Source organism: Plecotus auritus (assembly GCF_963455305.1).
Source record: "Plecotus auritus genome assembly, chromosome: 2".
Classification (NCBI taxonomy): Eukaryota; Metazoa; Chordata; class Mammalia; order Chiroptera; family Vespertilionidae; genus Plecotus; species Plecotus auritus.
Genome location: NC_137771.1, coordinates 173,095,879 through 173,158,653, shown reverse-complemented (window position 1 = coordinate 173,158,653; position 62,775 = coordinate 173,095,879). Strand labels below are relative to the sequence as shown.

General features: G+C 51.6%; 1 protein-coding gene and 1 pseudogene across 28 annotated transcripts; both read left to right on the top strand.

The window, feature by feature from the left end:
* Window positions 1-12,197: 12,197 nt before the first annotated feature.
* TNK2 (tyrosine kinase non receptor 2) lies at window positions 12,198-59,924 on the top strand (the record flags this gene model as incomplete). Of its 27 annotated transcripts, none has more annotated exons than XM_080655405.1 (16): window positions 12,198-12,397; window positions 38,708-38,888; window positions 39,906-39,976; window positions 41,864-42,085; window positions 43,018-43,170; window positions 43,632-43,909; window positions 45,631-45,757; window positions 46,170-46,316; window positions 46,401-46,495; window positions 52,101-52,295; window positions 53,355-53,446; window positions 54,018-54,062; window positions 54,753-56,101; window positions 56,200-56,295; window positions 56,450-56,577; window positions 59,141-59,924. In XM_080655405.1, the coding sequence occupies exons 2-16, from the start codon at window positions 38,726-38,728 to the stop codon at window positions 59,145-59,147; spliced, it is 3,168 nt and encodes a 1,055-aa protein (XP_080511531.1). In that variant the 5' UTR covers window positions 12,198-12,397; window positions 38,708-38,725. The 27 variants fall into 27 exon arrangements, 25 of the variants coding, with proteins under 25 accessions (XP_080511531.1, XP_080511524.1, XP_080511533.1 ...); XM_080655398.1 differs by having other exon boundaries at window positions 12,318-12,468; XM_080655407.1 differs by lacking the exon at window positions 12,198-12,397 and adding an exon at window positions 17,697-17,728.
* LOC308241784 (ubiquitin-ribosomal protein eS31 fusion protein-like) lies at window positions 22,777-23,348 on the top strand (annotated as a pseudogene). Its single transcript has one exon. The product of its transcript is annotated as a ubiquitin-ribosomal protein eS31 fusion protein-like (transcript).
* Window positions 59,925-62,775: the final 2,851 nt, after the last annotated feature.

Here is a 62,775-nt window from a genome sequence, read left to right as displayed (position 1 = left end):
TTCATACTGTAGTTGGACTCATACAGTTTGTAGCCTTTGCAGATGGTCTTCTTTCATAGTAATATATATTTAAGGTTCCTCCAGTCTTCATGACGGCTTGATATTTTTATTTTTAAACTTTCCCCCCTCAAATACATTTTTATTGATTTCAGAGAGAAATATTAGTGATGAGAGAATCATTGATCAGCCGCCTCCTGCACACCCCACATGGGATCGAGCCTGCAACCCGGGCATGTGTCCTGATTGGGAATCGAACCATAACCTGGTTCATAGGTCAATGTTCAACCACTGAGCTATGCCAGCTGGGCCATAGCTTATCTTTTTAGTGCTGAATAAATAATTGTCTTGATGTAGCATAGTTTATCCATTCACCTATTGAAGGACTTCTTTGCTTCCAAATTTTGGCAACTGAATAAAAGCTGCTATAAACATGTACAGGTTGTTATGTAGGCATAAATATTTAGTTCATTTGGGTAAATACCAAGAAATGCAGTGGCTAGATCAAATGCTTAAGAGTATGTTTACTTTTATGAGAAACTGCCAAACACTCCCAAAGTGGCTGTGGCATTTTGCATTCCTACTAGCAATGAATGAAAGTTCCTTACCAGACCCAGCTGGTGTTGCTCAGTGGTTGAGTGGCAATCTATGAAACAAGAAGTCATGGTTCAATCCCCGTAGGAGTGTGGTTCTCTTTCATCATTGATATTTCTATCTCCCTCTCCCTTCCTCTCTGAAATCAATAAAAACATATATTTTAAAAGTTCCTTGCCAGCATTTGGTGGTGTCATTTTTGGGTTTGGCCATTCTATTAGCTTCATAGTATCTCGTTTTAATTTACATTTCCCTGATAACATAATGTTGATCATGTTTTCATGTACTTATATGCAAGTATCTTTGGTGAGGTGTCAAGATCTTTTGCCCTCTTTTTGTTAACCCTCATTCCAAGATATTTTTCCATAGTTTTGTTTTGGTTTGGTTTTTGAGGGCAAGGGAGCGGGGAGAGAGTGGACAGGAGGGGGAGAGACAGAGAGAAACATCAGTGTGAAAGAGACATCAATTGGTTGCCTTCCACACATGCCTTGACCAGGGCCAGGGATCAAACCTGCAACCTAGATAAGTGCCCTTGACCAGAATTGAACCTGCGACCCTTCAGTCCACGGGCCAAGGCTCTAACTGAACCAAAATGGCTAGGGCAAATTGGGTGGGTCTTTTTCTTACTGAGTTTTAAGAGTTCTTTGCATAGTTGGTAACAGTCCATTATCAGATATGCATCTTACAATTTGTGGCTTATCTTCTCAATCTCTTGGCTGTCTTTGCATTGGGGCAGGACTGTCTTGCATTTTAATGAAGCCTAACATCAATTCTTTCATGGTTTGTGGCCTTTGCTGTTGTATCTAAAAAGTCATTGCCAAATCCAGCTGGCATAGGTCAGTACTTGAGCAACAACCTATGAACCAGAAGGTCACGGTTTGCTTCCCGGTCAGGGCACATGCCCGGGTTGTGGGCTCGATCACCAGTGTGGGGTGTGCAGGAGGCAGCTGATCAATGATTCTCATCATTGATGTTCCTCTCTCTTTCTTTCTCTCTCTCTCCCTCCCTTCCTCTCTGAGATTAATTTAAAAAACTTTTTATAAAGTCATTGCCAAAAATGTCATTGCCAAAGATGGCAATATGGGTTAACACTGGTACTCACCACCTCTCACAATCACATCAGAATTACAACTGAAATACAGAACAACCATCATTCAAAACCACCTAAAATCTGGCTGAATGGAAGTCCTACAAATAGAGAAGTAAAGAAGAAAGCGCATTGAGGCTGGAAGGAGGGGCAGAAGAGTTGGACTGGGCTGGTCTGACACCCATGTGTGGCGTTTTTCAATCTGGAGGGATATCTCCAAAGACTCCTGTGAAAAGCAGGGGGTCCCAGCCCCACACCAGACTCCTAGACCAGGATTCCAGAGTTGGGAAGAGAAGTCCCCATAACTGCTATAAAAACCAGCGGGGATTGTGGCTGAATGACACAGAGGCTGCTGGAGTCCCAGGTGTTCCTCTTAAAGGGCCTGCGCATGAACTTAAATGATCCCGCTTCCTCTGAGCTCCAGGGCTGGATGGTGGCTTTGGGTGAATCCAGGGACATATGAGGAGGAACTGGACTGTCTGGCATTGGGGCAGGAACTCAGGGACAGCTTTCTCCCAGACAGGGTTGTTCACAGGGGTTGTTGTTCCTGTGCTGGGACCTCCCCTGTTGTAGAACTGACTGGTAGCCATAGCTGAGTTTCCATCAGCTTGGCCCACACTGTGTGCTCTGCCCATGTGACTCCCTGAGACCCTGCCCCATCCAATTTGCAGCCTCACCCAAGCTGTTTGCAGCTGCCTTTCCATAAAAATGGCCTGTCCTGTTTCAGGCTTCAGACTTTGCTAAAATATCTTAAGCAGCTGCTGGAATCATCATGCCCCAAACCTATCAATAAAAGGCCCACCACCCTGCCTTGCTTCACAGTTGGGCTTTGCCTAGGCACTTCCTAGCTCAACATAAGTAGCAGCCATCTGCAGATCTCTCTGTAGCTCCTGCCAGTGGACCCAGGCAGTGGCTGAATTTGCACCTCCCGGGAGGTCCCAGAGCCAGTGCACCCAGTGGACAGCTTCAGACCATACCAGATTACAACTCTACACATTCACAAGTGACACACTCAAGGGGCAGACTCAGTGAGCACCAAAGCCCCACTGAAGCAAGTCCTGCCCCATAAGGGTGTCTCCTGCACAGCAGCTCTTCCATTGTAGGCACACCTGGTTCTCAGAGCCAAATGGCCTGGAGGTCAATTTCTCCCAGTGATGCCAACAGCAATCAAGGGTCAACTACAATAAAACTGTGCACACAGCCCACACAGGGGTGCACCTAGAGTGCCCAGCTTAGGTGACTGGGGAGACTGAGTCACTGGGCCCTACAGGAAACCTAATACATAAGGCCACTCTACCAATTCCAGTAGACATAACAGCTCTACCTAAAATACAGAAACAGATACAGGGAAGCAGCCATAATGCAGAAACAAAAAAACATTACAAATGAAAGAAATGGAAGCAAAAAAACTATGGCATACAGAGTTCAAAACGATGGTTATAAAGTTACTCAAGGATCTTAATGAGAGCTTCAAGGGCCTTAGTGAGACTTTCAAGGATCTTAGTGAGAATCTCAAAGACATGAAAAAAGACCAATCAGAAATTAAGCATACACTAACTGAAATAAAGAATAATTTACAGGTATTCAACAGTAGAGTAGAGGATTCCAAGATTCAAATCTGATTTGGAATACAAGGAAACAAAACAACACCCAATCAGAAGAGCAAAAAGAAAAAAGAATCCAAAAATATGAAGATAGTGTAAGGAGCCTCTGGGACAATGTCAAGTGTATTAACATTCACATTATGAGGGTTCCAGAAGGAGAAGAGAGGGAACAAGATATTGAAAACCTATTTGAAAAATAATGACAGAAAATTTCGCCTACCTGGTGAAAGAAATAGACTTACAATTCCCGGAAGCACAGAGAGTCCCAAACCCAAAGAGGACCACACCAAGACACATCATAATTAAAATGCCAAGGGTTAAAGGCAAAGAGACAATCTTAAAAGCAGCAAGAGAAAAGCAGTTAGTTACCCACATGGGAGCACCCATATGACTGTCAGCTGATTTCTCAACAGAAACTTTGCAAGCCAGAAGGGAGTGGCAAAAAATACTCAAAAGTGATGAATAGCAAGGACCTACAACCAAAATTACTTTACTCAGCAAAGCTATTATTTAGAATTAAAGGTCACTTAAAGAGCTTCACAGATAAGAAAAAGCTAAAGGAGTTCATTACCACCAAACCTGCCTTGCTTCACAAGTATTACATGAAACATTGAATGGTATTCTTTAAGAAAAAATAAATGAACAAGAACTCTAATGAACAAAATAAACTGATGAATAAAATAGAATCAGAGGCATGGAAACATGGAACAGACTGATGAATCTCAGAGGGAAGAGGTGTGGGGGGCAGGAAGAGATTAACCAAAGATCTTATATGTATACTAGAGGCTCGATGCATGAAAATTTGGGCAAGAGTAGGCCTTCCTTGCCCTGGCTGCCAGCACTGGCTTTCCTCCAGCACCCAGGACCCGGGCTTCCCTCCTCCCAGTGATAGTGCAGCCTAAAGACCCAGTTCCTAGCCCAACTGGAGGCAGCCTTGGGATATGGAGTTTAGAACTAAAGGGTATCAGGAGAACTATACAGAATAAATGACAATGTCACTAAAGAGACAGATAGCTTCATTGGTGAAGTCTACCAAACATTTAAAGAATTAACACCATCTTTTTTCAAACTCTTCAAAAAGACTAAAGAGGAGAGAGCACTTTCTAACTCATTCTATGAGGCCAGCATTATCCTGGTACTAACACCAAAGATAGTATAAGAAAAGAAAACCACAGCCGAAACCGGTTTAGCTCAGTGGATAGAGTGTCGGCCTGCGGACTGAAGGGTCCCGGGTTCGATTCCGGTCAAGGGCATGTACCTTGGTTGCGGGCACATCCCCAATGGGAGGTGTGCAGGAGACAGCTGATCGATGTTTCTCTCTCATTGATGTTTCTAGCTCTCTATCCCTCTCCCTTCCTCTCTGTGAAATATCAATAAAATATATTTAAAAAAAAAGAAAAGAAAACCACACGCCAATATACTTTATGAATATTGATGAAAAATCCTTAAGAAAATACTAGCAAACTGAATTCAAAAGAATTATATAATATGACCAAGTGGGACTTTCTAAGATCAGGAACAAGGAAAGGACGCTCACTTTTGCCACTTCTATTCAACATAGTGCTGCAAGTTCTAGACCAGGGGTGGGCAAACTTTTTGACTCGAGGGCCACAATGGGTTCTTAAACTGGACCGGAGGGCCGGAACAAAAGCATGGATGGAGTGTTTGTGTGAACTAATATAAATTCAAAGTAAAGGAGCAGAGGGGAGAGCAAGAGAACCCTCCGCTCTTTCTGCTCCGCGGGCCGGATAGAACAGCCGAACGGGCCGGATCCGGCCCTCGGGCCATAGTTTGCCCACGGCTGTTCTAGACAGATCAATTAGGCAAGAAAAAGAAGCAAAAGGCACCCAAACTGAAAAAGAAGTAGCCCTAGCTGGTTTGGATAGAGCATTGGCTGCAGACTGAAAGGTCCTGGGTTTGATTCTGGTCAAGGGCATGTACCTCGGTTGCAGGCTTGATCCCCGGCCCTGGTCGGGATGGGCTCAGAGGCAATCAATCAATGTGTCTGTCTCACATCGATGTTTCTCTCTCTGTCTCTCCCTCCCCTTTCCACTCTCTCTGAAAAATCAATGGAAAAATGTCCTCGGGTGAGGACTGACAAAAGGTACCCAAATAGAAAAAGAAGTAAAAGTATCTGGTCACAGATGACATGATCTTACATGTAGAAAACTAAAGAATCTATAATAATAAAAGCATAATATGCAAATTGACTGAACGACAGAACAGCAGAATGACTGTCTGAATGACCTTCCAGACGACCATGCTATGACACGCATTGACGCCAGGCCAGCCAAGGCGGGTGCAATGCGACTGGTTGAGGGGGGCCCCCCGCCATCACCCCACAATCGCCCCGCAGAGGAAGGCCCAGGCCACCCTCTGCGAGGCAATTGATGGGGGGGCTCCACAATCAATCACCCCAAAGAGGGAGGCCCAGACCACCAGCCAGTGAGGTGATCGATGGGGGGGGGGGGGGGGCTCTGTGATCACCCCAAAGAGGGAGGCCCAGGCCACCCTCTGCATGGCAGTCAATCGTGGAGCCCCAGCTGGGTGGGCGGGGCCTACCTCTTTGGAGCAATCTATCATGGAGCCCTGGCCAGGTGGGCGGGGCCTACCTCTTTGGGCGATTGATGTGGGGCTCCCGGACTGTGAGAGGGCACAGGCCAGGCTGAGGGGACCCCCCCCACCCAGTGCACAAGTTTTGTGCACTGGGTCTCTAGTTTATACATAAAAACAAAGAATTTAGAAAAGGTACAAGTTACAAAATCAACACACAAAAAGTCAGTTGCACTGCTATACACTAGCAAAGATCAATCTGACAGGAAATTAACAATTCCATTTAAAATAGCCTCAAAATAATAAAATACTCAGGAAGAAGAGAGGAATAGCAAGGAGGAACAAAAGTGAAAAAAATACCTCACCATTTAATGGTAAGCCGAGTGCTTCTCATTTCCAAACTTAATACAGTGAGTTCCAGGAGAAGCCCAATTTCAGGAGTATGTGAATAAAAAGAGCCAGTTCTTCATATGCTATCTGGTCTCTCTCCCACCCCCAAGCAGTTTCTGGATTATGCATATTGGGCCATGGCTTACATGATTTGCCCGACTCTGGACTCAGGATAGATGAATACCTATTGGTTAACAACTTCAACGCTAAAGTGTCTGCCAGGGGGCGCCAGAACCCAGGACTATGGCATTCCTTTCTGATCAGCCCATGCCCATCCAGGGTTTGTAATCTCTTGGCTCAGTTGGCCCTTTATCTCAAGCTGGGCAGAGGGGGCAGACACGCAGGAGCCCGGAAGGTTTTGAAACTGTCTGAATTGCTTGGGGGCATGTGAGCCTGGTCTCCAAAGCAGATCGGGGGAGTTCTGACTTGCTGGATAGGGTGAAGGCACTGTTTGTTCTTGGTCCTGGGAAAACATGGCCCGGGTTAGCAAACAGCCTCATGCCCAAGAATTCCTTCAGATTCCCCTCCCTTTACTTCCACGAAGAGGCAAATGGTCCCTGCCTGACTCAGAAATCTTTGCCCTTTGTCACATCAGATTGTCTGCTCCGATATCAGTCCTGATCCAACGCCTCACTTATCTCCTGCCTCAGGCATTGGGAGACTAGGGGAACTTTTAAAAACTGGATGCTGAGCCCCACCCCAGGGATTCCAATTTAATTGTTCCGGGGCGGGGTCTGGGCATCAGTGTTTTTAAAATTGTCTCGTGATTCTAACGTGCAGCATTATTGAGAAACTCTGGGTCCAAGGGCTTGCTACTCAAATCAGAAATCTCAGTATACCTTTCCCAATTTGCTGAATCAGAGTCTGCATTTCAATGGGTTATTCGGTCCGACACTGAAGTTTGAGAAGCATGGATCGCATTAGCATATTGTTCTGCTTCACCCCTGCTCATTGCTCTGGCCTGAATCGCAGCCTCTACAAGTTTCTCAAGCTGGAGCAGTGGCTTTCAGAAGCTATTGGCTGTGACCTACAGAAAGAAATAGATTTCATTTTCAATGTAAAGTGCACATGTGTATACACAATGAAACAAAAATGTCACAAAACAATACCTTTACTACCTGAAATGCACTCTCATTCAACAGACATTGTTGGCGCCTACTTCTTGCTAGGCATTGTTCTAGGTGCCTGTGTCAGTCTGTTCCCAGACAAAAATCCCTGTCATTGTGTGGGGGCCAGGGAAGGGGCAGGGGAGGGGGCAGAGAAGGTTGTTGGAAATTTAAAATCGTGAATATGAAAGTGCGAGGGTTCAGAATAAGCCACCCCAAGTTGTACCTTAGTTATATGTAGATTAATTTGAGCTAAAGGCAATTTTATCTTCAGGGTCAAGAGAAATTTTATCTTCAGGGAAAGCCTCTAAGGTGCTTTCCCTCATCCCTAGCTTAGGATGGCTAATATACCTCAATCCCCTTTTCTGTCTCTGAACTTCTCATGCATGTGAGGTCTCTGACTCATGCATGTGGGTTCCCATACATATGTATATATTAAATTTGGTTATTTTCTTTTTTTAAAAATATATTTTATTGATATTTTTACAGAGAGGAAGGGAGAGGGAATAGAGAGCTAGAAACATCGATGAGAGAGAAACATCGATCAGCTGCCTCCTGTACACCTCCCACTGGGGATGTGCTCGCAACCAAGGTACATGCCCTTGACCGGAATCGAACCCGGGACCCTCCAGTCCGCAGGCCGACGCTCTATCCACTGAGCCAAACCGGTTTCAGCTAAATTTGGTTATTTTCTTTTGCTAATTTGTTTCATGTTTATTTGACTATTAGACCAGCCAGAAGAACTTTGGGGGTAGAGGAAAGTTTGCTCCTCCCCCACAAAGGGCATGCTAGAAGATGAATATAATAAAAAATTCCTTTTAAAATTTGCAATTGAGGGAACTTTCAGAAGCTGGTTCTGTTTCTTGATTTGGGTGCTGGGCATATTCACTTTGTAAAATGTGCATGTTTTTGCACTTCTCTGGATGTATACTTCAATAAAAAGTTCAAGAAATTACATTCTGGTATTTTCTATTCCATTAACGTCCTCTCCCATGAAAAAAATAAGCCAGTCAAATCCCACTAAATTCCGTTCCTCTCCTACTAATATGTTGCAACAGTCGTTTAAAAAACATGGTTCTATTTTAGAAAACAAAACAGAACAAAAAAGCCTTCAGCCCAGCCCTCAGCAGCCTCCACCATTCTTGGCTGAGCACCTGCTTGCAGGTATGAGTCAGGCTGCATCACCACCCCTGAATTGCCCTCCTTGCCTTGCCTGCAGCATAATCATCTCTTAGAGGAGATTCTTAAGGGCACCATCAGGAGCTTCCACTTTGAACTAGACCTGACAAGTCCTCTTCTCTGCAGAGTCACTCTGCTGTGGGCACCTCTCCTTAAGCTCCAAATCTGGGAGGCGATTAGCACAGGCATGTTAGAGGGTTGGAGTTATCCCTACAGCACCTCCTGTATCTCCTGAGCCTTGTGCTTCTAAACTGTCTTCTCTCCTCTATTATGCTGTCAGCTCCCAGAAAGGGGGCAGGGGGGAAGAGCAGTCTCCCTAGGTGTCTCCCTGGCTACTAGTACAGGAGTCACAGAACAGTGCAGAGAAGGCAGCCTCAGAGACAACTCCCAGCAAAGCTCGTGTTCAACATGGTGGTAGGTGAGGACAGTCCAGGGGTTAGGACTAGGCAGAATGGGGGAAGGGAGCAGGAGGCCTCTTTTCTTTGAGCCTAAAGCAACAGAAAACCCTACACTAAGGATGTTAGAGGCATGGATCTGGCTCTTGAGGGCAACTGGTGGAGAGATGGGAGAACGGGGACCTGCGCTCCCCCAATGAATCACCAAACAGGATCCACCAGGATGCCCGTGCTTTGATCCCCTGCTTTGTTTGATTTGGAGCTTGGTTTACTGGCAGAGAAGCGTGCTCCAGATCAGTTGTTTGCATCTATTGACCCCTAAAAATCTAGTCAAAACCAATGCTTCCCAGAATGAAGCTCCTGGGTCTGGCATTGCTTTGTTGTGCCTCAGTGGCTCAGAGCAGACTTGTGAGTCAGAAAATTGGATTTGAATCCTGGCTTCACTATAACCAGCTGTATGGTCCTGAGCAAGTTATAGTACTTAACCATGTAGAGCCTCAGTTCTGCCATCTGTAAAATGGGGATGATAATGTGTACCTCATTGGGTTGTGGTGGGGTTTGGATGTAAATAAATGCCAACGACAGGACCTTACCAATAGGAAGGTCCAAAAACTTTAGCAATTGTCATTACTGAGGTTAGTGTGAGGAAGGTTGGGGAGAGGACACCTCCTCAGATTCCTTCCCGCTGACTTTTTTTCCTGAGGTCAGGAAACAAGGGAGAAGACTTTAGCCTAGTTGTGCCCATAGATGGGGTCAGGAGTCCTGTCTGTCCTAGACCCTCTCTTGGCCCAGGTAGGGTGCTTTCACCTCCTGCTCAACAGCCCTGGCTCCATGGGGGAAGGGCAGCTGTTATACACACTGCTATGAAATGCTTTAGCAGAAAGTTGTGCGGCCCACCTCACATGGGTAAGAAGCAATGATTCAAACCCACCCCACCTGGTCCCTCATCATAGGTGTCTGGACACAAATCCACCCAATCCAGCCTCCCCCCCTTCCCCTGCCCCCATGGATGTCTGGAACCCATCCCCTTCTCATTGCCCTACTGTCCTCTGGCCAGGGCCCTTGGGCCCAATGCCAGACAATGGGAGTGCAGAAAGAACCACCCTCACACAGTTCTCTGATGTCCGATTTTGGGGACACTTCTTCCTGGAGTTATTTTATTATTATACCCATTTTATAATGAGGTACAGTCAGTAGAACGGCCAACTGGCCCTAAGTCTCTGGGTTCTAAACTCCACATCCCAAGGCTGCCTCCAGTTGGGGAGGAACTGGGTCTTTAGGCTGCACTATCACTGGGAGGAGGAGCTCTAAATTTTCTCCTCCTTTGTGGGTACAGGGAGAAGAGGGCCATAGAGGCCCAGAGAATGCCCCGCACAAAAAGCCCATCTAGAGTCCTTTAAATTCTCTGACTCCCCATCCCTGGGTGCTGGTGCCATTTTAGGGCTCAGCCCATCCGGTTTACAGATGACCTAATAAATTTATAATTCTTTACCACTTTCAGTCTCATGGTTACCCCTAAAAGGACCCTGACAGGAGGTAGGCCCCCCCCCCCTTTTTTTTTTTGCCTGGGGCTCTTTCCGCCTGTGTTCTCAGCTGGAAGTGTCACATGCCTGAGAGAGCTCTCCCTTATTGAAATACCCTTCAAGTACCCTCTGCCCTCTGTTGGGAAAGGATGGGGTTGGCCTAGGTTCCTAGGCCTCTGGGCTCCATTTTATCTATTAGGACTAGAATCTTTCTCTGCAATCAAACACTCATTAGATTATGCCCTTGTAAACTTTCCAATTCATCCTCCTCATTTTAGAAACGAAGCAACTGAGGCCAGATGGAAGTGACTTTTTAGTGTCACATGGTAAATCAGCACAACTGAACTGCTGCTTCGAATTCAAGACTCCTATTTCAGTGCTCCTCCATTGGGTGTGGTTGACTACACCTTCCCAGTATTAACTCTGACCTAATGCTTCACCTCTCCTTCCTTTTTTGGCATCACTGGAAGACGCAAACATAGCCTGAAGGAGGAAGGAGGAGTGAAACGAAGAAAGGGGAGAGAGGGAGGCCAGGAGAGAGAGTAGGGGGAGGAGCAAGCGGAACCTGGCCCTTTAAGAGGGCGGGCTGGGCCCCGCCCCCCGCCCCACCTTCGGCAGCGCAGGCGCAGGCTGGCTCCGGGGACTCAGGCGGGAGGGCGGGCGCTCCTGGCTCGCGGGCCGGCGCGCGGGGCCGCAGCACCTGCGGGGGCCGGAGCAGGGCTCGGCGCCCATTGGGCGAACGTCGACGCCCGGAGGGGAGGGCGGGAGGCGGGCCGGGGACGTGGGGTCGGGGTCGACGGCGGAGTCGGAGGGACGCGACTCCGCAGCCCCCTCCCGGGGGACGGGGCGGAAGGAGCGGGCGGGGGGCGGTGTGAGCGAGCGCCCAGGGCAGCACCATCTGGAGAGGCGGGACCGCGCGGCCTCTGGGGGCCAAGCGAGTGCGCTGGGCGGCGCGGGCGGGGGACCCCCAGCAGGGCGCGGAGGAGGAGCGGGGCGGACTGAGTCCCGGGCTGCCCGAGCAGCAGCCGCAGCGGGTCGGAGTGCTCAGCTGGGGGCCGCAGCAGCTCCGCGGGCTGAAGCTCGGCGTGGAGGAGCAGGGGGGCGTGGGTCCGGCGGTGCAGGAGCAGGGGGGCGTGGGCCCGTGGGTGCAGGAGCGGGGCGGCCGCGGCCGGGAGCCCAGCCTGGGGGTGGTGTGGGGGACGCCGGACGGCTTGGACTGGAGGCGCCCGTCGCAGTGGACAAGCTCTGTGAGCTGGCCTGGGGTGCAAGAGGAGGGGCTGGGGGCCCGCAAGCAGCACCAGGAGAAGGGGGAAGGCAGCCCCGCAGTGCAGGAGCGTGGGGAGGCCCTTTCCGGGGTGCAGGAGCGGGGGGAGGGGAGCCCACGCCGGCTGCTGCAGCTGTCCGAATTCGGGGACCGCTTCTGGGAGCGCGGGAAGGGGCTTGAAAGTTCGGGGGAGCTGGGCGGGCAGTACTGGGAGAGCTGCGGGCACCTCAGACGGGAGGCGGTGGTTCTAGGAGAGGCCCGGACTCGCAGAGAGAGACTCGAGCTGGTGGGGAGGGCACGGCCTGTGGGGCCCCAGGGCCCTGAGGGAGAGGGGCGCCTGGGGGTGCAGGAAGCAAATTGGCTTCCCGGGGTGCAGGAGGGACAGGTGGTGCGGGCTGTCCAGGAAACATACCTGGACGGGAAGGGGTCCCCGGAGGGAGCGGGGCCCCCTGAGGGGCTCAGGACCCGGAGGCGCCGGCGGAGGAGGAGGTGGTAAGCCACAGGCGGGCTGCCCAGTACCAAGATCGCTCCGGGGCTGAAGGGAGCACAAGATGTAGGGGTTTGAGGAGTGGGGAGCAGAAGAGCGCTCTGAACCTGGGAGCGTTGGAAGCGACTGCCTGAGAGCAGGCTGTGTCCTGCTGGATCCTCTCCTGCCACCCCAGTCTGGACATCATCAAAGCAGTGTCTGCAGAGAGGCAGCAGGAGGTAAGGAAGCCCATTTCTGCTCTCCGCTGGAATTGGTGTGTTTGGAAGCCGGGAGACTGCGATTACCTCAGGTGAGGGTGCTCTCCAAACTGCCCTTGTTCACTGCCCCGTGTTTAAACCTGGGGAGGGAGGAAGCAGTGCAATTTTCAACAGCGAGGCAGAACTCCGCCCCCCAGTACCTTATATGCCAACTAGAGTGATGGGGCATTTCCTTAGAGTCTAGACTGGAGGTGAGACTGGGTGGCTGCCAGGCCTGGGCAGAAGGAAGAGAGGGGTAGCCACAGGCTGAGGTTGCAGAGGAGGCTGTCATCCCTCCACTTGTCTACCTTTGGAGATAGGGGTGTCTCCAGGCTGTAGCTGGGATGGTGCAAAAGGTTGTTGCCACAAGTCCTTACAACACATTCCAAAAAAGGGAAGAGGGCAGCATTGTGTTAACAGGACCTTATCTTGTGTGGCAGCCAGTGACTTGGGCACGAGCCTGACCTGCTCCCGCCACACCTTCTTGTCACAGCTGATTAATGTGGAGGGCCCGGAGCCAAGGATGAATAGTGGGCAGAAGGGTAGAGAGCTACTAGGTAGGCTGTCTCCTGAGAGGACCCCAGCCTGAAAGGGGTGGGAGAGGACAGGATATCTACACCATTGGACTCTGGGCATCCTTTGTGGCCCAGACCTCAGCCCTAGCCTTGTGGAGGTAGACAGATGGTCAGCTGTGGCATCATGAGTTTGGTACCAGCTGAAGCCAGCTCCTAGACCACCCTAGAGGTGGGGTTTGCAGGGGTCAGTGCTAGATGTGACTTTCTGTTGATTCCTTCATGGCCCGGGTGTCAGGCCTTCTCATTCCTGGCCCAGAGGGGCTGCTCACCTCTTATCTGGTACTGTCTGGGTTTTTGCTTCTCTAGTCCTTGGGGACTGGGAGATGGTGTGCAGAATTGCAGCTTGCTTCAGGGCCTTTAACTGAGACCAATCCCTGCCCCAGCCCTAGGTGTGGCTCTAAGTCACATGGCCCCCAGGCCCCTGTCTGAAGCAGACAGGGTAGAAATTGTTGGGCGGGAGTGGTGGTAACTTCCTAGGTAGGCAGCCCCTGGGACTGTGCTGGGGAGCCGGTTAGCCTGCTCCTCAATCAAACCCAGACTTGTCTGTCAGCTTCATCCCACGCCTGCCTGTCTCACTGCCACCTCAAATACTCATGTACCTGAACTTCAGGTGCTGTGTCCAGGGTGCCTGGTTCTTCTGGGATAGCCAGACTGGTTCTGTCTCTCCGGCTTCAGTGCATAAAATTGTCTGTTCTAGCCCTAGCCGGTTTGGCTCAGTGGATAGAGTGTCTGCCCGCAGACTGAAGGGTCCCGGGTTCGATTCCAGTCAAGGGCATGTACCTGGATTGTAGGCTGGGTCCCTGGCCCTGGTCAGGTCTCTGTTGGGAGGCAATCAATCTATGTGTCTTTCTCACATCAATGTTTCTCTCTTTCTCTTACCCTCCCTCCCTTACTCTCCCCCCCCCCCCCCACAACTCTCTCTGAATCAATGGGAAAATATCCTCGGGTGAGGATAACAACAACAAAAATTGTTCTAAACATGTACACTAAACACACATCTTCACTTATTTCAAGTCCCCTTTTTTGAATTTGTGGTAGATGAAGATGAGGAGGAGGTTTTGCCAGATCTGGGTTTAGATGACTTATGAGCTACATAACGTCCTGGTACAAGATAACACGTTTGGGTTTCAATTTCCTTTTCTGTGTTGTGGGCCATGCCTTTCACCACAGTGTCTTTTTTTTTAAATATATTTTTATTGATTTTAGAAAGAAATAGAAACATCAGTAATGAGAGAGAATCATTGATTGGCTGCCTTCTGCACACCCCACACTGGGGATAGAGTCCGCAACCTGGGCATATGCCCTGACCGTAATTGAACTGTGACCTCCTGGTCCATAGGTCAGTGCTCAACGACTGAGCATGCTGGCTCCCCAATGTCTTGAGTGCTGAGGGCTCAGACCCTGCTTTGTCAGTCTGGTACCCCCTCCCCGGGAGCTCTGGTTGGCAGATGTTGGGGAGGAGGGGCCAGTGCTTCCAGACCTTTTACTCTGGCCCATAAGCCCACAATTATCCCCCTGCCTTATGCTTTATTCTGGAACATGAAGTGCTTTTTTTAAATTTGTTTTTAATAGTAGTTTTATTACGGTATAATGATGTAAGTGGAACATATTAAAACATAATTCAATGTTTTAGTATATGTATATATTTGTGAAACCACCACAATCAGGATAATGAGCATACCCATTATTCCCAGACTCCCAAAAGTTTTGTAATCCTTCCATCCCACCCCTCCTTTGCCATCCCCCTTCCCCAGGTAACAGACTGGTTTGCTTTCTGTCATTATACATTAGTTGACATTACCTAGAATTTTATGTAACTGGAACCATACAGCATGAGCTCTTTTTTTGCCTGGCTTTTTTCACTCACCATGATTATTTTGAGATTCATCCACGTTGTTTTGAATATCAACAGCACATTCCTTTTCATTGCTGAGTAGCATTCCATTGTATGTATACACCACAGTCTGTTTATTCATTCTCATATCAATGGGTTGTTTTCAGTTTTTGGTTATTACAGTAAACCCTCGATTTTGTGGACCTCGATTTAATGGACAAAATTCCTGGTCCATATATCATGTGAAAATTAACATCCTGTGAATTTTAAAATGCTTTTAACTTAGATTTGCTTATAATTAAGTTCACCAGCTGTTTTTTGTTATTAATATTCACTGTTTTTAACAAATTTTAGGGAATAAGCCATATGTTGGAAAACACTAGTAATTTCGCCGACATAAATAAATATTACATATCTATAACTATAGTCTACATATTTAAATTCAAGAGTCACTGCTCATAAAGTGTTCAGTAAATGGCTAGCATGTGATTACACAGCATTTTGTGCCGTTATTTGTTCTGTTATCGCATGGTCTGACTTTCTGCAGCAGTTTTCTTTTTTTTCTTGTTAATCCTCACCCGAGGATATTTTTCCCATTAATGTTTTTTAGAGGGAGGGGGAAAGAGAGAGAAAGAAACATCAATGTGAGAGAGACACATCGATTGGTTGCCTCCTCACGTGCCCCAACTGGGTCTGGGGATACAACCTGCAGCCCAAGTACGTGCCCTTGCTGGGAATCGAACCCGTGATCCTTCGGTGTATGGGCCAACACTCTTAACAATGGAGCCACACTGGCCAGGGCTCTGTAGCAGTTTATTTATTTATTTTTTTTAGTTTTTTAAATAATTTTTTGTTGTTTTTTTTAAACATTTTTATTGATTTCAGAGAGGAAGGTAGAGGGAAAGAGAGATAGGAACATCAATGATGAGAGAGAATCATTGATTGGCTGCCTCCTACACAGCCTCCTCTGGGGATTGAGCCTGCAACCTAGGCATGTGCCTTTGACCAGGCATCGAACTGTGACCTTCTGGTTCATAGGTCAACGCTCAACTTCTAAGCCACACAGCTGGGCTCTGCAGCAATATTAATGACTGCCAGCCACCAGATATTCAGATGGCCACTCTATGTTCAGGTGTGCACTGAGCCACTCCCCAGCCATGTGCATTTGTTTACTTGTGGTGACTGGTGAATGCACATATTTACTAGATCTATTCAATATACATTTAAAATTACTTTTCATACATATTTAATTTTAATTACACAAACATGTTTACATAAGTAAAACCTGGTAAACTAATTTGTCAGTTTTTTAACATACGCATTCAGAAAAATCTACTTTATTATATAACTAGAGGCCCGTTGCACGGATTCGTGCACATTGAAAGGAAATTAATTAGAAGGTGGCTGGTGGGGCGGGACTGGGCAAGATGGGCTGGACACACCCTGGAGCCAACCTCCCTTGGTCCCTCCCCAGCCAGCTGCACCTGGGGCGGCGCCGGGGCTCGAAGGGCGTCTGCGGAGTGAGCAAGGTCCCTCCGGCAGGTGGTGTTCCCTGGCCTGGCCTACGGGGATTGAGCCAAAACCGGCTCTCCGACATCCCCCAAGGGATCCTAGATGGCAAGAGGGCAGTTCTTGGATAACGCACCCCGGAATCAGGCTCCCTCCTCTCTGGTTCTGGGTGCGTCATCCAAGAACTGCAGCTGCCAAGTCACCACAGCTAGGCAGCTCCTGTGTTGAGCATCTGCCCCCTGGTGGTCAGTGCATGTCATGGCTACCGGTTGAATGGTTGGATGGTCGCTTAGACTTTTATATATATAGAAGGACTTTCAGCTTTAACAGACACCCGCTTGCCCGAATTAACCTGTTATATTGAGGATTGAGGTTTTCCTGTACAAATAAAATTACGAGCATTTGTTGAAGTCTTTGTATGGACAAATGCTTTTTATTTCTCTTGAGTACATTCTTAGGACTAGAATGGTTGGATCATATGATAGAAACTGCCAGACTGTTTCCAAAGTGGTTGTACTATTTTACATACCCTCCAATTGTGTATGAAAGTTCTAGTTTGTCCACTTTTTTGTCAACACTTGGTCTCTAATTTGAGACATTCTAATAGGTCTGTAGTTGTATCTCATTGTGGTTTTAATTTGCATTTTCCTAATGAGTAATGTCATTGAACATTTTTCATGTTATTATTTATCATCTGTATATCTTTGGTGATATGTCTTCAAATTGTTTGCCCATTTAAAAAAAAAAAATATAGCCCTAACCGGTTTGGCTCAGTGGATAGAGCGTCGGGCTGCAGACTGAAGGGTCCCAGGTTCGATTCCGGTCAAGGGCATGTACCTTGGTTGCGGGCACATCTCCAGTAGGAGGTATGCAGGAGGCAGCTAAATCGATGTTTCTCTCTCATCGATGTTTCTAATTCTCTATCCCTCTCCTTTCCTCTCTGTAAAAAATCAATAAAATATATTTTAAAAAATTAAAAAATATTTCTTTATTGATTTCAGAGAGGAAGAGAGAAGGAGAGATAGAAACATCAATGATGAGAGAGAATCATTGATTGGCTGCCTCCTGCACAATCCCCCACTGGGGATCGAGCCACAACCCGGGCATGTGCCCTTGGCCAAAATCGAACCCGGGACCCCTCAGTCCACAGGCTGACGCTCTATCCACTGAGCCAAGCCAGCTAAGGCTGTTTGCCCATTTTTTAATTGAATGGGTTTTGTTTTTTTCCATATTGAGTTTTGAGAACTCTTTATACGTTCTGAATACAAGCCTTTTTTTTTTTTTTTTAATATATTTTATTCGTTTTTTACAGAGAGGAAGGGAGAGGGATAGAGAGTTAGAAACATCGATGGGAGAGAAACATCGATCAGCCGCCTCCTGCACACCTCCTACTGGGTATGTGCCCACAACCAAGGTACATGCCCTTGACCGGATTCGAACCTGGGACCTTTCAGTCCGTAGGCTGACGATTTCCACTGAGCCAAACCAGTTAAGGCCTGAATACAAGCCTTTTTACTGGATATGTGATTTGCAAATATTTTCTTCCAATCTCTGGCTTACATTTTAATTCTCTTAACAGTGCCTTTTGAAGAGCAGAAGTTTTAAATTTTAATGAATTCTAATTTATGAACTTGTTTGGTTTTTATGGATTGTGCTTTTAGTGTGATGATGAAGAAACCTTTGCCTAACCCAAAGCACTCTGGTTTGCCTCCTGTGTTTTCTCCTACAAGTTTTATCATTATGGGTTTTGCTTTTAGGTCTCTGTTCCATTTGGGGCTAATTCTTGTATATGGTGCAAGGTATGAATTGAAATTCAGTTTCTTATGTGTGGAGATCCAGTTCTTTCAGCACCATTTCTTGAAAAGACTAGTCTCTCTATGGAGTTGCCTTTGTACCAAAAATCAATTGTCTGGCCTGGCCAGTGTGGCTCAGCAGTTGAGCGTCAACCTATGAACCAGGAAGTCATGGTTTGATTCCCAGTCAGGGCACATGCGGGATTATGGGCTCAGTCCCCCGTGGGAACTGTGCAGGAGGTAGCGCATCAGTGATTCTCATCATTGATGTTTCTATCTCTCTTTCCCTCTCCTTTCCTCTCTGAAATCAGTAAAAAATATTTTTTAAAAATCTGTATATGTGTAGATCTAATTCTGGGCTCTGTTTTGTTCCATTGATCTGTTGGAATATCTTTATTCCATTATCTTTTTTTTTTTTAATATATTTTGTTGATATTTTACAGAGAGGAAGGGAGAGGGATAGAGAGCTAGAAACATCGATGAGAGAGAAACATCGATCAGCTGCCTCCTGCACACCTCCCACTGGGGATGTGCCCGCAACCCAGGTACATGCCCTTAACCGGAATCGAACCCAGGACCCTTCAGTCCGCAGGCCGATGCTCTATCCACTGAGCCAAACTGGTTTCGGCTTTATCCCATTATCTTAATCACTGTAGATTTATAGTAAGTGTTGATATCAGGGTAAGATCTTGAACACTGGTCTTCCTTTTCAAAATTGCTTTAGTTGTTCTAGGTTCTTAGCATTTCCATATGCATTTTAGAATCAACTTATTAATTTCTACAAAACACAAAACCTACTGGGATTTTTATTGGGGTTATATTGAATCTATAGATTAATTTGGAGAGAATTGACATCTTAGCAGCATTGAACTTTCTGACCCATGAACACCGTAGAGCTCTGTATTTAGATTTTTAAGAATTTCACCAATGGTATATAGTTTACAGTGTGTACATTTTTCACATCTTTTGTCAAATATATCCGTGAGTATTAACATATTTTTGGTGCCATTGTAAATGATACTTTTTTTTATGGTGTTTGATTTTTTATTTTTAAATTTTTATTTAGCTTAATTATGGTAAAACTAGAGGCCCGATGCATGAAATTTATGCAAGAGTAGGCCTTCGCAGCTGCAGCTGCCTGGATCCCTCCCTCGCAGCCACAGCTGTAGCCCCAGCCTCATCCTGGAAGGACATCTGGTCTAATTAGCATATTACACTTTTATTATTATAGATATACATAACATAAAATTTACTGTTTTAACCATTTTGAAGTGTACAGTTCAGTATTGTTAGGTAAATTCATATTGTTGTACAGCTGTCATCACCATCCACCTTCATAATATTTTTCATCTTGTAAAACGGAAACTCTGTACTTACTAAACACTGACTCTCTCCCTGGTTGGTGTGGCTCAGTTGTTGAGCATCAACTCACGAACCAAGAGGTCGCTGGTTTAATTCCTAGTCAGGGCACATGCCTGGGTTTCAAGCTCATTCCCGAGTATGGAATGTGCAGGAGGCAGCTGATTGATGTTTCTGTTCTCATGCATCCATGTTTCTATCTCTCTCTCTCCCTTTCTTTCAAACAAACAAAAAAATACACCCCAAAACAGTGACTCTCTATTCAGTATTTATTCTTTTTTCACTTACCATAATGTATTCAAGGTTCAACTATGTTGTAGCATATGTCAGAATTTCCTTCTTTTTTAAGGTTGAATAATAATCTAGTATATGGCCCTGACTGGTTTGGCTCAGTGGATAGAGCGTCTGCCTGCAGACTGAAGGGTCCCAGGTTCAATTCCAGTCAAGGGCATGTACCTTGGTTGCGGGCACATCCCCAGTAGGGGGTGTGCAGGAGGCAGCTGATGGATGTTTCTCTCTCATTGATGTTTCTAACTCTCTATCCCTCTCCCTTCCTCTCTATAAAAAATCAATAAAATATATTAAAAAAATAATCTAGTATATGAATACTAGAGGCCTGGTGCACGAAATTCGTGCATGGGGGTTGGGTCCCTCAGCCCGGCCTGCACCTCTCCAATCCGGGACCCTCAGGGTATGTCCGACTGCTGGTTTAGGCCCCATCCCTGTGCAGTGTGGGACCGCTGGCTCCTAACTGCTTGCCTGCCGGCCGGCCTGATCACCGCCTAACTGCTCCCTGGCTGGCCTGGTGGTCCCCAACTGCCCTCCCCTGCCAGCCTGATGGCCCCCAACTGCCCTCCCCTGCCAGCCTGATGGCCCCCAACTGCCCTCCCCTGCCAGCCTGATGGCCCCCAACTGCCCTCCCCTACCGGCCTGATGGCCCCCAACTGCCCTCCCCAGCCGGCCTGATGGCCCCCAACTGCCCTCCCCTGCCGGCCTGATGGCCCCCAACTTCCCTCCCCTGCGGGCCTGATGGCCCCCAACGGCCCTCCCCTGCCGGCCTGATGGCCCCAAACTGCCCTCCCCTGCCAGCCTGATCGCCCCTAACCACCTCTTCCTCGGCCCCCACCACCGTGGCTTTGTTTGGAAGGAAGTCGGACGTCCGGAAGATGTCTGGTCACCTGGTCTAATTAGCATATTACCCTTTTATTAGTATAGATTCTATATTTTGTTGATTCATTCAGACCGTTGCTTCTTAACTTTTGGTTGTCAGTAATACTGCTATAAGATGGTGTTACTTTTTAAATTTTGGTTTCCAATTGTTTGTTGCTAGTATATATGAATACAATTGATTTTTGTATATTGATATTGAATCCTGCCAGCTTGCTAAACTGACTTATTCTAGTAGCTTTTTGTAGCTTCTGTTGGATTTTATACATAGACCATGATGTCATCTGCTAATAAAGACAGTTTTACTTCTTCCTTTCTAATCTTTATGCCTGTTATTTCTTTTTCTTGCCTGATTGCACTGGCTATATCCTCTAGTACCATGGTTGGCAAACTGCAGCTCTTTGGCCCCTTGAGTGTGGCTCTTCCACAAAATACCACGGCCTGGGTGAGTCTATTTTGAAGAAGTGGCGTTAGAAGAAGTTTAAGTTTAAAAAATTTGGCTCTCAAAAGAAATTTCAATTGTTGTACTGCCCTCCCCTGCTGGCCTGATGGTCTCCAACTGCCCTCCCCTGCCAGCCTGATGGCCCCCAACTGCCAGTGGTCGGCAAATTCATTAGTCAACAGAGCCAAATATCAACAATACAACGATTGAAATTTCTTTTGAGAGCCAAATTTTTTAAACGTAAACTTCTTCTAACGCCACTTCTTCAAAATAGACTCGCCCAGGCCGTAGTATTTTGTGGAAGAGCCACACTCAAGGGGCCAAAGAACCACATGTGGCTCACGAGCCGCAGTTTGCCGACCACGACTCTAGAATAATGTTGAACAGAACATTAGGTTTCCTGGTCCTGATCTTCAGGGATTTTCCCAATTACTCATGATGTCAGCTGTCGGTTTTTCATATATGACCTTGATCAGGTGAAGGAGCTCACTTCTATTCCTGAGATTTTTAATAGGAATGGATGTTGGATTTTGTCAAATGCTTTTTTGTGTGTTTATCAAAATGATCATAGTACCTTCTATTTTAGGTTTCTAAAATGGTGAATTACATTGATAGATTTTTTTTTTAAATATTTTTTTATTGACTTCAGAGAGGAAGGGAGAAGGAGAGAGAGGTAGAAACATCACAGGTGAGAGAGAATCATTGATTGGCTGTCTCCTGCACACCCCCTACTGGGGATCAAGCCCACAACCCAGGCATGTGCCCTTGACTGGAATCAAACCTGGGACCCTTCAGTCCGCAGTCTGACGTTCTGTCATTGAGCAAAGCCGGCCAGAGCTACATTGATAGATTTTTAATGGTTATAACAACCTCACATTCCTGAGACAAACTCTACTTGGTCACGATGTGTTATTTTTTATTTTTAAAATATATTTCTTTATTGATTTCAGAGAGGAAGGGAGAAGGAGAGATAGAAGCATCAATGATGAGATAGAATCATTGATCGGCTGCCTCCTGCACACCCCCTACTGGGGATCAAGCCAGCAAACCAAGTATGTGCTCTTGGCCAGAATCGAACCTGGGACCCTTCAGTCCGCAGGCTGATGCTCTATCCACTGAGCCAAGCTGGCTAGGGCATGATGTGTTATTCTTTATATATATTGTTGAATTCTGTTTGCTAAGTATTTGTTAAGAATTTTTCATCTATGTTTATGAGGATAGCTTTCTTTTTCTTTTTTGTAATGTCTACAGGATTTATAATATATATCTTTAACTTATTATAGTCTGCCTCCAAGTGATATTAGTAGTTTATTTTTATCTCCTTTCTTTGTGCTATTATTGTTAAAAATTATACATGCTATAAACTCCATACTACATTGATACTATTTTTGTTTAAACAGTCAATTTATCTTTTAAAGTAATTAAATAATAAGAAAATTATCTTAACTATTTACCCATGTAGTTGCTATTTCCAATGCTGCTCATTTCTTTGCAGAGATCCATATTTCTATATGGTATTATTTCCCTTTATCTGAAGGACCTTAACATTTATTGTAGTGTAGGTTTGTCTGCTGATGCTGAATTCTTTCAGCTTTTATATGTTTAAAAAGTTTATTTAGCCTTTATTTAAAAAATGTATTTTCATTTTCTGATCTGCCATCTGTGGTGGAATCAAGACCAAGATGCAGATTTTCATGAAAACCCTTACGGGGAAGAACATCACTCTCGAGATTGAATCCTTGGATACAATAAAAAAAGTAAAGGCCAGGATCCAGAATAAGGAAGGAATTCCTCCTGATCAGCAAAGACTGATCTTTGCTGGCAAGCAACTGGAAGATGGATGTTCTTTGTCTGACTACAACATTCCAAAGAAGTCTCCTCTTTATCTTGTGTTGAAACTTTGTGGTGGTGCTAAGACAAGGAAGAGGAAGTCTTAAACACCACTCCCGGGAAGAATGAACATAAGAGAAAAAAGGTTAAGCTGGCTGTCCTAAAGTGCTACAGAGTGGATGAGAATGGCAAAATCAGTTGCCTTAGTTGGAGTGCTCTTTAGATGAATGCTGGAGTTTTTATGGCCAGCCACTTTGACAGACATTGTGGCAAATGTTGCCTGAACTATTGCTTCAACAAACCAGAAGACAAGTAATTGTATATGGGTTAATAAAAGACATGAACTAACAACAAAAAGATATTTCCATTGAAATAGAATTCTAGTTAGTTTTTTCTTTCAGTACTTTAATGATGTTGTGCCATGGTCTTCTCATTTCTATTGTTTCTGCAAGAAATGTGCTGTCATCTTTATCTTTCTTTCTCTATGTGCAACATGTCTCCCTCGCCTTCCCCAGATACTTTTAAGATTTTCACTTTATCACTGATTTTGAGCAGTTTGATTATGATATGTGTTTGTGTAGTTTCCTTCATGTGCCTTGTACTTGGAGTTCACTGAACATCTTGAATCTGTAGGCTTAATTTTCATCAAAGCCATAAGTTCTTCAAATATTTTTTCTGTTCCAACTTTCTTCTTTCTTTAAGCACTCTAATTATATGTATGTTAGGCCACTTGAAATTGTCCCACTGTTCACTTAAAAAAAGGAATCTCTTTTTTCCTCTCTGTTTCATTTTGGAATTTCTAGTACTGTGTCTTCAAGTTTTTCTTCTGCAGTGTCTAATCTGCCTTTAATTCCATTTAGTTTATATTTTCATCTCATAATGTGTAGTTCTTATTCTAGAAGTTCAATTATAGTCTTTTTAAAATATGGTTATAATAATTGTTTTAATGTCTTTGTCTACTAATTCTAATGTATGTCAGTTCTGGGTTGGTTTTGATTGATTGCTTTTTCTCCTTATTATGGACTAGTGGCCCAGTGCACGAAATTCGTTCACATTCACAGGGGATTAATTAGAGGAAATAGTTTAATATTGCTATTTGCCCTTTCTCTATAATACCGTAGAAGTGTCAGAGATGAAAGGAAATTAGTAAAATGTATATGAAAATCTTCCTCCTGTCAAAGGCTGGGGCGCACCATGGGACCCAGAGTCAAGTCCCCACCCACCCATGTGCACCTCAAAATCGTGCAAGACCCAGACCTGGCCCCCCCCCTCTTTGGGCCCACTCTTGTCAAGCCTGGCCCGGCGCCGGGGCTGGGGGCGCGGCCTGACGTCCCCCGGCCCAAAGCGAGGGAAGCAGCCTGAGGTCCCCCGGCCCAGCACTGGGGCAGGGCAGGGGTTGCACCTTGAGGTCCCCTGTCAAGCCCCACCGGGCGGAGGGTGCGGCCTAAGGTCTCCTGTCAAGCCCCGCCAGGCAGGGGACGCAGCCTCTGAGGTCCCCTGGCCTGGTGCCAGGGCCGGGGCGTGGCCTGAGGTCCCCCAGCCTGGTGCTGGGGCGGGGGGAGCAGCCTAAGGTTCCCCAGCCCAGCACCGGGGTGGGGGGCACACCCTGAGGTCCCCTGTCAAGCCCCACCAGGCGGGGGGTGCAGCCTCAGGTCCCCTGACCTGGTGCCGGGGTGGGGGGGTGTGACCTGATGTCCCCCAGCCTGGCACGGGGGCCGGGGGTGCGGCCTGAGGTCTCCCGGCCTGGCACCGGGGCGGGGGGTGCAGCCTGAGGTCCCCCATTAAGCCCTGCCAGGTTGGGGGGCGTGGCCTGAGGTCCCCTGTCAAGCCCCATGGGGGTGTGGGGATGCGCAGCCTCAGGTCCTGCTGATTGCTCATTAAGGCTCCTTACGGGACTCGGCCTCTGCCGTGGGCGCAGCCATCTTGTGTTACGGAAACCCCCGCCTCCGCTGTGGGCACCGCCATATTTGTAACAGAGTGACGGTCAATTTGCATATTCCCTCTTTATTATATAGGATTACAGATTTTTGTATGCCTAGTAATTTTTTATTGGATGCCAGACAGTGTGAATTTTCTTGTTGATTGCTGTGTATTAAATATTCTTGAGCTTTGTTCAGGGATGTAGTTAAGTGACTTGGAAATAGTGTGATCCTCTTGGGTCTTGTTTTTAAGATTTGTTAAATGGGACCAGAGCTGTGCTCAGTCTAGGGCTAATAATTCCCCACTGCTGAGGCAAGGCCCATTTGCATATTGTACTCAATGCCTAGCTTTTCCAACCTGTTAGGAATAGGCACTTTTCCCAGACTGTGAGTACCAGGCACTGTTACTTCTATCCTTTTGAGTGTTTTACCCCCAGCCTTGGGTAGTTTCTGCACATTCATGTGATGATCAGAACTCAGCTGAATATTGGAGAGGGCCCTTTATAGACCTTTATGGTGCCCTCTCTTTTCTGATGATCTGTTCTGTGTACTCTGGCCACATGAGTATCACCAGACTCAGCTCCATCTCCCCAACTAAGGGCGTCTTTTGGAGTGTGACTGGTTCCCTTCCCTGGGCTGTAGTTTGGAAACCCAACTGTAGGGCTGGGGTCCTTTGTTTCCTGTCTCATGGGTATCAGTGTCTTTTGTTTCCTGATATCTGATATCTTTAAAGCCATTTTGTATATTTTATCTATTTTTCTGTTACTGTTATTTCAGACAGGAAATGAAATCTAATCTCTATTATTCCATCTTGGTCCAAGATGAGGATTTGAGTTTAAGTCCCTCATTCCACCTCTTCACCTTTTAATGCTTCCTATCTTTCAGTCCATCCACTCTGGGTATATCTCATTTTTTTTTCTTCACTCTACTGTCCGAGTTTACATTGTTATGGTATAGTAAACTATGATGACTTTTCCTTTCCTGCACCACTTTTTGTTCTCCCTCGAGTTGGTTTTTCTGTTTGCTTAGTTTTGTATGTATCTTTCAATTAGTCGAACTCTCCAGTAACTGTCTAAATTTATCAAGATGTTATTTTCCATTCGGTATTCTATCAGATTCATCTTTCTGAAGAGGTTTCAGAGCCTTGTGTCCTGAAGCAGCATGGACTGGTTGCTTTCTATCATGATGCTTAGCTGTCCTCTTGGCATCCTGGGCATTTCCTTCACAGCCCTTCTGTGTTGGGATCTTCTGTTGCCTGTATCTGTGTCTTCTCCTTTGTTGGTTTACTCTGTAGTTTTTTGGTAGAGCACATCCTCTCAATTGTCACAGGCCCATCTGCTTTCCAGCTTCCAAAGTTTTGTTGTGGTTGTCTCTACTGTTCTTATCCTTGGGGACTTCGGCCATGCAAAAATTCCTCCTTTTTAAATTGCAGTATTGGTAGAGTTTTGGGAAGGAGTGAAATTATGTGCATGTTTGCAATCTGCAGTCTTCTCCTAGAACGTCTAGCCCCTCTTTAACCTTAGAGAATCCATGAATTCATTCAGTATCCAGTATACATTTATTTATTTATTTTTAAAAATATATTTTATTGATTTTTTTACAGAGAGGAAGGGAAAGGGAGAGAGAGTTAGAAACATCGATGAGAGAGAAACATCAATCAGCTGCCAAGGTACATGCCCTTGACTGGAATCGAACCTGGGACCCGAGTCCGCAGGCCGATGCTCTATCCACTGAGCCAAACGGGTCAGGGCCAGTATACATTTAATGGATAAGACCCTGGCTCTATCCACCATGGGCCTGCATCCTTGAGCCAAGCAATGTAGTGTACAGAATTCTGGCTTCATTTCTTACTATCTGGGTGATCATGGCCACCTCTTCAGAGCTAGTTTTCTTATCTATAAAATGGGAATAATGTAGAGTAGTAAGGGGTGGGGGTTTAAATCGGCCAATGAAAATAAAGCTTTCATTGAAGAGCTGTGTATTATAAATCATTTACATTTCATTATGTGTAAAGAACCTGCACATAATGTTTTCTTGAGAGCCCAGACTGTGACTTCTCCTTTATACTTCCCCCAAATCCTAGCACAAGGTGAAAACATAGTAGGTATATGAGTGACTGAGGAGGGGTGTAGGGTGAGAGGTTTGGCCTGGTCTCTCCTTTCAGCAGTTGTACCTCCTGAGGAACCTGAAGCCAAGGGCCTCAGCGGGTATGAGGACACTGGGTTCTTCTTATCTCTGCCTCTCCTCTGTATGCTGTCTCCTAATGAGACAGGGCCTCCTCTCTGGGCCCCTGACCTTTACTTGTCCCTGATCTTGGCAGGGCTGCTCCTCCTCAATGGTCAGAAGAGACCATTGTTGACCACTCTGAATTGTTGACCTCCCCCAGCTCCTGGAGATTCATTCCCTGTGATAGGTTCTTAAGTGCCTTGGACCAGGCAAGTCCCTTCCAATTTAGGGTCTTAGTTTCTCTATTGCTAAAAATGGGTGGGCAGGATATGGTGGGATTTATGGTATCTTAACTATCTTGAAGTCCCTGACATTTCTCTCCCAAGTTCAGACCCTTCGTCTCCTGGGCCCCACAGCCTGCTCTGCACTGGATGTACCTAGCTCCTGGGGTTCTGTTGTGGACATGGGGATGAGCAGTCCCCCTAGCAGAGTAAATGATTTACAGTACACAGCTCTGGCTTTCCCCACCCCACCTCCAGGGCCCAACAATAGGCCACTTCAGCTCTAGGCTCTCCCCAGGGGTGGGGGTGGGGTGAGGCCTGAGCCAGAATGCTGGTGACTAGCTGGGCGTCCTCTGCCCAGTCCTGGAAGAGCTCTGGGAGTGCCTGGCTGCTAGGACTACATCCTTCCCTTCCTCGGAGACACTGCCGGGCCTTGGTGCCATGCTGGTGCCTGGGCCAGAGGATTGGCATGGTGTGCATAAGACCCAGGCAGCTGCAGGAATTTATCCTGTCACACTTGAGTGGTGTTTGTGTTGGGGGGAAGAGTGCTCCAGGAATACATTAGGGCTCTCAGTGTCCTGTCTCTTGAGTGTCAGGATTGGCATGCCAGTCGCTAGCTGGTGGAGCATGAAACAGTTACAAAATACTTTCAAGACCAAGTTGGTACATGTGTGGAGGTGTTGAATTCAGTGTTGGTCTGTGTCAGGATGTTTAGTCAGATCCTTTCCTCTCTGAAGATCCTTACACCTCTTTCTCCATGGTGGTCTAAGGAGATGAGGCATAGGAGGGTCCCTCTGTCTGATGTATCTGCCTCTGCTTCTGTGCCCTGCCTTTCCTCCCTGTCACTCCCCTTTCCCCTTTGGGTCCCCCCCTCCCTCTTTCCCCCTCTCTTCCTCTCTTCCCTATCCCTTTCTCTCTCCTCCATTGAGAAGGCCTTCCTGAGAAGGGAAGGCCAATGCAAGACTCCCATCTGCCTGAGTGACCGGCCATGTTGTCCCTGGGGCTGAAGTGGCTTTGTGGGAGCAAAGTAGCTTAGTGGATCTGGGACAGGAGTGGCTGTAATGAGTTTGGCAGCCCCTCTTTCCATGAAGGTGCTTGCTTTACTGGATTTGAAAACATGGAGACATTTGAAGGGAAATGGTAAGAGATGGAGTTGGACAAATAGACAAGGAGTGGATCCTGAAGGGCCTTGTATTTGGCTCAGTGAGATGCTACAGAAGGCTTTAAGCAGGGGAGGGACTTCAGATCTGTGTTCAGATGACAATAATAACAATAGGCAACTGTGTGCCAGGTGCTATGCTAAGTGTGCTATTCATGATCTCATTGAATCTACACTCTATGAAGGAGGTACTATTTGTCCCCATTTTACAGATGAGGAAATTGAGGCTTAGAGGTTAAGTCATTTGCCCAACTAGAAAGTGACAGAGTCAGGATTTCAGCCCAGGCCTGCCTGCATTTTGATCCCAGTGGTATTGGTGGGAGGAATAATAAAGAGGCAGAAACAACAAGATTTTGTGGCCTGCCTAGGGAAGGTAGGATGGCTGTGGGGGCCAGGGGTGAGGTTTCTAGCTTGGGTGGCTGGTGTTGGCTTGTGATTTTCAATCAGGATACAGGAGCGCCCATGAGCTCGGTTTAAGTGGTTAATGATGAGCTCAGTCTGGACACGCAGAATTTGTGGTACTTACCTATGCATCCTCCTGGTGGGGCTGTCCTGTAATGTGTAGGAATGTGGGTCTAGAGCTTCAGGAACTCGGGAACGGAGACAGATAGCTCATGGTGGTAATTGGAGTTCTAGGAGGAGTGGTGATGACCCCCAGGGACAGAACATCCATCGAGAAGGGAGAGGTTCAAAAGTCTTAGGAAACACCAACAGTTAACGAGAAGGGCGAAGAGGCTGGACGCAGGGCCTGTGGGCCCAGCACTGCTGCCAAGTATGCCTCAGCCTTGCCAGTCCTCAGGATCTCAGATGCCAAGCTCCCCTGGGAGGGAGTGGGCCACTGTGTCCTGGAGATGGAGAGGGTGTGAACAGCCATGGTATGCATCTGAATCATCCCCTTCTCTCCTTTGGCCCCTGGCCAGCCTCCTCCTCAAACCAGTATGATGTCAGACCTGGGCTGACCTGAAGGTGTGGGGTTGCCTAATGCAGTTCCCTCTGGGATGAGGACCTGAGGGGAACCAGCCTGGTCTTGATCCAGAAGCTTGGGTCCTGCTCACAGAGGGTGAGTTGAAGCTGACTGGGCTTGGTGGGATTGACATGTAAGGCAAGATAATCCTCTGGCTGAGAGAGGAGCTACCAGTATTACCCGCCCGCCCCAATATGTTGTTTTTCCTCTAGGGCTTGGAGAAGAGGGAAGGCAGAGGTGGCAGAGGGAGGGCTGGCTTGGAGGTGGGATTGGCATATATTCCCGAGAATACGGTAGATTGTTTTGGAAAAATTCTCTTGGCCGGAAATTACATGTCACGTCTGCTCCTCAGTATGGATTTGTCACTTCACTGATGCTGTTGGAGAGGCTGGGGGAGGGGGGTCAACAGCAGATTCCTGGCGACTCCTGGCTCACTTTTAGAGATATGGGGGCAAGTTATAGACCAGAGAGGTGTGCGAGCAGGCTGGATTCCCCAAATCCTAGAGGCAGATTGGGTCCTGTGGATACCTTTATAACAAGATGGCAGGGGGCTTATAGGGGAGGAGGAAGGGAGAAAAAAGCAGGAAGGAGGAATGGTTTGGATCAGACCCTTCACCCAACCAGGAGAAGAAAGAAGGGGCCTGGCATTTTCAGCATCTTTTCTCCACAGCCATCTATGACTTTGGGTTCTTGCAGCTACTCTCAAAACTAGTTCTGTCATAGCTGCAGTAAGATGCAGAGGAGCTTCTGCCGAGAATAAACGCGCTGCCTGGCAGGGTCGTTCTTAGGGTTGAGACCGAGCTTGTGAGGAGGGGGAGCCTTAGGGAAGACTCACCTAGTGCCCGCCTGGGATCTCGCCTCACTCTTGAGGTTGAGTGTGTGGCCGGGTGTCTCAGCATCTCTCTCCTCCTCTGCCCCAACCCTGGAAGGGGTGAAGTTCCCTGAACTCAGCCGCAAATACCTGTTACTGTGGAGTCAGTGGATGCTTCAGATGCCAGCAAAATGAGAGGGTGTGCGTTCATCTTGGAGCCCTTGGGGCTGGAGGGGGAGGAGGAGCCTCTGCAGTGGGGCTTCCTCTGCTAGCCAAGGCCTCACCTGAATGCTGGGTGAGAGTTCGTGGTGGGCAGGTATATAGGAGCAGCTCCTCCAGCAGGCAATGTGGGCACGCAGGCACTCTTCTGAGGTCGGAGAGGTCAGCCCCAGCACTCTGCCCTGCCCTTCCGTGCGCACAGCCCGGGCTCTCCGGGGGAGGGGGCGGAAGGGAAAGGTCAAGGCCCGGCTGCGGAGAGGCGTAGGGGGGTGGGGGCTGGGGCGGTGTCGGAGGAGGCGTGGCTCTCACCGTGCTGGGCCGGGCAGGTTTGCGGCTGGAAGAGAGGGTGGAGCGGAGTGAAGAGGAGCCGCAAGGAGCCCGGCAGGTGGGCTCATTCTGGAGCTCAGTGGAAGCTGCGCAGGTGGAGGGATAGACTTCAGGCCGCAGGTCTAGAGGGAGGGGTCTCAGGTTGGTTCAGGACAGGGGGTGCTTCTCTTCTGTATGCTTCTGGGATGAGCCCCCCCCACACCCCATCATGGACTATGGGGACCCTTGAATCCCCAGAACCAAGCTGGTGGCTGTGGAGCTCTGGGATCCTGGAGACCAAGGGGCCGAGGGGAGCCATGGCTCTCTGGGGATCAGGCTATGGCCCTGCGGAGAGGCAGCGGCTCGTTAGTGCAGACAGGACAGGATTGGGGGTGGGGCCTGCCGCGGTCGGAGCCGGAGAGACAGCAACCACGGGGGCTCTTGCCAGCGGGTGGATGGTGGAAAGGAGGCTGTGGGGTGAGTGCGGGATGGGGGCAAGGACCAGAGCTCCCCCGGCTAATGTGCTTTAGCAGCCCTGCCCTTCTAGACTCTAGACTAGAGGATGCTCCAGGCCCGGCCCCTCAGGACGCAGGGCAGTGACGCCGCCAGTGCCGCTGGAGGGGCGGGGGCTGCGGGAGGGCGCTGCTCCCCTCCTGGCCTAAACGCGGGCAGTTTGGGTTCCATGGGGGAGAGATCTGCATATCAGCGCCTGACTGGGGGCGAGGAGGTACTGCAGGTAATGGAGGAAGCCTGGGGGATAGCCAGGTACCCGGGCCCTCGCCCCCATCATCTGCTGGTGAGCGGAGGGCCCAGCCCTGCGCTCTGCTGCCAGGAGTGAGGGGTGTCTAAGCTTCTGGGCCCAGGACAGATCCTGGGAGGCTGGGTAAAGATTTGGTGTTGCTGTGGGGAGTTAAGGGGGTGGGGTGAATCAGTGGTGATGAATTACTGGTGTTGACATTTGCCTCAGTGTCTCTGGGTCCCTTGGGTCCCAATTAAGCTGCCCTTTGGGCTTTCTTCAGTGCTCCAGGAGAGCCCTGGACACACTAGGGTTTGGGTTTAGTATTTTACCGGCACTGCATCCCTGTGCCTGGACATTCCCGTGGACATTCCGTTCAAATATGCATATCAAGCCAGATGTCCCTGTTTGCTTTAGAAAATAAGGTCACTATCCATATTTATGGGACCACTGCTCCTTCTCCTTGGAGATCAAGCACTTCCTCTCTTGGCCGGCAGAGGGCAATAGCTGACAGGACAAAGATGGGCCAAAAGGTGGGAGCTGTTTTCCAGGAAGGGGAGAAAGGGATCCCAGACCTGGCCTGAGCTCAGACCCCTGCCCATGCTTTTCTTTTCTGACAGCTTCTCACAGCTGGATTGCTGAGCAAGCTGCTGAGGTTTGTTCTTACCTTAGGACCGAGGGAGAGTCAGGCATGGGGTTCCGGTGCATTTGGGGCACATCTTTCAGGGGGTGCCTAGGATTTTTAATCTGGCCATTCTAACCCAGCAACCCTGTCTTGGAGTTGAGGGAGTAATCCTGCTTAAATTGTCTCCCGAGATCAGGTCCCTGGGCCTCCTTCACAGTGGTGCCTGGTGGGAGGTAGGCAGTAGGCTTTTCTTTCTGAGCTGTGGACATTTCCTGCCAGGGTTTGGGAAAAAGTCCGCTCCAGGGTGACCTCTGCCTGGTCTTGTCCATTATCTGTGACCCTAGCCTCAGACTGGTGATTCACTTGGACAGTGGGGAAGCTGCACCTGGCTGGCTCCACAAGCTTTGGGTAGTGGATGACAGCGGGGTGGGGAAGAAGGACTAATTGCTGGGGTGTGTTTACACCCCCCCCCCCAAATCAGGGCTCAGACCAGGAAATGGCTGTCCCTTTGGGTACCTCCTCTCCAAACATTGAGAGAGGCCTTGGAAAGAGCCTGGGATGCTGACTCCCCCAAATTCTCATCCCAGCTGCCTGCCCCACTAGCCAGCTGGGGCTCTCAGTGCTGGTGGCCAGCTGGATAGGGACAAGAGAGCAGTGTGAAAGAAACAGGGGCTCCCTGGGCATGGTGGGGGGATGGGGTGGGGGAGCTGAGGGAGCCGGAGAGGACTTCCTGCAGCTGTCAGGTGTGTCTGGGGGCTGTGGGGAGGGGGGGGGTGTAAGAGCAGCTGGCTCTCTTGAGGAGGGGCAGAGGGATCATTTGTCGGCTCCAGGAACATGGGGGGCCAATGGGGGCTTGATGGACTGTCTCTAGTTCCCTTTAGCTGGGGCTGTTGTCTCTGTGTATGGGTGCTATACAAGAGACATCAAACAGCCTTGAATCCTACAGCTTGGGGTGGGGGTAATCCCAGCTGGGTCTAGGAGCATATTTGTTTGTTTGAGGGGGCTTTGGAACTTGGCCAGCTGGTCTGGGGAGGAGGTACCCTGGGTGTTGTGGGCAGCAGACAAGGCAACCCCAGGGGAGGAGGTGGAGATTCCTTACCCCCTCCACCCCCTCTCGATCTTGGCTGGACTGCCCCACTCTGGCAGGCTGCCGGCCTCCTATTTCCGTCGGGCACCAGGGTAACAGGGCCACATTAGGGCCTGAGCCAGGAGACACCCAGCCAAGGCTGGGACTGGGAGATGGGGGAGGGTCTCCAAAGGGTCTGCCTGCAGGATCCGAGAATGACTCTGGGGTCCTAGCCCCTAACTCAGGCTATGTACTAGCTCCCAAGCCCCAGATAAGCCCATATGGGAGCCTGTAACCATTCTTTGTACATTGCTGCTTGATTCACATAGCCCCCACCCTAAAATCCCAGGAGTTGTCTGCAACTATGGGGGCTGGGGTGGAAGCCAGAGACAGGGGGCCTTGTGTATGGGGAGGCAGGGGGGCCAGTGCGGGTGGCTGGAAGGAAGAGTCCCCCCATTCCCACCGCCTTCTTGGCAGTGATTCAGAAAGGTCCTTTTTCAGCCAGTGTCAGAGCTGCTCAGCTGGGGAGGGAGGGAGGAGGGAGGGAGGGAGGGAGGGCAGTCAGGAGGGGGAGCCAGGGAGTAGGGCTGGAGCTGTGACCACTGCACTGGAGAGAAGACAGAGAAACGGGACAGAGAGGACTCAGGCTGCAGGCAGTCTAGAGAAGAGCGAACCTGCTCCCTGGCAGACTAGCCAGCTGTAGAAACAGCTGTGCAGCAGAGAGCGGGACCTACCCTATTCTTCTGCCCTATATCCCAACCCTGGTGTGGGATTTTGGGGGCTCCTAGGGCAGACCTCTGGCCAGCTTCCCTTCTGGGCAAGACCTGAAATTTAGGAGCTGAGGTCCCTGCTCCCCCACTTCTCAAGCCAAAGTCCAAGGGACCCAGTTGGGGGTCCAGCTCCGTGGAGATGCCAGCAGCTCGTCGGTTCCCTGGCCTAGAGCTCTCCTTTCCTCTCCTGGCCAGACTGCGGCGAAGACTATACACAGTGAGTGGGGGGCTGGGGCCAGGCGGACTGACAAGACTGAATCAGCTCCTCAGAGCCAGCTGCACTTCACTGAGGGGCAGAGAGCAGGACTGGGAAAGGCTGAGGGACCCCTTCAGTGAGGGTTTGACCGGGGGTCTGGGCTGAGTGGCTTCTCCCCTCTAGTGCTGCGTTCTTATTGGCGAGTGTTAGAAGAGTGTACTTGGGAAATGTACATGCAGCCTCGAGAGCTACACGTGTCAGACATAGGTGTGCGGGCTCTGGGCTCTAGACTCCGCTGGGGCCCAGGCACATGGGGGACAGCTGCAGCCGTGCTCTGTGCTTCACAAAGAAACTTGGGCTGGAAGGGCAGGTAGGGGTGAGGAGGGGACTTGTCCAGGGTCACCCTGGGCTTGGCAGTAGAGACAGGACTGGGACCCTGCCTGCTATCTCCTCACTGGGATCCCAGTGTTCTCAGTCTTCCCACACATGCCCCTGTGCAGAGCAGCCCTGTTGCCTGGGGTTGGGGAGCAGGGAGGAGCGTGTCCAGCTGAGTTGGGAGATTTGTTAGCTGGTATTTCAGGGAAAAGGAAAAGGTTGGGCTGTGCTTTTCAGGGGAGGGACCTCTGGGTCTTCCCTGGCCTTGAACACCAGAGCATGGGTTTGAGCTGTCCTCAGGAGTGGCTGCCTCTTGCCCCAGAGGAGGGTGGGCATGGGGACCCTAGAGCCCTGGAATTTGGGCACTGGGGAAGAAGAGAAGAGGACCCTCAGACCACTTGCCCTGGTGGCAAGCCACATCTGGGGGCTGAGACATGTTGGGGATGGGTTGACCGTGAAGAAGCTGGCCCCGCCCCACCAGCCCAGGCCATGGAAACTTTCTGAGGGCAGTGATGTCACAGTGCACCTTTGGGGTTTTCTTCTGGAAGGCAGTGGTGTCCCTCCCTCTTAAGCCCACACCCCCTTGTTTATAACAGATGGTTTTCTGAGGATGAGTTAATACTGCTAATTGCTTGGCACTGTGCCCAGCATATAGTAATGTAGTTGAAGTGTTAGCTATTTTTATTGTTATTCTTAAAATTAATAGAAATATAACATGCTTATCGTGTATGTTATAATCAGTCAGTCAACAAATGTAATGCCACCTGTACTATAAAAGAGAAATAAAAGGCAAGTAATTACGCCACTTCATGGATTCCATGTCAGTACACTCTGACATAACGAAGTAGATGCGAAGACCTCATGTAGAACCGCCACGAAGCACCTCTACAGGTGCTGACTGAGAGGGGTGTTTTGAAAGAATGAGGATGGGTTGCCTTCAGTGACATTTTATTTTTTTTTGAATAGTGAACCACTTTTGCTAAGTTCTGAACAAAGCAAAGGCCGGTTTTCCCTCAGTTTACACAGTACGCTAGTTCCATTCCAGAAAATTTCAGTATGTATCAAGACTGCAAAAATACTTTTTTGTTCAAATGTAAAATGAAATTCAACTCTAGATTCAGATAATTACAAACAAATTTTTCACCTCCGTGAATTAAGTTGTATGGGATTTGGGACAGTGTGTGAAACTCTCCTGTGCATTACAGGATAACTCACATTCTTATCTCCCCTGAAGACCACCAGTGGCCCCCCAACATTGTGACAACCAGAAACGTCCTCTAGGGGGCTGTACAGCCTTTGTGAGAACCTTCTGGGTAAAGGGTTGCGGCTTCAAGTTTGGAAACCCCCTGTGGCCCAGCCACCTTGGCAGGAGAGCCAACCAGGGTTTGAACTGAGGTCCTCTGGTTCCCATTTGTCACTCTGTACTGCCCCGAGCTGCCTGGGAAAGTCTGAACTCCTAGCATTGGGTTGGCAGCACCTCTGGGAACTGTGGGAGCAGGAGGCTGTGCTGGGCCCAGGCTGTGAGCGGCTCTGAGAGCCTGTTTTTCAGTGTGACCTGTGATGAGAGCTGGGGGACAAGGCAACCTCTGAGTTGGGGAGGATGGGGTCTCGGGCAGCTGACCTTTTGCCTCTTGCCTTTTCCTCCCTGTTAAATACCTCTGGGATTGAACATGGGCCAGGGGCTGGCCTGGCCAAGAGCTCAGCTCTGAGGTGTCTTACTTGGACAGAGATGGGCTTGGTGTCTGGTGAGTCAGGTTGCTTAGTTTTGAGGGTGCCACTGGCCTCTTTCTCTGGGCCCAAGAAAGTGTAGATCAGAGGTCACTCACTGGTGGGGCTTTGGCTGATTGTGGCCTGCAAACACGTGTTGTTTGGCCAACATAGAATATGGTGTGTGTGTGTGTGTGTGTGTGTGTGTGTGTGTGTGTGTGTGTAAGTGTGTGTTTCAAACTTGAATTAGTTGACATAGTTAAAAAGTCAGGAGATACCGGGCCAGTTTGGCTCTGTGGATAGAGCGTCGGCCTGTGGACTGCAGGGTCCTGGGTTTGATTCCAGTCAAGGGCACATACCTTGGTTGCAGGCTTGATCCCTGGCCCTAGTCATGCGGGAGGCAACCAATTGATGTGTCTTTCTCACATCGATGTTTCTCTTTCTCTGTCTCTCCTCCTTCCTTCCACTCTCTAAAAATCAATGGAAAATATCCTCGGGTGAGGATTAACAACAAAAAAGTCAGGAGAAAGGTAATGTTAAGTGAAAAGGAACAGAATGATGTAGGAACAGTATTTGTGTGTGTGTGTGTGTCGGTGGGGAGAGACAACGTCTGGAAGCCCTGGCTGGTTTGGCTCAGTGGTTAGAGTGTCGGCCCTTGGACCGAAGAGTGGCAGATTCAATTCCCATTCAAGGGCACCTACCTAGGATGCAGGTTTGATCCCTGGCCCTGGTCGGGTCGGGTTGGGGCGTGAATGGGAGGCAACCAGTGGATGTCTTTCTTTCTCTGTCTCTCTCTCCCACTTCGCTTCCTTCTACTCTCTAAAAAAATCAATGGGGCCCTGACCGGTTTGGCTCAGTGGATAGAGCGTCGGCCTGCGGACTCAAGGGTCCCAGGTTTGATTCCGGTCAAGGGCATGTACCTGGGTTGCAGGCACATCCCCAGTGGGAGGTGTGCAGGAGGCAGCTGATCGATGTTTCTCTCTCATCAATGTTTCTAACTATCTGTCCTCTCCCTTTCCTCTCTGTAAGAAATCAGTAAAATATATTTAAAAAAATAAATAAAAATAAAAAAAATCAATGGGAAAAATATCCTTGGGTGAGGATTAAAAAAAAAATTAAGCTTTAGAAGAAAGCTCCTCTTTAAAAAACAAAACAAAATCTGGAAAGATCTGCAAAGTTATTGATGGCATCTGGCTTTGGGGAGGGAAGCTAGGTGTCTGTGCAATAGAGGAGGGAATGAGACTTTATGGCTCCTATGTGCCTTTTGAATATTTTACCATGTGCTTACATTACCTTTTCAAAAAAAAAAAAAATTATGGCAAGACTAGAGGCCCGATGCACGAAATTCGTGCAAGAGTAGGCCTTCCTTCCCCTGGCTGCTGGCACCGGCTTCCCTCTGGCCCCTGGGACCTGGGCTTCCCTCGCAGCCCTGGCTTTGTCTGGAAGGACGTCAGGAAGGACGTCCGGTCTAATTAGCATATTGCACTTTTATTATTATAGATTTCACATATAGATTTAGATAGCCATTGACAGGAGCTGAGCACTGCTGCCTCTTCGAGCTGGATCGGAAAGCCCCCACTCCCCCCAGCCCTTGCCTGTCCCTCTGCCTCCCATTCGTCCCTCTGCCTCCCACTCGTTGTGGTCCTGGAGGCACTCATGGAGCGGGTTTTGGGAGGACTCATCTAGTCCTGAGTCCTTTCTGTGGGGTCCATCAGGTCTGGAGAACCAACCCATGGATGTGTCTCAAGGGACCCTGTAACCTCCAATTTTTTTAGTGAAACTTTATGATTAAGAATGTGTTATTTCCCCTGGAGACCCAAATCATTTTCATCAAATTCTCAAAGGGTTTGTGGCCCCAAGAGAGTTTGAGCCGACAGGGAACCTGAGAACACAGAGGTTGATCTCAGGTCACTGAGCCACAGATTTTGTGAGTAAGACCCTGACTCCAGTGCCTGGGCTGTATCCCAACTGTCCTAATTCTACCCTTGTTGCTGGCAAGAAAGGGGCAGGTGGGTATCTGCTATTCTGTACAGCTGTTTTGAGGATCAAGAAGGTGATTTTAATCCATCCTGGAAGTAGCATAGTAGGATGTGGGTGAGCCCAGGGCACTCGGGCAGGGTCCCCTTTTACCTCCCTGTATCCCTAGTTCCCGGATTCATTCTTTTTTTTTTTTAAAAAAAAAACCACAATGTTTTTTAAAATTACTTATTTATTAATTTTAATATATTTCTTTTTTTATGGCTGTCTTTAAAAAAATATTTTTATTGATTTCAGAGAGGAAGGGAGAGGGAGAGAGAGAGAGAAACATCCATGATGAGAATCATTGATTGGCTGCCTCCTTCACGCCCCATACTGGGGATCGAGCCTGCAATCCAGGCATGTGCCCTGACTGGGAATCGAACCATGACCTCCTGGTTCATAGGTTGATGCTCAACCACTGAGTCACGTCGGCCAGGCCCTGATTCACTCTTTCTTCCCCACAGAGGCTGGGGAGCAGCAGCATGCAACCAGAAGAGGGTACAGGCTGGCTGCTGGAGCTGCTGTCCGAGGTGCAGCTGCAACAGTACTTCCTGCGGCTCCGCGACGACCTCAATGTTACCCGCCTGTCCCACTTTGAGTATGTCAAGAATGAGGACCTGGAGAAGATTGGCATGGGCCGGCCTGGTAGGTGGGGACATTGGCCTTGCTTGTCGTTTTCCCACTGACCATTTGCCTCCTCTCCTCAGGATTGCCAAGCACGTGGAAGAGCCCTCCCCGCTTCACTGCATGGAGTGGCATAGCTGAGAACCCTCCCTGCCTGTCCAGGAGCCCCCGGGTGGGGTGGAGGGGCCTCAGTAGATGCCCACACAGTCAGTGCATGAGAACAGTTTGCACTTGTAAAGGTGAATGGGACTCTGAGGAGCCTTCCTTAAAGCTCTGGCTACTCAGAACTAACTACCGCCCCTATGGTTTGTTCCGACAGTTGTAGGATGTATTTCTTCCATCTTCTCTTCCTTTATACCTGTAGAATTGAGTCTGTTCTATTCACCATTTTGAACACCAGGGTTCAGTATCCAGAGATTTGTATGAAGAAGAGAAGATAAAAACCCTCAGATGGTTTGCTGATTTTCTCTTGATCTGTCTTTCTTTTTCTGTCTCTCTCACAAAGATCTGCTCAATCAGGACGTATTGATCCTAAAAAGTAGTGGTTGCAGCATATAGAACTCATGGTATTCCTTACAGGACATAGACACTTATTTGTGCATTCAACTTAAAGTAGCCAAATAAGTAATAGTGTGCTGAATTAGACATGGACTTCTGCTACTTTTGGCCTGGATAGTTGGTGTCTGATGCCAGTCACATAATAAAATTTTATGGGAGAAAAACTCAAAATTGGGAAAATTCTATTACCTTGATTTCCTTTGCTCTTGAAAATTGGAACAGAGAACTACTATTCAATGTTGGTGGTTAAATACCTCCATCCAATTCAAGAAACACTGCCTAGAAATGGAATGCAGGATCATCTAATAATTGCAGCCCCTGGATGGTTGGGATGGTTTGTTTCCTTGGTTTCATTGTGCTGGGCAGTATCTAGTGGTGGACTCACCACGGGAGGCAGAGGGAGCCTGCAGTGGGCAGCAGCCTCTTGGGGGGGGGGGGGCGTGAGCCTTAATAACACTGGGTTCCCTGTCCCCCCTGCAGGCCAGCGGCGGCTGTGGGAGGCTGTGAAGAGGCGAAAGGCCATGTGCAAGCGCAAGTCCTGGATGAGCAAGGTAGGTGGACGAGGAGTGAGATGGGCTGGAGCAGCCTCGTGGGGCCCCACTCTGATGTCAGTCCTAGGAAACTTCCCCCATTCCTGGGCAGTATAATCTCACACTTTGTACAGACCTCCCTCCTCCAGGATCTTATCGGGCAGGGCACTTGTGGAGCTGCCTGGCTAAGTGTCTGTCTCCGCTAGAGACGGCACGTGAGTAGCCTGTGTACAGCCATGGCTTCACATCCGCTCCCGCTATGCGATGGTGCTGGGCCTGGAGCAGGCACCGGTTGACAAGCACACCGTAACTTGAGCCCTTGTTCTGTCTGAGTATTGGGGCTGGTGTCAAGCCTGGGGTAGTGCGGATGTCTGAACCCAGGAGATCTTTGCTTTGCTTCCCTCTTCCCCACTCTCCTTAGTCTGTGGAGGGTTCCTCTGGTCATTTGGCTTTGCTGACAGCTTCTTTTCCCACAGGCTCCCCTCTTTCCCCCTCCTTTGTCCTAATTTGGGTCTGTGGAGTGGTGAGTCCCTGGTCTGACTCAGTGGAACTTTGCCCATTGTCTGGAAGACAATGAGGGAGGAAATGAAACAGCCAGGGCTTTCCCTCCCCACTTCTGGCCTCGGGGCTGGGGTGGGGGACAGGCAGGGCAGCACAGTTGGACTGGATTGGACAGCAGAGATTTCCTGGCTGCGATCTGGCAAAGGGGCTGTCTCTTGGGATCCTGTGGCCTTTTCTGGGGACACTGTCCTGGTCCCTTGCCCAGGTTTTAGGGAAGAATGAGCATGTTGGGGCGGGTGAAGGCAGGAGGGAAAAGCTGTGCAGTGTGCCAGATTTCCGGGGTCTTGGATCTACCATGGACTCGCAGGAGGTTCCGGGCCGGTCATTGAACCTCTCCAGACTTGAGGCGTGAGGCATGTCTTCAGTAAGACGGTGCTGCCACACTTGGCCAGCTCACCTCACCTCACCGGCTGTGTGCCCGATCCTGTCAGCTGAACATGGTTTGCAAGCGTCAGGGACTCCAGTTACTGGGAGGAAGGACAGAGCAGCAGCCAGAAGAGGCTCTCGGATTGGAGCCTGTCCGTACAGATAAGACTCTTTCCGTTTTGGGGGCAGGGGCCCAGCTGGGTAGACACTGCAGCCTGAAGCCAAGGCTTTGTAGGGGTGGCCAAATCCAACTGACAGGTCAGCTCTGACACTCAGGGCCTCCTTCCTCCGGTCCCCTGACCTTTGTCTTCTTCCCTGTCCAGCTCAGGCTGCAGAGTTCTTTCTCGTCTCCCTTCTTTCTCAGCCCTCAGCTCTAGGCGCCCCTCCAGAAACCCAGCTGTCTTCCCAGGCCCTTCCCCAGCAAGGCCTTGCTTCATCTGCACCCCACACACACTCGCAGTCTAACCTCAGGCTCAAATTATCCTCTGCTCTGGCAGGAAGAAGGGCAGCCGGCTCCCCGGGGAGGGTGGAGACAGACAGCACCAAATGGGCAGCCCAGAGAAGGGGCCAAGGCTAAAAATGGACAGAGAGGTGTTTGTGGCAGGCCCCTGAGGCTCCTACCCATCGGCTCTGGTTAGGGCCGGGAGTCTCTTCTGGGTAGGAGGTGCAGAAAGGGATGGATGGGGTAGAAGGTGGTGCCTAGAGTAGCTTTGGGCTGCCCAGGTCCCCCAGCTGGGTGCGGGGCCACAGTAGCCACAAGCTACATGCCTGTCAGTCCATTTCTGCCACACACACCCTGAGGCCACACTGAAGCTCTGGGTTCCTGTCTTGGGGGTGTGGTCAGGAGGGGGCTTGGACCTCTAGCCAGGCTGCCCCCGGCAACTTGGCAAAGCCAGGACCTATCTGGAGGCTGCGTGAGGGCTGGCTGGGACAGGACTGTGGCCTCAGGGTTCCATCTGGCCTCTGGCTGCCTTCAAACAGGTGTTCAGTGGAAAGCGGCTGGAGGCTGAGTTTCCCCCTCATCACTCTCAGAGCTCCTTCCCGAAGACCTCGCCCACCCCTGGTGGCCCAGCAGGGGAGGGGCCCCTGCAGAGCCTCACCTGCCTCATTGGGGAGAAGGACCTGCGTCTTTTCGAGAAGCTCGGAGATGGCTCCTTTGGCGTGGTGCGCAGGGGCGAGTGGGACGCCCCCTCTGGGAAGACGGTGAGCTGTCCGGGTCCTGTGGGGTGCAGCAAGGAGACAGGCCCCTAGGAGACCGGCAGAGTGGCTCTGTCCCCTCGGCCAGGATGTGAAGGGGGTGGGGACAGGTCGCAGAGTTCTTGCCCTGGATTCTCACTCAGGTTTAACTAGACACAGCTGTTTCTTTTTAAAATTATACAAATAACTTACTATAAAAGTTTGGAAACTGTTTTAAAAACAAGGGGGAAATTGCTGTACTGTCACCAGTCAGGAAGCAGTTAGCATTTCTGCCTTTTTCCCCCTCTCAGGTATTTTGTTGAATTTAGTTAAGATACAAATTTTAAATACAACTTCTGAAATCTTGCCCTTTCTCTTGGTATTTTATTTGAAATTCCCCTCCAGAGGGATCAATAGCATGTACATAATAAAACATGCAGCTCTTTAGTGTCCATCTCAGTGAATTTTCACCTGTGCACAGATGCAGGTAACCACGCCCAGGTCATGGTATCGGGCATTTCCCGCCGCCAGGGCCTCCCTCCTGCCTCTGTGCTGAGTATCTCCTTCCTCCAGGGAAGGCCACTGTTCTGACTTCTGTCACCGTAGATTAGTGGTTTGGTATTACATTTAAAGCATTTTTCTCCTACACCAAGACCATTTTTCATGTTTTATAACATCTATAACATTTTAATGTCCTATCGTCACACTGGTCATCTTTACCAAATGGGTGCTGTTTAATCTGGGCATTCCCTCAGGAAAGGGAGGCCCAGCGAATGGCCCTGGGGGTCAGCCAGCTGCCCTTCCCCAGCCAGGCCAGGGCACCTGTGACATGCTCACCCACCCAGATGAGCAGATCTGAAGCCAGGATGTTTGAGCTTAGTTGGAGGGAGGAGCAGGTTGGCTCAGAGTGTTGGGGGCTGGGGCCTGTCCTGACTCCGTGCAATCCCCACTCTGGGCAGGTGAGTGTGGCTGTGAAGTGCCTGAAGCCTGATGTGCTGAGCCAGCCGGAGGCCATGGACGACTTCATCCGGGAAGTCAATGCCATGCATTCGCTTGACCACCGAAACCTCATTCGCCTCTATGGTGTGGTGCTCACGCCACCCATGAAGATGGTGAGTTGGCTGTGGTCTCCGGGCCCCAGGTCCGCCCCTTCTCCTGGTGTGCTGTGGTTACTCCCATCCTGACAAAGGTCAGAGATCCCCCCAGATCCTGCTTTGGTCCCCCACCTGATGTGGCAAAGGGGCTCACAGGGGCCTAGCCTGGGACTGACCGTGTCCTTTGGAGCCCATGTCCACCTCTGCAGTTTGCTTGTATTCATTGGCAGAGTGACACCTATGGGAGGAGCTGGTCCTAGAGTGTAATCTTTGGGATTTCTAACATGAGCCTCTTCGGGTTGCTTCTCTGGGCCTCAGCTCCCCACATTGCCTGGAGAGAGAGGCTGGGGAAGCTTAGGACCCCTAGAGGTCCGCAGAGGCCGGGCCAGGAAGGAGCATTGAGCGTGGTTCCGGCAGGATGCTGAGGGAGGGGCAGGGCTCAGTCACACTTACTCCTCCCACCTTCTCTGTGGCCTCAGGTGACAGAGCTGGCGCCTCTGGGATCGTTGTTGGACCGGCTTCGCAAGCACCAGGGCCACTTCCTTCTGGGTACTCTGAGCCGCTATGCTGTGCAGGTGGCCGAGGGCATGGGCTACCTGGAATCCAAGCGCTTTATTCACCGTGACCTGGCTGCCCGCAATCTGCTGTTGGCCACACGCGACCTGGTCAAGATTGGGGACTTCGGGCTGATGCGAGCACTACCCCAGAATGATGACCACTATGTCATGCAGGAGCATCGCAAGGTGCCCTTTGCCTGGTGAGGGGCAGGCGCTGCCAGCTCACAGAGCCTGGGCCCCACCCACTCCCCAAGGTGCCCTTTGCCTGGTGAGGGGCAGGCGCTGCCAGCTCACAGAGCCTGGACCCCACCCACCCCACCCTGGTCCCTGCACACCGAGCCTCAGAGTATCTGGGTCCTTTATACCCACAACGACCGTTGTCTCTTCTGGGCCTGGGGTGTCCTTGTGTGCCCATTCATTCAGGAATTTTCATGTGCCAGGCACTGGAACACAGGGATAAGTGCTGTGGGGACTCATAAGGGCTTTCTGGAGAACTCAGTATTAAGCTCCTAAAATATCAGAAGTTAGCCAGGTAAAGACTGGTTGGCAAGCCTCTTCCAGGTAGAGCTACAGAAAGGCAGGGCCAGACCAGGCTAGACTTTGTCCTCTGTGAGCAGGGATGTTCACCTTGGCCCTGCCCTGGCCCCTGTGTGAGCCAGTCCTGTGCTGAGACCAGTGTGGTCCTCTGGTGTCGAAGGCACCCCAAGGAGCTTGGTCTCCCTGCTTTGAGGTGGAAGGAGTCAGTCTAGTTCAGCTGGCTGGAAAACGCTTCTAATCCAGGATGTACAGTCACCCTACTTAGTAATGGACTTTATACCTAGGGGATCATGCATCCTAGGCTGTGCCTGTTGTCCTGGAGTAATTGATAGCACCCCCTTTCATACCCAGGCATCCTGGTTTGGATGGCAATTATAAGGTTACCTATTTTTTTAAAAAAATACATTTTATTGATTTTTTACAGAGAGGAAGGGAGAGGGAGAGAGAGTTAGAAACATCGATGAGAGAGAAACATCAATCAGCTGCCTCCTGCACACCCCCTACTGGGGATGTGCCTGCAACCAAGGTACATGCCCTTGACCAGAATCAAACCTGGGACCCTTCAGTCCGCAGGCTGATGCTCTATCCACTGAGCCAAACCGGTTAGGGCAAGGTCACCTATTTTTATGCAGCCCCCTTGGAACAGCTCTGTGAAGTGAGCAGATTATTATTACTCCCATTTCACAGATGAGGACTAAGAGGCTTGGAGTGACCTTCTCTGGCTCCACCCCCTTTGGGTGGCAGGGCTAGCTCTCCAGTCCCATGAGCGATCCTTTGATTCTTCATCCAGAGTGGCTTCCTCCTTACTCGGCGCCTCGGCGCTGCTGGAATTCCCTTTGCCATCCTCGCTGCAGTGGGTTTGTCCTCCTCAGCCAGAGGGCATCCCAGGGAGCGTGTGGGATATTTGTGTGAAGCTGGTGTGGCTGTTTTCACCCATTTGTGTTCTTCCCCAGGCCCTGTCCAGATTTCCCACCCACACCTTCCTGCTGAAATGACCCAAATGCTAGGATCCCGCCCCAAATCTGGAAACTGTCCTCCTCCCACCACAATTATAAACAGCCTGAGCTCTATCCCCCTCCCTCTGCTCCTCCTAGAGCCTTGACTGTATTCCTTCCCTTGCTTTCCTGACCTGCCAGCTTCACCCTCTTCCCACGGTAGGCCGCATGTGGGTAAAAGACCTGAGCATTCGTTATTTTCTGCAAGTCTGTGTACCCATAGTCAAGACGCCCTGCCCTTCCTCCTCATACCACGTCCCTAGTACCTGCTGTTTGAGCCTAGGACATGGGGCAGCAATGTATTTGTTGAGTGAGCATTTTATGTCCATTGGGGCTGATGTGGGTGGGGATGCTCGGAGAGGCCTCTGTTTGACCCCTGCCTTTGCCAGGTGTGCCCCTGAGAGCCTGAAGACACGCACCTTCTCCCATGCCAGCGACACGTGGATGTTTGGGGTAACATTGTGGGAGATGTTCACCTATGGCCAGGAGCCCTGGATTGGCCTTAATGGCAGTCAGGTGAGGGACTGGGGATGTGCTCCCTATAGGGTGGGAGGGGGTTGATTTGATTCCTGGCTCCCAACCTGGCCCTGTTAGAACTGGCTTTTACCTGCTGGAGTCCTGTCCCCCAGGCTCCATGTCTGTGTGACCTCTCAGAAAGCTGAGCAAAGAGAAGGGCCCCCAGAGGACAGGAGAGGGACAGGTGGGGCTTGCTCCCATTCTTAGTCCTTGCCACAGCCACCTGTTCAGAGGCCCCAGGCCTGGGGATAAAAGTGAGGCCTGGGGATAGACTGCCCCCAGAAGAGGCAGACCTCTTCTCTGGGGTACGGGCATGGCAGCCCAAAGCTCCAGTTGTTCCGTGGGCCGGAGGGAGGGTGGGAAGTGAAGAGCTGGGTTCTCTGCTTCTACTCAAACTGCACCCCCTCTTCAGATCCTGCATAAGATTGACAAGGAAGGGGAGCGTCTTCCCCGGCCCGAGGACTGCCCCCAAGACATCTACAATGTCATGGTCCAGTGCTGGGCTCACAAACCAGAGGACAGACCCACCTTTGTGGCCCTGAGGGACTTCCTGCTGGAGGTAAGGGCAGGTCTGCCCACGGGGTCTGGGGTATCCAAGCAGGGGTCAGTCCCAGAGTGGGGAGTGACCTGTCTCTACCCTCAGGCCCAGCCCACTGACATGCGGGCCCTTCAGGACTTTGAGGAACCAGACAAGCTGCACATCCAGATGAACGATGTCATCACCGTCATCGAGGGGAGGTAGGAAGCCTGGGCTGCACCTGCACTACCGTGAAGAGTGCAGGGTGGAGGTCCTGCTGGCCAAGAGGTTCTCCAAGGTCCCGCCTCCACGGTCCTCTTGGCAATACGCAGGCTGTGGTAGGCTTGAGCTGTGCAACGGCGGGGAGGACAGGGCTGGGTCTGCATCTGAGTGCTGGGGTTAAGTCTGCAGGTGCACTGCTCAGAGGGATTTCCCCTGCGAAGTCCGCCTCCCTCACCCTTTTCCCACTCGGCTCCAGCCTTGGCTGTGTGGGTCAGGGCCAAACTGCCATGGCGGTGAGGCAGCCAGGCCTCAGGGCCACACGTGGAGACTCTGGAACTCCTAAACATTCCTCCTCTAATCCTCCTCTTCCCTTCCCACCTCCTCCCAGGATAAGGACTCTTTTTTTTTTCTTTAATTCTCACCCAGGGAATATGCTCATTGATTTTGGAGAGAGAGAGAAACATTGCTGTGAGAGGAAAACATCGAACAGTTGCCTCCCACACCTGCCCCGACTGGGGACCAAACCTACAATTTAGCTATGTGCCATGATTGAACCCACAGCCTTCTTGGTGTATGGGACGATGCTTCAACTCACTGAGCCACCCAGGTGGGGCACGATAAGGACTCTTAACTACACAACTGGGTGCATTTCAGAACCCCAAGGCAGCCCCACGCCCATCCTATCAGCCTCCACCCTCCCACCGAGCCCCACTGCTGCTCCCAGGGCTCGCCTCCATCCTCTGCTGGGCCTCTCACCCTGGCCCCTGTCCTCAGGCTCCCCTCTCAGGGCCTCTGTTCCTGAGCCTTCCGTCCCCTTCACTCCTGGCAGCATGTCTCTCTGCCTGTGAGCAGCATCTTCTGAGTCACATCTCCGACCAGCAGCCTCCGCAGGCGCCTGCCTTGGCACTCCACCCACCGCTCACCTCTGTTATCTGAGCCTCGGGAACTGGTTGGGGCAGGGCAAGCTTGAGGTACCTTTGGAGTAGGTGGTCGGCATGGAGGGCCAGGGAAGGAGGGAGGGAGGGAGAGGGAATGCCCTGTGGTCCCAGCTCCTCTGATTCAGGCAGGCAGGGATGGGGGCAGAGGCTATTTCCCCACAGAGCCCTTTCCACCTGGACCTCAGGCTTGGGGCGTCGGGGCCTTTGGTTAAACCTTGTGCCACGTGGGGGTTGGTGACAGGGCAGAGCCTCTGGGCTGCGTCAGTGATGGAGTTGGTGCTGGGACCCAGGCTGGTTGTGGAGGAGCGTGGCCTGCACCAGCCGTGGCCCCAGCACCTCATCCTAGGCCAGGCTCCCATCGCCTTTGGGCACAGTGTCTGGGAACAAGAATTAATACCAGCGTGTTGGTGGCAATGGACGAAAGCAGAGAGCTTCTAGGATAGAGGCCTGAGGGACAGGAAGGAACATAGTCTGTGGTTTGGAGCTGAGGGGCCAGGAGAGGGACTGCAGGCCTGGCCTTTTGGGGAACATTCTGGAAATAGGAAGACTAGGGTGAGGGCCCCTCTGGAGGTGCATGGCAGCTCGCAAGCCAGAAGTCTGGGCCTACAACCATTCCCACCTCTAGGAACCCAGGACCCTGACCCCTCTGTGCCCTGCAGTCCCCAAGTCCTCACTTGCCCCGTCCCTGCTCTCAGTGGGGGTTCTGTGTGCCAAGCCCAGTGTTCCTCAGGGGTGACTCAGAAGCTCCTTGTGTTTCTAAGGCGTGTGTCTCTTTGGCTGGCACCCGGGTCACCTCTGGAGCAAGGGCGGGAAGGGGGGAGGGGAGGGGGAAGGAGGGGACCGCTCCTCCCAGGAGGCTGCTGTGGGCATGCCCTGCCCTGCCTTCTGTCACAGACGCCCTGCTGCCTGCCCGTGTGGGCTCGCTGGCCTCTTCTCCCAGGGCACCAGCGATGTGGACCACAGTGCCTGCCCTTGGTCCCTGGAGCTTCTCGGAGGTGGGAGGTGAGGGGCGGGAGGCCATGACCCGGCGGGGCTTTGGGAGTGGGCCTGTGTGTCCGTGGTACCAGAGCTTCAGCGCTGCCCCTTGTTTTCTCAGTGCCCGGTCTGTGTTGGGCTGGCTCTGTCTCCATGTATCCGGGTGGATGGGCTCTCTGTTCCCGTGTGTCCCTTTGGGTCTGTGTTTGTACGTGTGGGCTGCTGGCTGTTTCTCTGTCTCCTCTTAGCCTGGCTCTCAGCTCTCTCCATATCTGGCCTCTTCTGTCGGTCTTGAATTAGTCTGCCAGAAGCTATCTCCAGTATTTGTTTCCTAGTCCGGAGTCTGGGAAGCCCCTTGTCCTCGGCTCTGATTCTATATGTAGGTTCAGTGCTTCTCGGGGTACCGGGCAGTAGGCAGAGAGACTCCGCGATGTTGTGTGAGCCACGCTTGTGGGGCTTGGTCTAGATTGGGCAGACAGTGCCTGTTCTTTTTCGGGGGTTCTTACTTGGAGGCTGGGATGGCTGGCGCACTTTTCTGTGTTTACAGAACTGGAAAACAGGGACAAGGCTTTGAAGTCCTGCAGGTCCCTGGCCTGGCCTAGTCCCTGGAGCCTCTGATTCCTTTAGTATGTGGAGCAGGGGGAGGCAAGGTCTGTGTTGTTCCTCGAGGCCAGGGGCTCCTGGGACACCAGAGAGAAGTGGGTGGGGTGGGTTTGAATGCTTAAACAACATTTGTCAGCCATTTCTGGATTACCTTAGGCCAGGACTGGGACAGGGGCTGGGATTTCAGAGGTTGGTTCCCAATGGGGCTGGGGCCACTGTAGCCAGACCTGGGTTTCCTAGGTGCTGTTGCACATTTTGCTTGTCCCAGGACACTGACAGGAAGCAGGAAGTAGAAAGTTCTTGCTGGAGGTACTGGGCCCTTTTCTCCCCTAGGCACTCCCCCTCCCCCTCTGTGTCTGTCTTTGCAACAGTGACTGATGGCATGGTGGGCCTGGTCCTCTTGTTGCCGTGGAGACTCTGGCCTGTTGGTGGAAGGAGAAGGGAGGGTGTGGCCAGAGCAGGCTGGTGGGGAGCACTGGGTTTGGTCCTCTCTGGGAAGCTGGTACCTCAGCCCCACTGAGCCTCAGGGGAGTCGTGGACAGTGTGACGCAGCATTGGCCAACTCATTGGCTGTCTCAGGAGGTACATTTGAGTCTTGTCGGGCCGATGTGCTTGGGGTGCAATTTCCAAGGGGCCTCTTTCACATATACACACACACATACTCACTCACACACATACACACTCACATACACACACACACAAACACACACACACTCACACACATACACACACACTCACACACATACACACACACTCACACACATACACTCACTCACACACATACACACACACTCACACACACACGCACACTCACTCACATACACACTCACTCACACATACACACACTCACAAACACACACTCACACACACATACATACACTCATACACTCACACATATACACACACACACTCTGATACACACACAACACACACACACACTGACACACACACACACTCAAACACACACACAAACACACACATACACACTCACACATACACACACATGCACACTCACTCACACTCACAAACACACACACACACACTCAAACACACACACTCACCCACACATACACACACATGCACACTCACTCACACTCACAAACACACACACACACACTCAAACACACACACTCACCCACACATACACACACACTCACACATACACACATACACACTCACAAACACACACATACACTCACAAACACACACACACTCACACTCATACTCTGCACTCTGACTTGCCCTCCTAGGAACAAGATGTTTTTGAGGGCTATCAGGACGCCCAGCAGGCATGGGGGCTCCCACCTCGCCATCCCTGTGATGAAGGGAGGTGGGCTTGGCGTCCCATCTTGCCCCGAAGTGAGTCCAAATGAGGCCCCTATGGAAGGAGCTTGGCTTGTTGGCAAAGGAAAGAAGCGGCGAGTGCCCTCCTGCCAGTCTGGCTTTGCGCAGGCCCACACAGGAGGGCGTGAGCTCTGCACTGCATCTCTGCCTCCGCTGTGCTTCTCGCCCCGGATAGCGAGGGCCCTGACGAGGCGTATGGAGCAGAGTCCAGCGTTCCGCCCTGGCGCTGGCATCTAAAACATTTCTGTGGAGGGGTCCGCAGAACCCAGGGAGCCAGTGAGTGTTGGGGAGAGCAGCAGCAGGGTCCTCAGTGCCAGGCATGCCTCCCACCCTCTTCACAGGCGGCTTCACCCTCCATCGGCCCTGGGTGGGGAGCACTTTTCTCCTCGGAATGGCCCTGCTATTTTCGGATGGGCTTTCTTCCTTCCCGGGTGTTGTCCTCACTCCTTCCTTCCTTTCCTGCCCTTCCCACCCGGAGGGCAGGGTGGTAATCACAGGGTTGCTGTGTCTGTGGTGGGCCGGTCAGTGGCTTTGTTTATAAGGAGGCTGGGCTCCTATCCCTCACCTCACCTCTCGGCTCCCCGAGGACTGTTACGCTCATGGGATTCGACTTTGGGTCTCTGGAAAACACCGTTGGGGCTGCTGCTGCCCCGTGGGTCACATCCCCTCCCTGAGGAGGGTCCAGGTGCTCAGGCCTCACCGCCTCCTTCCAGCCTCCAGTCCCTCCGGTCTAGCTGCAGTTTGGAGGAGACCTTTCTTTACACTCCTGGCTGTGGACAGGTGACGTATGGGTGGGGGTTGACAGTGAGAGCATGCGACTTGGTGCCACACGTGTCCACCACAGCAGCGTGCGCTGTCACCACGTCTGCCTTACCCCCGATTCAGCCCACGTCCTCGGGGTGGGTGGTCCCAGCAGCAGAGGCAGGAGCCTTAGGGTTTGTGGCTTATTGGTATTTGAAGTGTCCAGGATGGCGCTCTGTTCTCTGCCTGCCCCCCGCCCCCCCAGGAGGCTTAGGCTGCCTACCAGGTTTTGTGTCTGAGGTCAGAGCGAGGTGCTGGTGGTCCAGCCACACTGGGAGGCTGGGCTCCTTTCTGTATTATGGTTTAAGACGGGAGTAGAGCTCCTCCAAGGAGGAGGATGGGGCAAGGGCGAGGGTCCCACAGCCCGTCCAGGAGCTGGTGGAAGGCACTGGAGACATGTAAATGGGTGAGGTGAAGTGTGGGTTGTCATAGCGCTCCCTTGGGCCCCTGAAGCTCAGAACTCTTGGTACTGGGCTCGAGAGTGAAACTGGGTGGCAAGAAAAGGACCGGAACCCAGGCCTTGTCGGGGAGGAGGCAGGCGAGGTGACACTGTTGGGAGAAGGGCCCTGGCTTTACAGACTAACAACTGGGTTTGAATCCTGGGTCTTCTGCGATCTTTCTGGTAACAGCAGGCAAGTCGTGTCACTTGTTTGAACCTGTTTCGTTGTTGTAAAGTTTAGGAAGAGCTGGGTGACTCACGTAGGTAGCTTAGAGTAGGGCTGTGTGCAAATAGCCAGGCCCTGTGCTGGGGTGTGGTCATGGGGGGCTGCTGGGAGGAGGCAGGCTGATGGCAGACCAGTCTGGTCCTGGGCCTGAGCCTTCCCGTCTCCTCTGCCAGCGGGTTTGATAGCCTAGCTAAAGAGCTTGGTGTGGAAAGGGTCCTGCTCCTCGGGCCGTCCCACCACACCCTGGTGTTGACCATGTCATCATCTCTTTTGGGCAGGGCTGAGAATTACTGGTGGCGTGGGCAGAACACACGGACGCTGTGTGTGGGGCCCTTCCCCCGAAACGTGGTGACCTCCGTGGCTGGCCTGTCAGCCCAGGACATCAGCCAGCCCCTGCAGAACAGCTTCATTCACACGGGGCATGGCGACAGTGACCCCCGCCACTGCTGGGGCTTCCCCGACAAGATCGACGAGTGAGTACTGGGTCAGGCCCAGGTGCAGGCACAGAGAACTCTGTGGGCAGACTTCAGAGCCAGTGTTAGGCCGCAGCTCAGTGCTTCTCCTGCCTGCTCACTCTACCTGGGAGGGGGTGCGGTCTCCTTTAAGTGAAAGGATGAGGTCCCTGGGGGCATCTGGGGAAGCAGAGAGGAGCAGAATTAGTCACTTCCTGGGGGCCCCACCCCAGGGTTCCCCCGCGAAGCTCCTCCTACCAGGCCTCCAGCCTCTGCTGCCCAGGGACTTCCAGGCCCCTCTCAGCAGCCCTTGCTCCTCTGACTTCGGACACGGTACTGCCCGAGGGACATGGCGAAGCTGACCCTTCACCTCCATGCTCCCATGCGCCCCACACCAGAACACTAAGCTTGTGTGTGTGTCTTACTCACAAGAGCCAGGTGAGGGCCTGAGGGAGTTGGAGCAGGAGAGCACAGGCACCCTCCCAAAGGAGGACGGTGCCCTCTGCCCTGCTCCTGGCGTGCCGTGGCCAGCCCAGCCCCATTCCTCCAGGCTTTACTCAGCCCCGGTGACCAAGTCCCAGATCCTGACAGTCGGCACAGGGGTGAGGGTGAACTGGGAGCAGGGCGGTGGCCCCGCCCCTGGCAGTGGGGCAGAAGGATGTCTCCTGCCCACCCTGACCGGGGAGTGTAGCCGGATGCCTCCGGGCCTGGCAGGAGAGAAGAAAGCGTGCCAGCAGGTGGCTGCTGGGTGTGGGTTGGGGTGCTGTGGGGGTTGCAGAGGGCTAGCTCTGCCCTTGTAGGGTGTTCTTGGAGCCCCGACAGTCCTAGACGTTTGACTTGCAGCCAGGAGTCCTTTCCCTGCCCTCTCTCCACAACACCCTCCCCTGGGTACAGCTCGGCTCTCCCGAAGGGAGCTGCTGGGAGTCAGAGTCCTGTGTCCCAGACCCATGTCTGCAGGGCTTGGTCAAGGTGGGCCCTGGACGCCTGACCCCAGGGGGTAGCCCCAGCAGCTCCCCCAGAGGTGTTCTCACTGCCACCACTCCACGCCGGCGCCCCTCTGACCCAGTGCTCTCCCCACAGACTGTATCTGGGAAACCCTATGGACCCTCCCGACCTGCTGAGCGTGGAACTGAGCACCTCCCGCCCCACCCAGCATCTGGGAAGGGTGAAAAGTAAGAGCCCCCACTCCCTGGCGTCCCCTAGTTCATTGGCTGCCCAGGGGCACCATCCTCTCGGGTCAGCTCTGAGCCGGCTGTCCTGGCTCTGTGATGGTTGGGTCAGCACAGCAGGGGACAGTCGTGTCCCTGGCTCCAGCTGGGTGTGGGGTGGGACATGGGAGGCAGCTGTATCCGCCGAGGTGGGCCGCCTTGGTCGGCCCTGCATCGGCTGCCTGAGCTCTCTTCACCCTCCTCCAGCCATGCTCAGAGCCGGGCCTTCCTCACACACTCTAATCCCCCTCTCCTCTCCTAAGCCAAAACCACCCCACAGGCTTCATCTTGGCCAGGAGCCTCATCCACCCCCTGGATCCTGGGCCTGTCGTTCCGGAACAGTCCCCCATCCTGCCGCCCCATTGCTTCCCATTGCTCTTAGTTCTGCGTTCACTCGCCCCTATTCACTGCTCTCTCTCTCCTCTCTCTCTCTCTCTTTCTCCACCCTCTGCTCTCTGTCTGGCTCTGCCTTCCTCCCTTGTCCTCTGTCTGTCCTGCTCTGCCCCCTCTACTCTTTGCATGGCCCTTCCTGCAGGGGAGCCTCCACCTCGCCCACCTCAGCCTGCCATCTTCACTCAGAGTAAGTGGGGCTGCTCTCGGCGCCTTGGCCCCCGCCCCCTCTCCCTCTCTCCTCTCCTTCCTCCTCTCCTGGAAGGTACAGAGCCCTGTGGCTGGCTGGGTGGGAGGGGAAGTGAGTGTGCTGTGAGCTTTGGCTGCCGACCTGGCCCAGCATGCCTGCCTCTCCTTTCAACACCCCCCTGCCCCTCCCCCTCCCAAAAAAGCCTGGGCTTCTGGAGCAGGTGTGCGGTCCTGGTGCCCACCTCTGCCTCTCCACCTGCCTGGCCTGCCTCACTCCCTTTGCAACCTGCAGAGGCTGGGCTTTCATGATGGTGGGCCAGGAGCTCCTGTTGCTCTCAGTGGTGGGAGATTGCCCGTAGCCCCCCGCCTGCACTAATTGTGTGGGAACGGGGAGGGAGAGGGGCTGCTAACCAGGGGCAGGGGCATTTGGGGTCTTGTGTTGATGGAGGGGCATCAGAGGCAGGTGGGTGTGGGTGTCTCTTGCTCTAGCTGAGGGAGGCAGGGGCTGACAGTGTCCAGAGCAGGCTTTGCCCTCCTGTTTGAATGGAGTTGTTGTGCACTGAGAATTTGGCAGCTGAGGGCCAATTTCCGGGGGAGTGGGTGGGGGACACTAGGCTTTCTTCCCACACCCCACCTTCCCTGTCCCCCTGCCTGACACTGCTTCCCTGTCCGGGTCTCCCGTCCATTGCAGAACCAACCTATGACCCTGTGAGCGAGGATCAAGACCCCTTGTCCAGCGACTTCAAGAGGCTGGGTGTGAGGAAGTCGGGCTTGCCCCGTGGGCTGTGGCTGACCAAGCCCTCGGCCCGGGTGTCAGGCACCAAGACCGGCCGCGGTGGCAGCGGCGCTGAGGTCACACTCATTGACTTCGGCGAGGAGCCGGTGGTCCCGTCCCCACGGCCCTGCACACCCTCGCTGGCGCAGCTGGCCATGGATGCCTGCTCCTTGTTGGACAAGACACCACCGCAGAGCCCCACGCGGGCACTGCCCCGGCCCCTGCACCCCACGCCTGTGGTGGACTGGGATGCACGCCCATTGCCACCACCACCTGCCTACGATGATGTGGCCCAAGACGAGGATGACTTTGAAGTCTGCTCCATCAACAGCACCCTGGTGGGCGCAGGGGTCTCTCCTGGGCCCGGCCAGGGTGAGACGAATTACGGCTTCGTGCCTGAGCAGGCGCGGCTCCTGGCTCCCCTGGAGGACAACCTGTTCCTCCCACCCCAGGGCGGCAGCAAGCCACCCAGCTCGGCCCAGACCGCAGAGATCTTCCAGGCTCTGCAGCAGGAGTGCATGCTGAGGCTGCAGGTCCCCGCCAGCTCGCTGGTCCTCTCACCCAGCCCAGTGGGCGATGACAAGCCCCAGGTGCCCCCCCGGGTGCCTATCCCCCCGAGGCCCACGCGCCCACGTGGTGAGCTGTCTCCAGCCCCCTCGGGTGAGGAGGAGACGGGGTGGTGGCCTGGACCTGCCTCCCCTCCCCGGGTGCCTCCCCGGGAGCCCCTGTCCCCTCAAGGCTCAAGGACCCCCAGCCCCTTAGTGCCACGTGGCAGCTCCCCGCTGCCACCCCGGCTCTCCAGTTCACCTGGGAAGCCCATGCCCACCACCCAGAGCTTTGCCTCAGACCCCAAGTACGCCACCCCCCAGGTGATTCAGGCACCTGGCCCACGGGCTGGTCCCTGCATCCTGCCCATCGTCCGCGACGGCAAGAAGGTCAGCAGTACCCACTACTACCTGCTGCCTGAGCGCCCGCCCTACCTGGAGCGCTACCAGCGCTTCCTGCGTGAGGCACAGAGCCCCGAAGAACCCACCCCCTTGCCTGTGCCCCTGCTGCCCCCACCCAGTACTCCAGCCCCTGCTGCCCCCACTGCCACTGTTCGACCCATGCCCCAGGCTGCCCCAGATCCCAAGGCCAACTTCTCCACCAACAACAGCAATCCAGGGGTCCGGCCGCCAGCCCCGAGGGCCACCGCTTGGCTGTCACAGAGGGGCTGCCCGGGGGACGGGCCAGAGGCCGTACGGCCAACAGATAAGATCCAGATGGTGAGTATCAGGCCTGGCTGTTGGGTGAGGGGGGCAGGAGCCTGAGGGGCCCAGAGGAATGGGCCCAACTGGAGCTGACTGGGGGTGGGTGTGCCCAGCTGCAGGCCATGGTGCATGGGGTGACCACAGAGGAGTGCCAGGCGGCCCTGCAGAGCCACAGCTGGAACGTGCAAAGGGCTGCCCAGTATCTGAAGGTACCACCACCGCCTGCCCACTCTGGTTTTCAGGGACCCTGAAGACTGGCTCTGCTGCTCTCTCCCACTCCCTACCCGACTAGTTCTCCTCTGCCCCACCCTTGTCTGGTTCCCCGTGGCCCCATGTGTCCCATGCACCACCCTCTGCCCTCAGGTGGAGCAGCTTTTTGGGTTGGGTCTGCGGCCACGAGGCGAGTGCCACAAAGTGCTGGAGATGTTCGACTGGAACCTAGAGCAAGCCGGCTGCCACCTTCTGGGCTCCTGTGGCCCTGCCCACCACAAGTGAGTGAGCTCCGTACCCTGTCACCATCCTGTTCGCAGAGCGGTGTCCACAGCCACACACAGCCAGGGGACACAGGCTCCCCAGCTGGAGGAGGGAAGTTGGGCCCAACCCCAGGACGCAGGTAGTTCAGGGTAAAGCAGTTTCTCCTAAGTGCCTTTACTTAAGACTTTTAGCCACGTGGTTCAAATGAACTGATGAGTGAAAGAGGACGTTGGAGCCTCTCTGGTTTCTGGGGCTTGTTTCCCTAGCTGCCCCACAGCACCCTGAGCCACTCCAGGTGGGGCAGCAGTTTGGGACCCAATGATTTAAATAGTTATTTCTCACCTCTGCACCTCATAGTTCAAAGTAACATTTAGAGCTTAAGTGCCTTTTTAAAGGAATGTGTAACCAAAAAAGTCCATTACTTTTCTGTAAAAAAATGTAAGTATATCCTATCTAATCAAAGAGTAATATGCAAATTGACCGTCACTCCAACACAAAGATGGCCGCCCCCATGTGGTCAAAGATAGCTGCCCCCATGTGGACACAAGATGGCCTGCAGGGGAGGGCAGTTGTAGGCGATCAGGCCAGCAGCGGAAGGCGGTTAGGGGTGACCAGGCCAGCAGAGGAGGGCAGTGATGGGTGACTAGGCTGGCAGAGGAGGGCAGTTGGGGGTGACCAGGCCTGCAGGGAAGGACAGTTAGGGGCAACCAGGCTGGCAGGGGAGGGCAGTTAGGGGTGACCAGCCCGGCAGGGGAGGGCAGTTGGGGGTGACCAGGCTGGCAGGGGAACAGTTTGGCGGCGATCAGGCTGGCAGGGGAGTGGTTAGGGGGTGATCAGGCTGGCAGGCAGAAGCGGTTAGGGGCAATCAGGCAAGCAGGCAGGCAAGTGGTTGAGAGCCAGAGTCCTGGATTGTGAGAGGGATGTCCGACTGCCCGTTTATGGGATCGGGCCTAAACAGGCAGTCGGACATCCCTCAAGGAGTTGCAGATTGGAGAGGGTGCAGGCTGGGCTGAGGGACACCCTCCCACCCCCACTTCGTGCATGAATTTTGTGCACCGGACCTCTAGTGTATATATAATAGAATAATAGTTATAAAAATAACATAACAGCGATATGTAGTATAAATATATACATGAAAGTTTTATCAAGTTAAAAAGTGGTGAAATGAGTAAATTCTAGCATCATTCCGGGAGGCACTGGTGGGATGTGGGGTTTCAGAGCAGTTGGGCTGTGGCAGCAGACAGTTCGGGTTGGAGCCTAGTGCCCGCTCACACAGCATCAGCTTACACATGTGTCCCCATCTCTCAGGGCCCTCATGACGCTGCCTGCCTCATGGACATGAGTAGAAGAATTAATGAGGGATGCATCTGTCACACTTCACAGCACACACAACACCATGAGTAAATTCTTACTAATTTGCCTCCAAATAAATTTAGGCTTTACTGGGCCTGTCATCGTGGATACTCTAATACACAATCCTGCTGGTCTCGTATTTTCAGTTCCTTAAAGTAAAGAAAAAAGGCATCCCAGGATGATAAGTTCCAGAATTACTGCCTAGAACAGTGGTTGGCAAACTCATTAGTCAACAGAGCCAAATATCAACAGCACAACGATTGAAATTTCTTTTGAGAGCCAAATTTTTTAAACTTAAACTTCTTCTAACGCCACTTCTTCAAAATAGACTCGCCCAGGCCGTGGTATTTTGTGGACGAGCCACACTCAAGGGGCCAAAGAGCCGCATGTGGCTCGTGAGCCGCAGTTTGCCGACCACTGGCCTAGAACTACCAGTTTTCAACCAATTTGCCTGGTACAGAGAGGCCCTCCCACACTGGGCACACTCCCGCACTGGGCACGCTCCCGCGCTGGGCACGCTCCTGCGCTGGGCACGCTCTTTGCACTGGGCACGCTCCCGCACTGGGCACGCTCCCGCACTGGGCACACTCTTTGCACTGGGCACGCTCCCGCACTGGGCACGCTCCCGCACTGGGCACACTCCCGCACTGGGCACACTCTTTGCACTGGGCACACTCCCGCACTGGGCACACTCCCACACTGGGCACGCTCTTTGCACTGGGCACACTCCCGCACTGGGCACACTCCCACACTGGGCACACTCCCACACTGGGCATGCTCTTTGCACTGGGCACACTCCCACACTGGGCACACTCCCGCACTGGGCACACTCCCACACTGGGCATACTCCCACACCGGGCACACTCCCACACTGGGCACACTCCCACACTGGGCATGCTCTTTGCACTGGGCACACTCCCACACTGGGCACACTCCCGCACTGGGCACACTCCCACACTGGGCATACTCCCACACTGGGCATACTCCCACACCGGGCATACTCCCACACTGGGCACACTCCCGCACTGGGCATGCTCTTTGCACTGGGCACACTCCCACACTGGGCATACTCCCACACTGGGCACACTCCCGCACTGGGCACACTCCCACACTGGGCATACTCCCACACCGGGCATACTCCCACACTGGGCACACTCCCGCACTGGGCATGCTCTTTGCACTGGCCACTGTTGATGGAAGGGTTTCTGGTTGTTTTTCCTCCTTTAGGCGCTGAGCTCTCTGGAGAGCCAGGAGATCTGCCCTGAAGGAATCACTTGAGCCTGTCCATCTGACAAGGGTGGGAAGATGCCCATCCCAGGTCTGGAGAACCTGCGGACACCCACTGGCAGAGCGAGGCTAAGGCAGCAGGAGGCTGGGAGCCCCACCTTGCCTGTCCCTCCCTCACCCAGCACCATCCCAGCAACTTCGGTTCAGTCCACAGGCCCCAAGCCAAGGTGCAAGAAGTTGCCCGTGAAGGCTAGCATGGGGGTGGCCTCAGCAGGCCTGCGGCTGACGTGCCTCTGGTTGCATCCACCCTGGTAGGGCTGCCTCTGGAGTGTGTCCCCAAGTCCTGCCAAGGGGAAAGCCAGGCTTGACCTTGGGCGGGGAGGATGTGTTGGCCACACTGAAAGGTGGACGAGCACGCGGCTGGGCCCTTCTCCGGAGAGCCCCTGGGTTCTGGGGTGTCGGACAGGATGTAACTTGTGGCCTCCCCGTAGACAGTGTTTTGGGACTTGGCTGCTCTTAGGATCTTGTGCCTGGAAATAGCCTGAAGTGGCCCAGGAAGCAGCATTGGTGCCAGTCGTTCTCTGGCAGGGACCAGGGCCCAAGGCCCCAGGTTGGAAGGAGACCAAAGGGGTAGCTTCCCTGGAGGGATACTAGAGCTTCCTCTGACCCAGCTCTTCCCCTGTGCTGTTCCGTTTTCCCACCAGTCTCTGTCGCCAACGTTGCTGCCCCAGCTATGGATACCTGCTTCTTCCAGAGAAATAAAATTAGTTTCTATTTTACGTTACTTACTTGTGCCTGTCTGTGTCTTTGCATCTTGGTCAGCAGCCTGCAGCCTCAGGGTGCTCCCTAGGCCACCACCATCTGTCCAGAGCAGCAGGCCTCAGAGCACCACCTGTGGGCAGAGGAAGGAAGTGCAGGGCTGGTGGACCTAAGGATTTCTCCCTTTCCTGAACTGGCAGAGGGGCAGAGCCCCCACTGGCTCATAGTCCCCATGTTTTTGCTGCAGAGGCCATGTAAGGCAGGATATACTGCAGGAGAGAGTACAGTAACTGAATTAGCTGGGGCTAAGCCAGAAACTTCAGTAACAAGCAAGGTTTCAATGTGGATAAATCTTTTAATTTTGTGTTTCTGAATACCTGATACTTCACATGGCTCAAAATTCAAAAGGTACTAAAGAGTATACAGTGAAGTCTCCCACCCCACCTGCTCACCTCCCCCGCCCCCCATAAGCTGATCTGATCATCAGTTTCTCGTGCATGTGTGTGTGTGTGTGTGTGTGTGTCCCACACTTGGTATTTTGAAGAGTTCCCTAGCCACTGAAAGAGCGTCACTGTTCTTGGTTGGGATGGCATGTGTGTATGGATATACCATAATCTATTTGACCAGGCCCCTTTTGATGAAGGGATATTTTGGCTGTTTCTGATCCTTTGCAATTGCAACCACTGCTGCAATAAATAGCATATGCGGGTTATTTTTCACCTACAACTGAAGGATGAGTTTCCAGAAATGGGACTCCTGAGTCAGAGAATGTGTGCAGTAATGATGGATCTTGCTGAATTGCTCTCTTTAGAAGGGGTGGTTCCAGTTGTCACAGCCACTGGGGTGTGAGAGCTTTTATGGAGCTTTCTGGTTTTAGCCAGTCTAACAGGTGAAAAATGTGTCTCTAGCTTTAATCTGCATTTCTCAAATGAATGAATGAACATTAAAAAAAAACTTAGACCATTTATATTTCCTATGAGTTACCTATTACTACCCTTGGCCCATTTAAAAAAGTTTTATTATTAACCTGTTTCTCTTTGGTTTTTAGGAAATGACTAGATCAAAGCAATTAGTCCTCTGAGCTTTTACCATATTTCCTGAATTTTAAGAAAAGAGGTAAATTATAAATAAAAAGGTGAGATGATGGCTTGGGTTGTTAAAAATAAAACAAAGGCCATTCAGGATGATCTTTGTGTGTCTGGCCCCAGTTTGGTCTATGTGGTGGGCCCTGAAGTTTGGGAGCTCTGGAGCCTTCAGATTCACCAAGAAAGGAATTAAATTATGTTTAACTGAGATTTTAAAATGTAGTCAAATATGATATAAAAGGGAAAAGCTAGTATTAAGTAACCTTTGGGCATTGCTATTAGACCTGGGTTCCATTCTCAGCTGTTTGATCTTGGGAAAGTTACTTAACCTTTCTGAGCTTATAAACTGGGGGAGTAATTCCTGCTTTATAGAACGGTTGGGAGGATTAAATGAGGTCATATGGGTAGAACATTGTGCCTAGTGCATAGACCATGGTAAGTACTCAATAAATGGTATTCATTATACATTTTATTTCTTCACTAGAGGCCCAGTGCATGAAATTTGAGCACGGGGGTGTGTGTCCCTCAGCCCAGCTTGCACCCTCTCCAATCTGGGACATCCCTCTCACAATCCAGGACTGCTGGCTCCCAACTGCTTGCCTGCCTGCCTTCCTGATTGCCCCTAACCGCTTCTGCCTGCCAGCCTGATCACTCCCTAACCACTCCCCTGCCAGCCTGATTGATGCCTAACTGCCCTCCCCTGCAGGCCTGGTCACCCCTAACTGCCCTCCCCTGCAGGCCTGGTCCCCCCAACTGCTCTCCCCTGCAGGCCTGGGTCCCCCCCAACTACCCTTCACTGCAGGCCTGGTCGCCCCCAACTTCCCTCCTCTGCCGGCCTGGTCACCCCTAACTGCCCTCCCCTGCAGGCTTGATCCCCCCCAACTGCCCTCCCTTGCAGGCCTGGTCCCTCCCAACTGCCCTCCCCTGCTGGCCATCTTGTGGTGGCCATCTTGTGTCCACATGGGGGTAGGATCTTTGACCACATGGGGGCAGCCATCTTGTGTGTTGGAGTGATGGGCAATCTGCATATTACTCTTTTATTAGATAGGATGTTCTTGCCTTGCTCTACCAATCAATAGCTTACATTATACACTGACCACAACTCTGTATACAGGGTTGTCTTTTCACATTTCCCCTTGTTATTTTGTTAATTTTCACATTTTCTCCATTGATTTTCAGAGAGAGTGGAAGGAAGGGGGAAGAGAGAAACATCAATGTGAGAGAGACACATCTATTAGTTGTCTGCTCCAACCTGGGTATCGAGTCTGCAACCGAAGTACATGCCCTTGACCAGAATCAATCCCAAGACCCCTCAGTCTGTGGGCTGATGCTCTATCCACTGAACCAAATTAGCTAGGGCTCCTTTTTTCTTTTTTTTTAATCCTCACCTGAGGATATTTTCCCATTGACTTTCAGAGAGCGTGGAAGGGAGGGGGGAGACAGAGAAACATCAATTGGTTGCCTCCTGCAAGTGTCCTGACCAAGACCAGGAATCCAGTCTGCAACTGAGGTACATGCCCTTGACCAGAATCTAACCTGGGACTCTTCAGTCCACAGTCCATTGCTCTGTCCACTGAGACAAACTGGATAGGGCCTCCCTTATTTAAAAAAAAATCAATTTGTTTTGCTACAAAGTCATTCCTATTTTACAGATCATGGATATTTTCAACAATTAAAAAAAAAAAGTTCTGCCGAAACCGGTTTGGCTCAGTGGATAGAGCGTCGGCCTGCAGACTCAAGGGTCCCGGGTTCGATTCCGGTCAAGGGCATGTACCTTGGTTGCGGGCACAT